The 71,801-nt window shown below is 38.5% G+C and overlaps 3 protein-coding genes, 1 long non-coding RNA gene, 1 other non-coding gene and 1 pseudogene across 9 annotated transcripts; 4 read left to right on the forward strand and 2 right to left on the reverse strand.

Annotated features, from left to right (window-relative positions):
- The first annotated feature begins 8,381 nt into the window (after positions 1-8,381).
- Positions 8,382-19,697, forward strand: LOC110800255 (uncharacterized; annotated as a pseudogene).
- A 1,358-nt stretch (positions 19,698-21,055) lies between these two features.
- On the forward strand, positions 21,056-33,516 carry LOC110800756 (DEAD-box ATP-dependent RNA helicase 58, chloroplastic). Of its 4 annotated transcripts, none has more exons than XM_022006081.2 (10): positions 21,056-21,455; positions 22,978-23,071; positions 27,196-27,309; positions 27,451-27,573; positions 27,947-28,051; positions 29,468-29,626; positions 29,729-29,797; positions 31,448-31,537; positions 32,298-32,438; positions 32,947-33,516. In XM_022006081.2, exons 1-10 carry the CDS (start codon positions 21,178-21,180, stop codon positions 33,208-33,210), a joined length of 1,437 nt encoding a protein of 478 aa, XP_021861773.1. In that variant the 5' UTR covers positions 21,056-21,177; the 3' UTR covers positions 33,211-33,516. The 4 variants fall into 4 exon arrangements, with proteins under 4 accessions (XP_021861773.1, XP_056695966.1, XP_021861778.1 ...); XM_056839988.1 differs by having other exon boundaries at positions 21,411-21,455; positions 27,200-27,309; XM_022006086.2 differs by lacking the exon at positions 21,056-21,455 and adding an exon at positions 21,483-21,735.
- Positions 33,517-33,603: 87 nt separating this feature from the next.
- Positions 33,604-38,415, reverse strand: LOC110800746 (glucose-1-phosphate adenylyltransferase large subunit 3, chloroplastic/amyloplastic). The gene is made up of 16 exons (XM_022006070.2): positions 38,270-38,415; positions 37,951-38,170; positions 37,415-37,528; positions 37,176-37,349; positions 36,809-36,901; positions 36,646-36,729; positions 36,451-36,506; positions 36,210-36,303; positions 36,013-36,125; positions 35,841-35,913; positions 35,554-35,634; positions 35,379-35,465; positions 35,160-35,264; positions 34,617-34,723; positions 34,454-34,514; positions 33,604-33,903 (listed from the first exon to the last, which is right to left on the reverse strand). Exons 2-16 carry the CDS (start codon positions 38,167-38,169, stop codon positions 33,802-33,804), a joined length of 1,563 nt encoding a protein of 520 aa, XP_021861762.1. The 5' UTR covers position 38,170; positions 38,270-38,415; the 3' UTR covers positions 33,604-33,801.
- LOC130470260 (uncharacterized) lies at positions 35,406-37,786 on the forward strand. 2 transcript variants are annotated; one of them, XR_008930244.1, is made up of 3 exons: positions 35,406-35,628; positions 36,790-36,930; positions 37,370-37,786. It is a non-coding gene; the product is annotated as an uncharacterized lncRNA (long non-coding RNA). The 2 variants fall into 2 exon arrangements; XR_008930243.1 differs by lacking the exon at positions 35,406-35,628 and having other exon boundaries at positions 36,107-36,930.
- A 2,145-nt stretch (positions 38,416-40,560) lies between the features above and the next one.
- On the forward strand, positions 40,561-47,245 carry LOC110800777 (clp protease adapter protein ClpF, chloroplastic). Its single transcript, XM_022006102.2, has 9 exons — positions 40,561-40,720; positions 42,298-42,702; positions 43,499-43,558; positions 44,971-45,065; positions 45,134-45,306; positions 45,965-46,077; positions 46,409-46,454; positions 46,635-46,675; positions 46,754-47,245. The coding sequence occupies exons 2-9, from the start codon at positions 42,388-42,390 to the stop codon at positions 46,907-46,909; spliced, it is 999 nt and encodes a 332-aa protein (XP_021861794.1). The 5' UTR covers positions 40,561-40,720; positions 42,298-42,387; the 3' UTR covers positions 46,910-47,245.
- An 8,314-nt stretch (positions 47,246-55,559) lies between these two features.
- Positions 55,560-55,666, reverse strand: LOC130471044 (small nucleolar RNA R71). The gene has a single exon (XR_008931738.1). It is a non-coding gene; the product is annotated as a small nucleolar RNA R71 (small nucleolar RNA).
- Between the last annotated feature and the right edge of the window lie 16,135 nt (positions 55,667-71,801).

The following is a 71,801-nucleotide window of genomic DNA, read 5'->3' on the forward strand; positions in this document are numbered from 1 at the left end:
CACGGGTGGGACCTATAGGTCTCAACTTTCCTTGATTGGTTAGTCTTTCAAAGGCTTGTACCAAAGTTGACCCGAGTGGGGCAAACTTTCGGTCTCGGACCCATCTTACAGGGTTTCGTCGGGCGGGAGCCTCTTCTACAGCATGGACTTCTTGGGCTTGGGATGTGTTACCCCGATTATAGGTGTTGGTCTTATATGTGGGTTTGCTCTGTATGGTTTTGGCGAGGTCGTCCTCGATCTTTATTCCCACATCATAAACTCTTTTGAAAGTGTCGAGTCCCAGGTACCTAAGGTGTTGTCTGTAAGCCGGGTCCAGGTTGTCAATGAATTTTTGGACCAATTCTGTTTCGGGAGGCCTATTGATTAGCTAGGCCGCCTGGTCCCTCCATCTAGCAAAGTAGGTTGTGAAACCCTCATTTTTCTTTTGGAAGAGAACTTCCAGCTCGCGCATGGTGACCTGGAAATCCATGTTCGACGAGTATTTCTTGATGAAGACATTGACAAAGTCTTCCCAAGTGGGGAAAAGCTTAGGGTCCTGGTGATAGTACCATTTGAGCGGCACAGGTTCCAAGGACAAAGGAAAGGCAGGTAAGTACATGGACTTGTCCACGCCTTTCAAGTTCATGGTATTCACAAAGCTCAGTAGATGATCACGGGGGTTGTCCGTGGCCTTGAACTTTGGTAAGTCAGATGAACTGAACTTTTCTGGTAATTTGCCAGGAAAAGGTTCAGGCTCGAGGGAGAAGTATTTGCTCCCCATGGTTTGCTGTAGGACCATTTTTTCAATCTTTTTCTCGTTTTCGAGGTCATTTTTGGCTTGCGCAGCCGCTAAGGCTTCGTTTTCCATTTTCAGTTGGCCCATAAGTTGGGTCATTTGGACCATCTGGTCTCGCAAATCTTCGATGGACATGTTTGGAGGTGCGAATCGAGGTTGGGGAAGCGGAGATCCTTGAAATAAGGGACGACGGACGGAGCTTGGAGTTACTAAACCTGGTGTTGGTGATGTATCTTCGAGACGCACTAACCGTTGATTCCCTGATCGGCACCAAGTGGCAGGACCAGTCCTAGGCATAAGATAAGCTAAAGTTTAGGTTCCCAAAGTTTCAAGCATTACTTAGTCTAGACTTCGACTCTCTAAATTGGTTTTTCACTTTTTCTTTTGTCGGTACACTTTTTGGTTTTTTTGATTTTGGTCATTCTTTGGGTTTTCGAAACACTTGCCCGTGCGACATTCATAGTTGTTAGCATGTTTGGTTTTGGTGCCGAGCATTGCCGTCGTAGGAGGCCCAAGAACGACACAAAGAGTTATTAATTTTTCACGAGTCGCTTTTTGAAATCGAGTGCTTTTCTTACGCCCTCGTAGCAATTCTTTTGATGAACATTTTTTGTGCTACGTATTTTCCTTTCGCTCGGGCACCGAGGCTGCTGCGCCTGACCAGAAGGCCAAGCAGCAACTTCAGCGCCCAGCTAGGGGCGTGAGAAGTTCTGGCGCCCAGCCATTGGCGTTGAAAATGCGTCCCTGACTGGTTCTCGTTTTTCTGTCTTTTGTTTATGCGACTTCGACTTGCGTGCTTGCCTAATAACGTCCTTTACGCGTAGCAGCGTTTGTGGGATTCGTTACAGGCCACCCCGAGCGTCGCTTATTTTGTGGCGATCATTCGGGTTTGCGGAACACGTGTTTCGGTATAACTCTTTGGCAAATTAGTCTATGAATGTTAGGGCAGTTTTTAAGGTCGTTGGTTTTCTAGGATAGTTTTTCACACACAATCACACATTTTGCTACACATAACTACATTACAAACATGGATTTGAAAATCAAATATGTCACGTAGTTTATGATAGGCTTCTATGGGTAGTTTATCTGCGCCTGGCTTGGTACCGCTTCTATCGTAGATCCAACACATGCCCCGGTCGAGGTAGTGTCTTCAACAGACGAATTTCGCTCAAGAGGCCAACCCGCAAGTGCAAGCCAAGGGGGCATGCAGGCGAGAGGGACCTAATGGGCGAGCGATTGGGTTCGGGATAGGTGAACTACCTGCACAAGTACCGAGTGGGAAACATGCGCGGCGTATGCACCCCCCTATTGGCTAAAAAAGGTATCCTTAGTCTCAACTCCCGAGGGAGCCGAGATTCGTTATGATGTTCTGCCCGTTCACATTAATATGCTGATTTTCAGGTCGTCCCAACTTGATGGGGAAATAAACGCGGGGTAGGATCGTTTCACCCTTCGGCTATTTTGATTACCTACAAGCACGAGTATTTCCTTCACTATCCCCAGTGGAGTCGCCACTGTGAGGGGGTCGAAAAAGCGCGAGGCTAATGCGTGACCTCGTCCCTCGTGGGTGTGACGATTCTTTTTATTCAATCAAGTGTAATTGGATTTCCTGTGAGTATACACCCAATTGACTAGTAATATAGGAGTCGCCATTCAGTTTTTAACGACAATGAGAAAAACTGACAAAACCCGGTTATCGTGACATAAAGGGAGTGCAATTATGTTTGACCACGATGGCCGTAGGTTCCCTTGTGATCCCTGTGGGGATCTCTCAATAAACACCCGCAAGGTAGAGATTGAGGGTTCGGGGGACTGTAACTACCGAGAGGAGTAATTCGCTCGTCGATAACTCCAGAGGCAGGATATCCTTACTAGCCCAGCATAAATAATTGAAGGGACATGCGTTAACTATTAAACTAATCTGAGTTGATTTTAGCAATATGCAACATATAATACTAATTTGATCGTGATTATCTGATTTAAATAGCATTAAGGGACCTAGCATGATAATCTGATTTCCCAAAAATATTATATTTGTTAGGCGTGATAGAACAATCAGATTAGGTTAGTTTAACAGTTCATAAAAAGGGCGAGGAAAGCAGTTAAATCATCGAAAAGGGACACATTACGATGCACCCTTGAGAGGTGCGTCACGGTTCTCAGAAAACTAACCACTTTGACTTTGCTATTTCTCCTTTTTATTTAACGAATCTCAATTATTGGGACAGGATACGTTCTGTTCGATTTATGGATCGATTGCGACAGAACGCGTGAACAGTTTCGCAGCGAGAGGCTTAGGCTAAGGATTGGAGTCAATACTCAGAATATAATTATGTGTTGTTGTGTGTTGTTTCACGTCGAAACTAGGGGCCTATTTATAGGGAAGAGTTCGTGGAAAGATAGAATTGCAGAGTTCTAATCCACAAAGAATTAGGAAAAGAAACGTACCTAGGTATTTTCAGCGCCCAGGCCTGGGCGCCGAAGATTTCGGCGCCCAGAGCCAGGCGTTGAAAATAGGGTCTTGGCAGTTTTGTTTAGTCAGATTCGGATTCCTAAAATCCGTAGAGTTTGAGATTAATTCGAGTCTTTTAGCGCGTATCAATTTTATGACGGAATGCGTCTGGGCCCATTACGAACTCTAGGCTCGTTAGGATTTTAATTAATACGTAACTCTTATTTCCGAATCCTATTAGGAATAGGATTCTCGCGGTTTTCTATCTCATTTAGGATTTATGTTGGAATGCAACACCTAATTCTGACAGGTTTCTATCCTTTATGATTTGCCACTTTTAGAAGCTACCTTTTACGGCAATTACTATTTTTAGCAGGTTTCCATAAATAGCAGGTTTCGGGTGAAACGAAATGGGGAATCGAGATTCGTTTATTTTATAGGAGATGCGTTGTCAAGTGGAGTTTTTATGCTTTCATCATCGAACCTTTCCCTTGCGGGAACGGGGACAAAAGTAGGTGTCTACACCATGCAGGTCTCGCGCCTGGCGCAAGCACCCGTTGTCCTTAGTTGCAATTCTTCTATAAATACTCCCATCTTTTTACACAAAGAGGGAGGGGAGAAATCAAAAAATACAAGCAACGAAGTTCTACCTAATTTCTCTCTCAAAAATACAAATTTTCTAAATAGTCTCTCGACACTATTCCCATGATAACTTCTCCCGCAAGTTATCTCTACCAACCTGCTTATTGAAAACGACTCCCCAACAATGCAAGTGCAATGATAGATCATCATAGGATCATTAAGGCAAAGACTATGACCTGAAGACATGAAGCACGAAGTCAGCAAAAGCCAAGTACGACCAAGCTACAATGAAATCCTAGTCTAACATGCTTCACTCAACAATAATGATGATCCACATGCAAAAAGCCATTCAAGTAAACAATTAATCATGAAGACATACTCGAGACTTGACACGACTCTTAACTCATAGATTAATAAGAATTAGCTTCGAACCGGTAAAATGTAATAACAAAGACCCCTGAGGGAAACTGAGGGTGTTGGGAGCCCACCAAGCACCAAATAATTAAGGTTAGGCTTTCTACCGACAGTCGGACCATACCGACGGAATTCCTGCGCATTTTATAAGCGATTAACCAAAAGAATGAAACAACATCTTGTATCATTCAAGGAGTACGAGTTTCTCCGATGCAACTCCCCCCATTGTTCATACTCAAGGTATATACGTTCCAAGAGTTTTGAAACTCATTCGGGTTACACTTTACGTTAATTAGTATGTTATGTTCAAGACTCAACCCAATGACATAACATGCAAGAAATTCAACAATTAAGCAATTAAACAATGACACTTCATTTTAATCCTTTAGGACTTGTGATCAAACATAGGACTCAAGTCAAATTACTCCCATTGTTCCTTCTCAAAAACACTGTTTGAGATAACCCGACATTGCCTATTAACAAGCGGGGTGTTCTGTAATACCTCGTATTTTTATAATATTTATAAATATATTTTATATTATATTTTTAAAGCATTTTACGATTTTTAGAATTTATTTCTCATTTGAATATTATTTAAATGTATTTTAATTAATTAGAATATTTATTATTTTAATTAATTACAAAACGAATTTAATTTTTGGGTCGGGAAATTTAATGGGTCGCAAGTAATTTTAAAAGGTTTGGGTTTTAAATGAAAAGTCCAACTCGTTTTATTAATCAAGCCCAATCAAAAGAATTTAATTCGAAACTTAAGGCTAGCCCAATCATTTAAATGCTAAGCCCAATGTCAAATTGCCAAGCCTATCCCACTAGTGATATGAGAGCCTATAAATAGGACTCTCCTCATTAAATGATCCCCCTTATTTTTCATAAACCCCCTCTTTCTTTTCTTGCCCCACACACCTCCTCTCCTCTCCCTCTTGTCCGGCTCGCAGCCCCGCACAGCACGAGCACTGCCCTCGTGCCTTGTGCCTCGTGCTCTCTCGTCCCTCTCGCCCTCGCAGCCCGCCCAGCCAGCGCCTGCTGCTGCGTGCTACTCCTATTGCTGCTGCTACGTGCCTCGTGCTAGTGCCCAGCACTCGCCCTCTCACCCTCGCTCTCTTGCGCGCCCTCGCCCCAGCCCTCGTCGCCCAGCCTCGCGCCAGCGCGCGCTGTGCCCTGCTGCCTTTGTTCCTTCGCCCGCGCACGCGCACACACGATTGTGTGTGTGTGTGTGTGTGTGTTTCGTTGTTCGTTCGTTCAATTCTTTCGGCCAATCACATTAATTCGTGGTTTTTCCGTGCTATAGGCCGGATTGGTATAATTCTCTTCTTCCTTACCTATTCTATTTCAATTTCGTATTTTAAATTATATTATTATTATTGTTTTGAATAATTAAAATGCTGGGAATCGGTTATGAACACCGTACTTTGAGGATTTATATGTTTTGATTCTTGAGGCGTATTTTAATTATTAAAGCATGAATTTTCAGATTCGTTTATTTAATAAAGAATTGATTTTTATGATGTTAAATTGGTTTTATTGGGAATTTCAAGTTAGGGTTTTAACCTAGACCTAATGGGTCAATTGATTAGCATAATTAGGTGATTAATTTAATTATGATAATCAATTATATTTTCAGATTTATAAAAAGGTCTAAAGTGTTGATTTTTTATTGATTTTAAGGGTGGAAAAGGTATGTTTTCATACTAGGGATTTGTTTTGCAAATTGAGACGATTATTTTATTAAAGAACGATTGAATTCTAAAGTTTTAACAAGGTTTTATATTTTATAAAGTTGCTGGAAATTCAATGAACATGGAAATAATTAAAGTTTCATTATTTTGATGATAGGAGGTGATTTCTAAGTGAGTGCTCGTTTTTGCAAAGTGGCCCCTACGCTTAGGTATTCAAGGTACGTACAAGTCTAGTGCGACCACACTATTTGTCAAGGATATTACATGATTGTTGTTGATGTGAATTATATTATGCGGATTCATATTTGTTTGGTGAACGATCATGTGGATTATTATATTGGAATTGTTGAATTATTGGTTGAACAAGCATGTTGGGATTATTATGAGTATGGATTTCATTGTCAATCATGTTGTTCAATATTTATGCATGTATGGTTTGGTTTCACATGCAAGGGATGAATTATTTATTGTTATGCTATTGTACGGGATGCCTAGCATACTTTTGAGCCAATTATTCGTACCATGTTTTACTTTTTATTTTACCACATGTGAAGGGTTAGCTCACGTAACCCACCGCACATGTAGGGTTCGGTTGGGAATGTCTGTATGGAATGAATTAGGATTTGTCGTGCAAGGGCACAACCCTCATGTTAATGGTCATGATGTGGAATCTCACCTTTTGTGAGAAGGAACCTGGTAGTAATTTCACTGCGTCTTGCTTTATTGATCACAAATCTTAAAAGATTAAAATGAGATTGTTTTGGTTGTCATTTATTATTGTATGTATGTATGTATGTTTGTTTGAGTCTCGAGTTCGTCTTAATAAAATACTAATAAACGTAAAGTGCAACTAGAACAAGCTTCAAAACTCTTGGAACGTATATACCTTGAGTATGAACAATGGGGGGAGACTTGCCGGAAAGCTTAATCTCCTACTAATGATACAAGACGTTGTTTCATTCATATTTTGCGCTGGAATTCCGTCTGTATGGCCCGACACTCGGTATGGTCCGTTATTTATTATTTATTATGGTGTTTGGTGGGCTCCCAACACCCTTCCTTTATGGAATATTCTTTTGGCCCGTTCGAAGCTTATTCTAATTAAATTTTGAGTCAAGAGTCGAGTCAAGAGTCGAGTCTTGTATTCATGATTTACTTGTTATTATTGAATGACTTTTGCATGTTGATTAGTACTTTAGCTAGTGATGCATGTTTATAGTTTTATTTCATTCTAGCCTTGTAAGTACTCAGGTTTTGCTGACTACGTGCTTTGTGTCTTTTGGTCATGGCCTTTGCCTTGATGACCCTATGATGATCCATCATTTGCACTTGCATTTTTGGGGAGTAGAATAATACAGCAGGTTGGTAGATCGAAGTACGATCGAAATCATGTGGCTTGGGATGATTGAGAGAGTTACATGTTTTCGTACTTTAAAACTATTTTTATCTATACTTTAATTATGTTTTGAAATTGTTGAACTTTTAATGCTTTGGTTTTTGGGCCATTATGGTTCCAATTTGTAGGAGGCCTCGATAATTTAATTATTTATGTTTTGAAAATTTAGTTGACATTAAATTCCCCTGCGTAATTCTGGTAATAGCCTTAACCGTTATCACGGTGGCGGTAATACTTTAGTAATTCCTTTATTTTAAGTTGGAAAATGGTTTTATAAAAGCAAGGAATTATTAAGGTGTTACAAAGTGGTATACTAGAGCTTAGTTTCATTCCTTCTTTGTAGTAAGCAATACTACAAAGTGGTAATCGGAGACTAATGCGAAACTTTAGGATTTTTAAAATATTATTTTCTAAAGTCAAAACGTATTATTTTGAGTACTCAATATTTTAAAGGTCAAATATCAATTATTTTGGGTCATTTGAAACAAGTTGAAAAGTAGGATTTTTATTTTATTTAATCAAAAAATTTCGAAATCTTTAATTATTTGAAATTTTCGAAATAAATTCGAATTAATATTTTTTTTATTTTTCGGATTTTCTTTAAATCTCCGAATTTATTTATGTATTTATTTATTTATTTTCGAACTTAAAAAAAAATTCGGATTTTCTTTTATTTAATAATTATCCAAAATTAATTTATTTAAATTAATAATTCTTATTAATTTTCTATTTTAATTTTAATAATTTAACCTAAGTTAGGAGTTATTTCTTAATTAATTTCGAAAATTAATATTACTTCCAAGTGAGGAATGGGTAGATTAAGAAGGGCATATTAGTTTAAGTATGCATTTTATGTGATTATGTGAGCTAATAATTGCCATGTATGTGTTTTAACCATGTTTTATCTTGCCTTGTATGATTATTTGCATCATAATTCATGTTGAGCATATACTTGTGCATTGAAATTGTATGGCTCCACGAACTATTTATTGTATCCTTTTGGGTTGGAATTTCTATGGGAACGCGTTAGTAAGACTTTCTAGTTGTGAATTTTCAGGAATTAAGATGCTACCTTCTAAGTTCTCAAGTCTAGGATACCTAGAGAAGCTGGATAACGAGACTGCTCATATGTATGTCCAGAAGATCGTGTTTGCTTGCAACTATTTTGCTTCAACCAAGGATATGCCCCATCTTAGGCATAAGGATATGATGGCTAGTATGGTTATTCATTGTTTGCCCCATAAGAACCCTTACATAGACCTTAAGAACAAGTTTAGTGATATGCACTATAATGATGGTACCCCTAATTGGTACAAATATGGGACTGGAGATGGTAGGTGGAAGTATGATACTGAGGACTATCTTAGAGGTTGCGGAGAATAGCTATGAGGATGGGAAGTACTCTGCGGGTCTAGGTATGGGCTATGGAGGAGTAGAAAGTGATGGTGAAGATGGCATGATCCATGATGAGCAACCTAATGATGTTGAGGAGGATGATGATGATGATGTAGTGGAGATTGAAAATCCTAATCCTGTAGTTCCTGGAACAACAATTGAGATATCTAGTGGATCTGAGGATGAGCTTGAAGAGAACAATGTGGTTGATAGTGAGCCACAACAGGATGATGAAGCTTTGGACGAAGACTTTGATCCGGAAGAAGACTTGGATGATCCTAATGATCAAGACTTTACTCCAGAGCAATACAAAGAAAGAAATGATCGTCGTGATGACATTAGTCTTTAGAGAAATGTAATCCTTAGTTATTTATTTCGTTGAATAATAAAGTGGCAAAGCTACTACTTATGGTTATTAGTTCTATTATAGTTTGGAGAAATAAAAGTTATATCATTGATGGATGTAAGACTTTGTCATTGAAGCATTAATAAAAGCATAGAATTTCCTTTTCGTTATCTCTTAAGTTCAATTTTTCAATTCTAAGTTTCGTGGGTATCGCAAAGGGATTAATTGTTATTTCTTCAATGAAATTTTATGTGCAAGGTGGTCAAATTAGCAACCATCTAAAATTACATGCATCAAATAGGTGGGAGAGAAGGCCCAAAGTTGGCGTCAACTCCCCTAGGGCACGTGTTGTTTGTGTTCTTGTTGTGAGTGGGTTCGTTGTCGAACTAGTGCCTTAGTAATGTCGTGTCCAACCAATATTAAAGTTAGTCTTTTATTCTATTCAGGAGAAGGGATATGGCTAACCAAGAGATTTCTGAAGTGGTTAGACAACTAGCTGAGGTAGTTCGAGACCTAGCTCAAACTAGAGCCAACCCAGTGCATGATCCGGTTGGGGAAATGTTTAAGAAAATAGCTCAAAGCAAGCCTCCACTGTATAGCGGAGAGATTGAACCAAGTGTGCTTGAAAACTGGTTGAGAGAATTTAATAAGCTTATCGTAGCTGTGAATTGCCCCGAAAACCTTAGGGTAAACAGTGTTGTGTACTACCTTAGAGGTGAAGCTGATTTATGGTGGCAACGATGTGAGAATACCCTTAGAGCCACACCTAACTTTGGGTGGGAAGCGTTCAAAACCGCATTGAGGAACAAGTTTTACCCACCTTACCTGAAAAAGCAAAAGGCGCAGGATTTCATCGAAATCAAAATGGAGGGTCTGACTGTAACAGAATACTATTCTAAGTTTATAGAGTTGTCTAGGTTTTCACCTGAAGTGGTGGCACGGAAGAGCTCAGGGCTCAAAGGTTTGAGAATGGGTTGACCATGGACTTACAATTGATGTTGTCTGGAGAGACCTTTACCTCATTAGACACCCTGTACGGGAAAGTTGCTCACCTGTATGGGTTACAACAAAGGAAGGATGGAAGTACTGAGAAAAGAAAGGATGTTGGGAACTCGAATCAAGGGAGTAACCAACAGAATTAAGGGAATTTTAAGAAGCACAAAGGGAATGGGAATTTCCAGTTTAGAGCTAACAATGGTGGAAATCAGTCTGGAAGGAATGGAGTAAGGACCTACCACTGTAGGCGTTGTAACATGAATCACCCTGGAAAGGATTATGACGAAAACTTAGCGACCTGTAGATTCTGTCAGAAGTTAGGCCATATGGAGTATGAATGCTATTCTAAGAATGGAAAGCCTAACCAACCTACCACCAGAACAATAATCGGAATAATCAGAACCGAAATGGAGGAAATGGAGGTGGAAACCAAAGGAATTACCAAGGTGGTAACAATAGTAATAGCAATGGCAATCACCAGAACCATGGAAAGCCTGGAGGAAACCAACAGCAGAATGGGAACCGAAATAGCAATGGAAACACCAATGGAGGTGGCTATAACAAAGGAGTTGCCCAAGGGAAATTGAATTTGATATCTAGGCAAGAAGCGAAGACTTCCTTTGACGTCATAGCGGGTACTTTCTCTATTAACTCCGTTTTAGTTAAATTACTATTTGATTCGGGTGCAACATATTCTTTTATCTCGGTAGACGCTTTGGGGAAATTAGGTTTGAAAGAGCCTGAAACAATTGAAGTACCTATAGTCATACCTACTGGTAGCATAGTGAAGTGTACCAAAATCCATAGAGATGTGCCTTTGACCATAGCCAAGACCGTATTCTTATCTAACCTAATCGATTTTGAGTTAGGAGATCTAGATGTAATTATAGGAATGGACTGGTTGACCAAGTTCAAAGCCAAAATAGATTGTGAGAAGCAGAAGGTTCACTTGAGGTCTAGCTTAGGCAAAGTAGTGTCGTATCGTCGTTTCGGTAAACCTAAGAACATAGGGATTATCACGGCAATGGAACTCGTGAAGCTAGTTGGTAAAGGGAACCCAGTCTTCTTATGCAATGTGAGAAACCTAGAGCATGTAATCAAAGATCAAACTGAGGAAATTGCGGTAGTGAATGAATTCTTCGATGTGTTTCCGGAAGAGATCCCGGGGATGCCTCCCAATCGACCTATTGACTTTACCATAGACTTAGTGCCTGGAACCGCGCCTATCTCGAAAGCACCATATCGAATGGCTCCAGAAGAAATGAATGAGTTGAAAGGCCAGTTGGAGGATCTATTGAAGAAATATTACATTAGGCCAAGTGCATCGCCTTGGGGAGCACCAGTCTTGTTAGTGAAGAAAAAGGATGGAAGTATGAGGCTCTATATAGACTACATGGAGCTCAATAAGGTCATGATCAAGAATAAGTATCCTTTACCTAGGATAGAGGACCTGTTTGACCAATTGAAAGGAGCAGGAATCTTTTCAAAGATCGATTTGCGCTCGGGTTATCATCAATTGAGAATCGCTGAACACGATATACCAAAGACCGCATTCAGGACTAGATACGGACATTATGAGTTCACCGTTATGCCTTTTGGGTTAACCAATGCACCTGCAATATTTATGGACTTAATGAACCGTGTGTTCCATGCCTATTTGGACAAGTTTGTAGTTGTTTTCATAGATGAAATCCTAGTGTATTCGAAGAGTGAAGAGGATCACGCTGAACACTTGAGATCTGTGTTGAGTACCTTGAGAGATAACCAGTTGTATGCCAAGTTCTCAAAGTGTGAGTTTTGGTTGGAAAGGGTTGAATTTTTGGGACATTTTGTGTCTAAAGAAGGAGTGGCAGTAGACCCTGCTAAGATCAAAGTTGTTAGTGAATGGCCTACACCCAAGAGTATGACTAACATTCGAAGTTTTCTGGGATTAGCTGGCTACTATAAACGCTTTGTGCAAGACTTCTCTAGGATAGCCAAGCCAATGAAAACCTTGATGAAGAAGGAAGCAAAGTTTGAATGGAATGACCAGTGTGAGGAGGCGTTCCAAGCCTTGAAGACGTGATTGACAACCGCGCCGGTGTTAACCTTTCCAGATGAGAGTGGTACCTATGATGTATATAGTGATGCCTCTAAAAATGGTTTAGGGTGTGTATTGATGCAGAATGGAAAGGTTATTGCGTATGCGTCGATGCAGTTGAAGTCATATGAATCCAATTACCCTACCCATGATTTAGAGCTAGCCTCCATAGTGTTTGCATTGAAGATATGGAGACACTATCTGTATGGTGTGAAGTGTAGAATATTCACGGATAATGAGAGTTTAAAGTACATTTTCACAAAGAAGGATCTGAATATGCGCCAACGAAGGTGGTTGGAGTTAATCAAGGACTATGATTTGGATATTCAGTACCATGAAGGAAAAGCCAATGTAGTTGCGGATGCCTTGAGCAGGAAATCAAGTCATGGTGTTAATGTTTAGTAGTTGCTAACGAGCTGTGTAAGGACATGCAGCGTTTGAACCTTGAAATAGTGAATGGTGAAAGTCTTGAGGGAATGATGAATGCCTTAACCATCCAGCCGTCAATATTTGATGAGATTAGGGAGAATCAGGCTGGTGATGTGAAGTTGGAGTGAATCAAGGAAAAGATTTCGCAAGGTAAGGAATTAGATTTCAGAATCCATGATGATGGAAGTTTGAGGTACAAAGGCAGTTGGTGTGTGCCTCAAAAGTGTAGTGAATTGAAGGAGAAATTGATGAGAGAAGGGCACAACACTCCATATTATGTGCACCTAGGTAGTGACAAGTTGTATAAGGATTTGAAAAAGATCTATTGGTGGCCAAGAATGAAGAATGAAGTGGCTGAATTTGTGGCTAGATGCCTGACTTGTCAGAAGGTCAAGATAGAGCATAGGAGTCTTCAAGGAAAGGTCCAATTTGGGTTGTCACTTGTTTGCCTAAGTCGAAAACCGGGACTGTATTTCTATGGACTTTGTCACTTGTTTGCCTAAGTCGAAAACCGGAAATGATACAATTTGGGTTGTGGTAGATAGGTTGACCAAGTCAGCAGTGTTTATATCAATGAAGGAAACCTATAAAATGGAACAACTTGCTAAAGCTTACATTAAGAATGTTGTGAGGTTACATGGAGTTCCTAAGGATATCGTATCAGATAGGGATTCAAGTTTTCTTTCGAATTTCTGGAAAAGTGTGCAGAAGAGCTTTGGTACGACATTGAAAATGAGTACAGCCTTCCACCCAGCCATAGATGGACAAACCGAGAGAACCATTCAAACCCTTGAGGAAATGCTGCGAGCATGCGTCATCGATTTCCAAGGAAGTTGGGAAGATAGCCTGGATTTGATTGAGTTTTCATATAAAATTAGCTATCATGCTAGTATAGGGATGGCACCATTTGAGGCCCTGTATGGACGAAAGTGTAGAAGTCCCCTTTGTTGGAATGACATTAGTGAAACCGTAGTTTTGGGACCTCAAATGATAGAGGACACCATGAACCAAATCCGAACCATCCAATCGAAAATTCAAGCGGCGCAGGATCGCCAAAAGAGTTATGCGGACTTGAAACGTAGGGATGAAGAGTTCAACATAGGTGATAAGGTGTTTCTCAAAGTGTCACCAACGAAAGGTGTCATGAGATTTGGAAAGAAAGGGAAGTTAAGCCCTAAGTACATAGGCCCATATGAAATCTTAGAACGAATTGGAAAGGTAGCCTATAGACTAGCCTTGCCTATGGACTTGCATAGAGTGCATAATATGTTCCACATATCTTACTTAAGGAAATATGTTCCGGATAAGTCGCATGTGTTGCAACCTGAAACCATAGAATTAGACCAAAGTTTAATTTTCGAGGAAAGACCTGTCAAAATCCGGGATAGTAAAGTGCGTAGTACACGTATACTAAGGATGTGAAAATTGTCAAAGTGTTGTGGTCTAATCAAGAATCTGAGGAAGCAACTTGGGAAGCGGAGGACGAAATGAGAAAGAAATATCCAGAGCTTTTTCCCGAGGTTAGTTGAGTTACGGGGCCGTAACTCGTGTCTTTTAAGGAGGGTAGAGGGCGGTAGAATTTCGCGCGTTTTACCTTGTTTTCCCCTATTTTATGCTCAATTTAGTGCTTTCTATTGAATTTGCACTTATTATTGTCCTGTTTAATCATGTAAAGAGTACAACAACTTAAAATTTTTGGCAACTGAACGCATTAAAGTCTCATAAAGTCTCAAGTTTTGAGTTTGAATTTTGATTTCTGAAACCCAGTTTCGGGACGAAACTTCTTTTAAGGAGGGTAGACTGTAATACCTCGTATTTTTATAATATTTATACATATATTTTATTATATTTATAAAGCATTTTACGATTTTTAGAATTTATTTCGCATTAAATATTATTTAAATGTATTTTAATTAATTAGAATATTTATTATTTTAATTAATTACGAAACGAATTTAATTTTCGAGTCAGGAAATTTAATGGGTCGCAAGTAATTTAAAAAGGTTTGGGTTTTAAATGAAAAGTCCAACCCGTTTTATTAATCAAGCCCAATCAAAAGAATTTAATTCGAAACTTAAGGCTAGCCCAATCATTTAAATGCTAAGCCCAATGTCAAATTGCCAAGCCTAGCCCACTAGCGATATGAGAGCCTATAAATAGGACTCTCCTCATTAAATAATCCCCCTTATTTTTCATAAACCCCCTCTTGCTTTTCTTGCCCCACACTCCTCCTCTCCTCTCCCTCTTGTCCGACTCGCAGCCCCGCACAGCACGAGTAGTGCCCTCGTGCCTTGTGCCTCGTGCTCTCCCGTCCCTCTCGCCCTCGCAGCCCGCCCAGCCAGTGCCTGCTGCTGCTGCGTGCTACTACTATTGCTGCTGCTGCGTGCCTTATGCTCGCGCCCAGCACTCGCCCTCTCACCCTCGCTCTCTTGCGCGCCCTCGCGCCAGCCCTCGTCGCCCAGCCTCGTGCCAGCGCGCGCTGTGCCCTGTTGCCTTTGTTCCTTCACCCACGCACGCGCACACACGATTGTGTGTGTGTGTGTGTGTTTCGTTGTTCGTTCGTTCAATTCTTTCGCCCAATCACATTAATTCGTGGTTGTTCCGTGCTATAGGCCGGATTGGTATAATTCTCTTTTTCCTTACCTATTCTATTTCAATTCCGTATTTTAAATTATATTATTATGATTGTTTTGAATAATTAAAATGCTGGGAATCGGTTATGAACACCGTACTTTGAGGATTTATATGTTTTAATTCTTGAGGCGTATTTTAATTATTAAAGCATGAATTTTCAGATTCGTTTATTTAACAAAGAATTGATTTTTATGATGTTAAATTGGTTTTATTGGGAATTTCAAGTTAGGGTTTTAACCTAGACCTAATGGGTCAATTGATTAGCATAATTAGGTGATTAATTTAATTATGATAATCAATTATATTTTCAGATTTATAAAAAGGTCTAAAGTGTTGATTTTTATTGATTTTAAGGGTGGAAAAGGTATGTTTTCATACTAGGGATTTGTTTTGCAAATTGAGACGATTATTTTATTAAAGAACGATTGCATTCTAAAGTTTTAACAAGGTTTTATATTTTATAAAGTTGCTGGAAATTTAATGAACATGGAAATAATTGAAGTTTCATTATTTTGATGATAGGAGGTGATTTCTATGTGAGTGCTCGTTTTTGCAAAGTGGCCCCTACGCTTAGGTATTCAAGGTACGTACAAGTCTAGTGCACCACACTATTTGTCAAGGATATTACATGATTGTTGTTGATGTGAATTATATTATGCGGATTCATATTTGTTTGGTGAACGATCATGTGGATTATTATATTGGAATTGTTGAATTATTGGTTGAACAAGCATGTTGGGATTATTATGAGTATGGATTTCATTGTCAATCATGTTGTTCAATATTTACGCATGTATGGTTTGGTTTCACATGCAAGGGATGAATTATTTATTGTTATGCTATTGTACGGGATGTCTAGCATACTTTTGAGCCAATTATTCGTACCACGTTGTACTATTTATTTTACCACATGTGAGGGGTTAGCTCACGTAAGCCACCGCACATGTAGGGTTCGGTTGGGAATGTTTGTATGAAATGAATTAGGATTTGTCGTGCAAGGGAACAACCCTCATGTTAATAGGCATGATCTGGAATCTCACCTTTTGTGAGAAGGAACCTGGTAGTAATTTCACTGCGTCTTGCTTTATTGATCACAAATCCTAAAAGATTAAAATGAGATTGTTTTGGTTGTCATTTATTATTGTATGTATGTATGTATGTTTTTTTGAGTCTCGAGTTCGTCTTAATAAAATATTAATAAACGTAAAGTGCAACTAGAACAAGCTTCAAAACTCTTGGAACGTATATACCTTGAGTATGAACAATGGGGGGAGACTTGCCGGAAATCTTGATCTACTACTAATGATACAAGACGTTGTTTCATTCATATTATGCGCTGGAATTCCGTCGTTATGGCCCAACACTCGGTATGGTCCGTTATTTATTATTTATTATGGTGTTTGGTGGGCTCCCAACACCCTTCCTTTATGGAACATTCTTTTGGCCCTATCGAAGCTTATTCTAATTAAATGGTGAGTCAAGAGTCGAGTCAAGAGTCGAGTCTTGTATTCATGATTTACTTGTATTATTGAATGGCTTTTGCATGTTGATTAGTACTTTAGCGAGTGATGCATGTTTATAGTTTTATTTCACTCTAGCCTTGTAAGTACTCAGCTTTTGCTGACTACGTGCTTTGTGTCTTTTGGTCATGGCCTTTGCCTTAATGACCCTATAATGATCCATCATTTGCACTTGCATTGTTGGGGAGTAGAATAATATAGCAGGTTGGTAGATCGAAGTACGATCGAAATCATGTGGCTTGGGATGATTGAGAGAGTTGCATGCTTTCGTACTTTAAAACTATTTTTATCTATACTTTAATTATGTTTTGAAATTGTTGAACTTTTAATGCTTTGGTTTTTGGGCCATTATGGTTCCAATTTGTAGGAGGCCTCGATAATTTAATTATTTATGTTTTGAAAAGTTAGTTGATATTAAATTCCGCTGCGTAATTCTGGTAATAGCCTTAACCGTTATCACGGTGGCGGTAATACTTTAGTAATTCCTTTATTTTAAGTTGGAAAATGGTTTTATAAAAGCAAGGAATTATTAGGGTGTTACATGTTCCCTTAGCACGAATAGTCCTTAGTTCAATTCACATAAATTCCTTAAATGTATTCTACACGGCGGTAGAATAAACGATGCACTGAGGCAATATTCAATAGGCTCAATGTATGCTTGACATTACGTACAATAGCATAATCATAATAACTTGCATGCAAAATACTCATACATGCATATCAATTTGAACAACATGCATGACATAATTCAACGATTATAAAAGTCCATAACATGATAGTTCAATAGAATCTATAAAGCATTAACAATTCATAACATGCTCGTTCACGTAGAACACATAGATTCAATAGTAATTCCCAACATGCTTGTTCACACATCAAACATGAATTCTCAACAATTTTAAGTTCACATGATTCACAATCAATATACTTCATAAAGTCCTTATGGGATAGGTGGTCACCTAGTCATGTAAGTACATGGAATACCTAAGTACGGGGGCCACTGTGAGAATCACGACTCAAGCTAGAAATCAACTCCTATAAACACAGAGGAGAAACTTAATTATTATCCATGTTTACTAAATTTCCAGCAGCTATTTAAGATTCTAAAACCTTTGGTTTATTAGAAGTTAATCGTTATTTGTTAAATTAATAATCTCAAATAGTCAACTCAGGTCCTAGTATAAAAACATTGACTTTTTGACCTTAAAATCATTAAAAATCAACACTTTAAAGCTTTATAATAAATCTAAAAATTTAAGTTGATTCCCATAATTTAATCGTCATTAAATTATGTGAATCAATTGCTTGAACAATTGGAATTAAAATCCTATCAATAGGTCATTAATAAAACCATGTTTTGACCTTAAAAATTGACATTTTATTTAATCATTAAATCTGAAAATAATAGTTCTTATGATTAAAAGTCAATCTCATCAATATACATTAAATACGACAATATTAAAACACGGTGTTCATAACCGTTCCCAACAATTTAAATAATCCAAAACGATAATCATAATTAAATAATTTAAAAACGGAATTTGGAAAAGTTAAAAGTGTACGGAATACAGAAATTGATCAACAACAACACACACACACACACAACACGATTGTGTTGCGTGTGGGGGCAGCGGCACAAAGCAACAGTAGCAGCACGAGCACTTCGTGCGCAAGGCACGCGAGTGCACTACGAGAAGGGGCGAGCAACGGGCGAGTGAGGCGCGGCTGTTGGGCACGGCATAGCAACAACGCACAGCAGTGTGCGTTGCTAGGCAACGAGGGGATGCGAGAGAGATGCGAGGGAGTGTGAGGGTGTGCGTGAGGCATGGGGCAAGGCAGGCAACATCACGGCACAGGTGTGCGCTGGGCGCTGCGCGGCACTGCACGAGGTTGGGGCGCGGGATGCGCAGGCTGGGCAGCGAGCCAAGCTCGTGGCTTGCTTACGGCCGAAGGCAAGGGCACGAGAGGAGAGAGAAACAACCGAAAGAGAGAGGAGAAAGAGGGAGAGAAATTCTGAAATTAATGTGGGGATTTAATGAGGGGAAGGGTTGTATTTATAGCTTTTCCTTCCCTCATGGGCTAGGTTTTCGAATTTGAGTTGGGCTTGCTTACGGGCTTAATTGAAATTAGTTTCTTGCAAGCCTTGTTGAGTTTGTCAAAGAAATTGGATCGGGCTTAGATTAGAATTAAATTCGTTTTCAAAATACGATCCAACAATTCCCGAATAAATAAATTCGTTTAATTTATTTAATAAAAATTCGGTTTTCGTAAATAATTAATAATTATTTAAAAATAAAACACATTTAATTCTCATTAAATGCAATTAAATTCAAAAAAATCTTTATAAATACAATAAAATATATTTATAAATTACGAAAAATACGAGGTATTACATTGCTGAGTATGCACTAAGCCCAACGAAAATTAGAGGGCAAGGTTATGATGGGGCTAGCAATATGAAGGGAGACTCTAATGGTCTCAAAACTTTGATTATGAATGAAACAAAATCTGCATATTACATTCATTGTTTTGCACATCAACTCCAGCTAACACTTGTTGCTGTTTCAAAAAAGAATGTTGATTGTGGTTGGTTATTTGAACTTCTCTCTGCTATGTTGAATGTTGTTGGAGGATCTTGTAAGCGTCAAGAAATGCTTAATGAATCTCAAACTCAATTAGTTGCAAAAGAATTTGAAGATGGTGAAATTGAAAGTGGAAAAGGTTTGAATCAACAACTTGGATTGGGAAGACCGAGTGATACTCGTTGGGGATCTCATTATAAGTTATTGTTAAATGTAATTGTCTTGCATCCGGCGATATGTGAGGTAATAGACATGATTTTTGAAAATCCCCCTAATTCAGATGATCGTGCAAAAGCTGATCGTGTTGGTGCTGCACTTGTGTCATTCGACTTTATTTTCATGGTACATTTGATGAAGAAGATATCTGGGGTGGCAAATCAATTGAATATTGCACTGTAAAAAAAGATCAAGACATTGTTAATGCAGTATCACTTGTGAAATTGACTAAAGAACGATAGCAACGAATGAGAGAAGATGGATGAGAATCTCTTTTGACTTCAGTGGTCTCCTTTTGTGATAAAAGAGGCATCAGTGTTCCTAATATGGATGAAGAATATGCTCATTTGGGAAGAAAAAAACGTGGTAATCAATAACATGATACCAATCTTTATCATTTTCGAGTCAAGTATTTTTGGCAATTATTAATCTACAACTTCAAGAACTTAATCATCGGTTTGACGAAGTAAGTATGGAGCTTCTTCTTTGTATTACATGTCTAAATCCTGTCAATTCCTTCTCTTCTTTTCACAAGTCAAAGTTACTTAAACTTGCTGAATTTTATCCTAATGAGTTTTCAAGTTTTGATTTGCTTTGTCTTGTGGAAGAACTTGATAATTTTATTCATGATATGCAAAGAGATGAGAGATTTGAGGGTTTGAAAGATATTGGAGAACTGTCCAAGAAACTTGTTGAGACAACGAAGCATGAGACATATCGTCTTATCTACTTGCTTATAAAGATGGTGTTCCTGTGGCAACTGCAACTGTAGAAAGGGTATTCTCCGCAATGACTATTGTGAAGAGTAAGTTGAGGAATAGTATGGGAGATCAATTGCTAAATGAATTGTCTAGTTACTTATATAGAGAAAGATGTCTTTCTACAAATAAGTGACGATGATATATTGAACCGCTTCCAGAATATGAGGACTCGGCGAGGACAACTGTAATTTTAATAAGAACAAGAACTTTTTTATGCATCTATTATAATTTATTTTATATGGGTTGAACTGTGAATTTGTCATTTTCGTTGTAAGTTTTTTTAATAAATTTTATAGTTTTTATTTTTTTAAAAATGTGTACCATATTTCAAAATCCTGAATACGTCACTGAAGAGAGTAGATTAATTTAGGAGAATCACATAACTTTTTATGTTTTCAATGCATAAAATATTACTCCCTCCGTCCCTGAATACTCACACCGGTTTGACCGGTGCGGAGTTTAAGATACTTGAATTGACTTATTAATTTAATAGTGTTAGTTGATAGTGGAGTATTTTTTAATATAGTTAGTGGGAAATGTGTAAGGGATGGGGAGTGGTGAGTGGGGTATGTGAATTTTTAAATGATTTTTTGTAGAGAGTAGTGGTGTAGGTGGATTAGTAAGTAAGTGTGAGAAATAATATAATATTGGTAAGAATTTCCATTTATAGAAACGGTGCAAGTGTTAAGGGACGACCAGAAAAGCGGTGCGAGTATTAAGGCACAGAGGTAGTATCGTATAACCCGGATAACGACCAAGATTCACAACCGTAAATGTTTTTTCCCCGCTTAGGACATTTGTATCTGCTTTAGAACTCTGTTACGAGCCTTCTTGGTTCTTACCCGTTACCCTCCTCAATTTCATTTTCCTACTATTCAATTCCACTTGCAAAGGCTCTGTTAATGGCTGCCGCTCTCTGTGCTTCGCATCATCTTCTATCTATTCCCTGCTCCCCAACTGTCAACCGTAATTTCTACTTTCAAAACCCTAGCCGTAAACATAATTTCAATAAATTCATTCTAATACACAATTATGCCATCTCTTTCTCCAAATTATGCACAACAAATCCCGTTTCTCTTAACAATGCGTGTGCAATTAGAGCTTCTGCTGCTCAATGTCGGGTTTCTGCAACTCTTCGTGAACTGTGTCAAGGTCAAGTGCCTGAGCCCGTGCTCCGCAGGTTGTTATTTTCATCCCTTCTCTTATTAACAGTTTTATGCTTTTCGAATTAGAAATTAATGTAATCCTTTGTAATTTTGGCATGTATTTCGTTTATTAATAATGCTGATGAATCTGATTTATGGTAAATAAGTATGAAATACTGGAGTTTGGCTTGAATTTAATCTTTTTTTTTTTTTTGGAGGGGGGTCATGGATAGCAACTTTGGCTGATCATATGATGTTTGAGAATTGTTTAATGCCACGGCAATTGCCTCTTGGAAACGGCCATGAGTGAGATGGGTAAAGTACTCTCTCCGTCTCACTTCAATATGCCACATTTGTTAGAGGTCATTTTGCAAGGAATTGGTTTGGAATATGACCCTTGATAATTTAAATATAACAAGGATTTTGTTACGGACTTACGGTAATATGCTTCAACTAAAACTAATATGGGAAATTTTATAATATAACCTAGAAATGAGGAGTTGGTTATTATTTTGAGACGTACAAAATAGAAATGTTGTCTACTGAAGAGGGTTGGGACTGACAATAATATGTAGTATTGAAAAAAAAACCTTGGAGGAAATGTTAAAAATCTAGAACATAAGGAATAACAACACTAACCCATCGACTCAAAAGGAGCGCCTTGGGAAGGATGAGACGTGGAAGTCAGAGTGCACATAGGTGGTTTTTTTGACACTGCTTTGCATCTTTGTAATAAGATGTGAGGACAGTTTAATGGGTTGTTACATTTTAACTGAGCTACTAACTGCCTCCCCTGGGATTTAACCCATTTTAACCTAAAAGTCAAAGAATACTTCTAGTAATCAGCATCCTTGAAGAAGAAAAACATGGATTGCATTACTTTTGGACATATTTTTGGTATATAATTTATATGTTTCATGTCAGATATTCCTTTCCTTTGTCTTTATTATAGTAAGCCAAATAACGTGTTAGGACTTCTTTGCTTATTCACGCACTTCGAATTTTCTTGAATTACACATAAAATCTTTTCAATGGAAAATGTCTTAGTTTCCCTGTTGAATGTTTGTCATAGTGTGGTTGGATGAAGATAAGGGTATGTTGTTTTTGGAATTAGAAGTGCAGTCCGTGTAGTTTATTTTTAGAGTGACTATGCGTAACTCATGTTGCCCAAATTACCAAATGGATATGGATTGGAGTAATGAGCTTTGCTTGGTAGTTATTGAAGCTGGAATTGTTATCTGGTTGTGTAGTATATGTTGATTAAGTTCTTAATAATTGGAAACCCTCCACATGAAAAAATAAAACTTGACCTTGAGGGTACACCAAGATAGTATACTTCGGATTTGCAATTGTAACCTTTGTGATTTACTAAAATCTGTCAAAATTTAGAAAGGGTTTACAAGAAGTATTTTTTGTGAAAAGTACTTTGCTGGAGTTCAATGTTCATTAACCATTAACTTCTCATGATTGAAATGGAGCCTTAAGTGGCAAGGTAGGTGATGGATAAAAGTTCCTAATTTGTTAATTGGCTTGGAAACATCTTTCTGGATGCCACAGGATGGAAGAAAATGGATTTATTACACCAACAGATGTGCAGCAACAAGGCCTTCCAGTACTTTTCACGGGCTGTGATTGTGTCTTGCATGCTCAGGTCACTTTTCTGCCTCCATCTAGATAAAATCTACAGTGTTCACATTATTGTTGCTGTGAAATTTGTTGCTTGGTGAAATTCTAATTGACTGTATTTCCACATGCTAATATCAGTATATCATGTACTAAAGGGATTTTTTATGATAATTGATAAGTGCAATGTTTCATTTCTTTGGGAGATGGACTTGATGACTGATGATAGGCTTGAGAAAGTATAAGATAAACTCTTTCTTTGACCACAAAGGACAAATATTTCTAATATCCCAACGTAATTGTTTTATTGTAGAACGGAGACGAAGGAGAACAATAAGGTAAAACTCGGAAGTAATTTTTTTTTCACTAAAGCTGATTCCTATAAAGGAAATAATTCTAATGCAAATAGCCCATGTTAGGCATGCTCAAGATTCCTCAATTAAACATTATTTTTCATAGCCACCAAAACAGTAAGACACCTATTTGACATTTTTACTGTTCTGATCGTTCTTGCTTTATAGGGCGCTATAACATAAATAGAAGCTTGTACTTTAGAAGATCGATTTCAAGTGTCACGACTCACGAGTCTATTACACGAGCCTATACAGTCCAAAACCCATAAAATTTCTCATAAATGCTAAGTAAAAGGTTGACACCTTAAAACATCCTAAACTAGTCTAAGCTAGACATTTAGTCAAATTCGAGGTAAAGATATGAAAGCCAACCTTAGAAACCAAAGTCAAGGTTAAACTGAAATGGTTTTAAGGTGCTTGAACGCCAAAAGTTGAGTCCTAAACCACTCAAAAGCATGAGTAGAGTTTACAACCAACTTGAGTAGCATTAAGCACTCACAATTATGGGGCGTCGGGCTCATAGCAAGAAAACCCTTGTTAAGGCATAGAGATTTCGTTAACATTCCCATGATTTGATAAGCTGGTTCATTTCGTTTAGGTGGCATCAACTAGAGATTTCGTTAACGCTGACCCATGATATGATAAGATGATGTTTCTTGTGTCTTACACTTGAACCATAATCTGAAAATATATGACAAAGATAATGACTTTGTGACAACCATAAGAAGGGTAAAACTATGATCGATCACTCATCAAAGAGAATCCAAACTTGAAGTGTAACCTCAACTTTAAAGAGATTAAGTACTCCTTATTAAAAGTAGAATAAAGATGGTAGAGTTACAAGGCATTAAGGGTGGATTTAATAGATATGATAAATCATATCAATTAAAGGCTTTTAAAGCCATTATTCCAACAATCCCCCACAAATGGCTTTGAAAGAAAAGAATTGAAACTTGAGCGAAAGAAGAGACTAAACACTTAACGCTTGATATAATTGAATCAATCATTTAGTGGAGTGAGGCAATAACTTACAGCTCATAGGAGTGAACGAGTCTTGAACTCCTTAAACTCTTGATCTCAAGAGCTCTAAGATTAAGTTTAGACCCCCACAACACATGTTATAACTTTATATAACTTTAAGTATGTATGAACTCTGCGGCATATTAGCGTTTTTAAAATGGCCATGTGCCCAACCTTGGGTCTCATGAGGGATCTCGGGAAACAACCCATGTTTCTCATAGAAGGCGGCCAAACCTTCATGCTCACTTAGGTGAATCCAATTATAGTTTTATCAATAAATCAGGGGACTAAGAAAGCATTCACTTTAGTGAACTTATCAAGTACTATTTATTAGCACCCCCGTAATTGTCGTGGATTCATTAAGGGGGCGTTTGGTTGTGGGTATTTATCATAGGGTCAGACAATCAACTAGCTTAGTTCCCTTTGATGTTTGTTAGGCCAAATCAGTCAATCCCTTTACCCCAATGATTCCCCAACTTTCCTCTACTTTACCCCCCCACCACAGGAATCATTCTTACCCCTAAAGTCCTTTTCACCCAACTAGTAGAAGACCTCCACTCTGACCACCTTGACTATTCATTGCACCACACCCGGCCAACCACCTAGCACCACTTAGACCACTGTCTATCCACTTCAAACCATACAATCCCCACCTAGCCACCACCGACCACTGGCTATGCCCTTCAAACCATCCAACCACCACAAGGGTCCACACCCACCAACGTTCTCACAACACTGACGTACCATAACTTTCCGACCACATTGCCACCCTCTTGGAACCGCACCACCACCTTCGTTTCCCTACCATAACCCATAAAAACAAACCACCGTACCCAAAAATCACCTCTACCCGCAATATCCGACCTCATCAACCTGAAAACCACCTCCACCGGACCACCCTTACTCATCGCAAAATCAACTCCACCATGAAAAAACACATGCCCACCCGAAACCCCAGCCCCACCCATCCAAAAACCCACCCCCATTTTCGGAAAACCAAGACCACCCATCTAAAATCCATCCCTACCCAATCAAACTCCACTAACCCCCATCCAAAAACCACAACCCTAAAATTTTTAAAAATGCATTCAAGAGTAAAAATGAAAAATAGCTTTTCTTATCATCAATTACCTTTTTAGATGGTCAAATTCGACCATGAAAAATCGAGATCTGAAGTTATGATGCTCGAACGCAACCTTTAAAACCTCAAATTTAACTCATCCACGGTGGTGGACAAGAAAAGGAAGAAGGAGAGAGAAAGGGGCGGCGCACGGGAATTGGGGACGTGGTGCAGAGGTGTGAACTCCGCGACATATTAGCGCTTTAAAAATTGCCATGCGCTCAACCTTGGGTCTCATGAGTGATCTAGGGAAACAACTTATGTTTCCGATAGAAGGCGGATACACCTTCACGATCACTTAGGTGGGAGGGAGGTGGGAGCAGTGTGGTAATGTAGGGGCGGCGGATGGTGCCGATAACATGGAGGAGGGAGGCGGCGCCGAAAAAGATTGGAGCAATGTTGAGTATGTGGGGAAGCAAGATGAGAGAAGGAAGAGAGTGTTGTAGTGTAAGTGACAAAAAAATGTTCCCCAAACAACACCTTATGTCAAAGGGTTTAGCTTTCCATTCTCTTTCATTCCCTTTCTTAAACACTTTCCCTTTCCCTTTGTGAACCATGTGCCCCCTAAGAGTTATAATAACTTATAATTCAACCTTCACATTCACAAGCGCTGAATCCCTCAAGTGCGTCTCGTTTAGCACTTACCGCATGGTTTTAGTACCATTAAGAGTTTAAAAAAACTCAACCTATTACGGTATGTCATAGGAATCGGTAAGTTATCTTATTACCTTAACAGATGGGCTTAAGCCTATTGACATCTCACGAGTTTGCACATCTCAAGAACTACATCATATGCCTTTAAGTTTTTACCATATTTGCACGACGTCATTTACTTTTACAATTTTTGTTAGAAAAATTATAACCACAAGCAAAGTCTTTAAAACGACAAAGTGTGCTCCTACAATGGCACACATGGATAAGAAATGTTTAGCCACTTAATATTTTCTCAATTTAGCCACTTTAAGAACAATAAAAATAAAATGATGGGACGTTTCATGCAATACATTTTTGAAACTTCATAAAACATGATCCTCAAAACAACATAGATGCTTTAGTTAACTAACTTCATCATTATCAAACTTAAGAGTTTATATTACTTTCAAAAGCAATGAAAACAAAAGGTTTCGTACCATATATATGATACTATGAGAATATGAAGTAATTAAACACATTTGGTCACAATAAAATTTGTGGGAAATAATGTGTCTCTATATACTCGCAAATAAAAGCTATGTCAAACCCAATGCAATTTGTAACATTTATCACATTAAATTACTTTTAGGTCCGTTAAAAGTTTATGCTAGAAAATTAAATTCCACTTCAATGATTAGAAAATTTCACAAATCTTCTCAAAACATAATAATGATGGCTTTCGATCTATGAAAATTGTCAATCAACAGTTTAGCAAATTGTTGACAAAGCCTAAAAGTACTTTCTTGCAGTGTTAAGTAATTCTTTAGGTGTAACCTTAATCTCTATTAACAGATAGCCCGTATTGGGGAAATCCTGTAGCTATATTTGTTGTTGTAACCGTTGTTTTATTCTTTTGATTAGTAAGAAGTTAACGCCATTCTGGTATTATCGCAGTTACAGAAAACTTATATTTTGATTTTAATATTTAGGTCAATCAACTTCATATCTATCTCTATTTGTCTCTAGACAGGTTCTGGGAAGACTTTGACGTACCTTCTTTTAGTATATTCAATAATCAATACTCAGAGACATGCTGTTCAAGCATTGATTGTGGTGCCAACAAGGGAGCTTGGTATGCAAGTAAGGAATTTTAATGCCTGTTATCTTGCTGTACAATGTGATTGTTTGACCAAGAAGAGAGCAAATCAACTTTTGTACGCCATCCTGTTTTGGGGTGGAAATTACTTTATGCTGATGTGTTGTTTTGTCTTGATAATTAAGGTCACAAAAGTTGCACGAATGTTGGCTGCAAAGCCGATAGATACTGGAGACCAGCAAAAATCATGCACAGTCATGGCCCTTCTAGATGGAGGACTTTTGAAAAGGCATAAAACATGGCTAAAGGTGCCTATCCACTTGTTCAAACCTAACTGTATTACATTTCAGTATACTATAACAGTAAAAGGTTTCATATTCGCTTGTTTCTCTTAAGCATTGAAGAATGCTTGTCAAAATTGTAATGGTGTTTTGAAGTTGATATTACTTTTCAACCATTATGATTACCCCATTGCCTCAAAGAGGCTCCCGCAAGAAGCGGGGTAAGGTGGGGTCGGGTGTACGCAACCTTACCCCTACAATTGCAGAGAGGTTGTTTCCAATTGACCCAAAAGCGATAACATTACTTTTCAACCAGAAGGTTAAATTTTGTTATACACCCTTCACATTGCTGTTTCAGTCTTTCAGAAGAGAAACCTCATTTATCCTTCTATATTTTCAGGCAGATCCCCCAACTATAGTGGTTGCTACTGTAGCAAGTTTGTGTCAGATGCTCGAGAAGCATGTGTTAGATCTTGGAGCAATGAGAGTGCTGGTAATTGATGAGGTAATTGGAATTTTTTTTGCATGCCTTGAACTCAATAGATCCTGTCTTCATTACCAGGATTGTGAGAAATGTTTACTGCTAATGACCATAATCATGTGAACTTACTGTTTCCTGAGACATCCGTGAGTCACATCTCCATCTCGTCTGAGTAGTTACAAAAATCATGAAGGTGAGTCTTGTTGATTGGTCATTGATTTATTGTCCTTTGAATCAGCAGGCTGTATGAAGTTGGAATGATATTATTGATGCCACTAATTGTCTAAAGAGTTAAGAGTCATTTAGGGGAATTTTCTAGAACTTATTCAACGCAAATTCTTTTATTAGTACTGGTTTTTATGCATGCGATGCGTGCGTGACTTTTTATATGAATATTGTAAGTTCATGAAACACATGTCATTCGGAGTAATAGTTTCTTAGATAAATGGAAGAGTCTACTTCCTCCGTTATCTTTTAGTTGTAACGTTTCTATTTTGGGACGTTTCTTTTTAGTTGGGACCTTTCTATTTTTAGCAACTTTAGACTTTACCAAATTACCCTCATCCATATTCAATTACCCACAATTTCCCTTAATTATATCTGAAAATGGTGGCATGGATGTAATTTGCTACCTATTAACTTGCATTACAAAATTGGGTTGAGCAGTAAAGGTTGCAATTAAACCGAACATAGGAAGTATAATTTTTGTTTGAAAAGATAGTTGTCTATAATAGATTTTATTTTTATTTAAACGTATTTAGCATGTAGGAAAGGATACGATAGGTATTTCACAGGGTGAAATTGGGAATACCAAAAAGTCAAAGACCTCAGATGTTCCCTTACTGAATAGAGATGAAAGTGCTTGCACTTCCAAAAATAGATGCATTTGATGGAGCAGCCTGTTGTCCTGCACATCTGCTATGTTTTAACATAGATAACAGACCAAAACAGTAAGATTAATGGCAGAAAAAGAGATTAAGGGAGACAGAAAAAAGATTAAGAAGAACAAGTAGCGATATGATTGTATTGATAATTGTCTTGGTGGAAATGACTGATTACAACTTAGCCAATCTTTTGAGAGGAGTGGCGCCCTCCCAACTAAACTAACTGACTACTTTTCCACATTCTCAACATAACTTTCCCTCTTTCTAATCTGCTGTACATATAGCAATTCTTGATCTTCCCTAAATAGCTCCTTTACTTATTACCCAAGCTACGCATGACTAGCTTATAAGGATACTACCTAAAGTGCCCCTCTCCATAATATTGATTCATAGCAGCATCCTAGTTCTATGTCTCATCCAGAATGTTGCTAAGCATTGCCTGACAGTATTTACTTAAAAGCTACAAACATTTATGAGGCTGAAATTTGTTTCTTTTTTCAACCACCAATAATGCAATTTATATTTTGATCAGCTCTTATGTTTATTTTTGTCTCAGGTTGATTTCATGTTTAACTCCTCCAAACAAGTTAGTTCCCTGCGGAAGTTACTGACATCATATTCATCAATCCATTCTCGTCAAACTGTATTTGCCAGTGCATCTATTCCTCAACACAGACACTTTCTACATGATTGTGTGCAACAGAAGTGGACCAAGGTCGGTGAATTTAGTTTCTTTGACTGATTTGAATGTGCTTTGCTTTTTCAGTGATATACTGATATGTTAGCCAGTTATGGAATCTTTTTTTTTTTTTGGCAGAGCAATGTGGTCCATGTCCATGTAAATCCAGTTGAGCCAATGCCTTCACGCTTGCATCATAGATATATGGTAATGATGAACTTTATTTTGTGTGTTCTCTGTTGGAAAGTTTTTACGAACACGAATGTATTAGAAATTAATATAATAATGTGGGTGATTGTTGATTTCTGTTTTATGTGGTGGCTATATTGAGATGATTAAGGCCATCATGTGCCGATAGAAAGACTGATATTTATTAGGGACATGCCAATCTTGATCATTTATATTCTGTGTTACTCCCTCTCCCTCCACCCCCATTAAACTTCCCGTTTCTGCTGGGCACATGTTTTTAGAAGAAAAGTTGTAGTGGTATTTTGTTTAATAAACTTGAATGAAAAATAAGGCAGGGGTATACTTTAATCATTTTAATGTTTTTTAGGAGAGGGGAGAAAGTGGGGACCCAAAGTGGAGAGGTAAGAGGACTGAAAACAATATTTTATTTTGTGAACCCATCCAAAATGGAAAACGGAAATTTCCATGGTGGACAGAGGGAGTAATATCTTAACACCACTTGCGCATTATAGATGGTGAAAATTCTCCCTGAAGCAAAAGTAGACCATAATTTCTCTCGCTTCTGCATAGTTTGAGAGGTTAGTTGACCTAACATAACATAAAAAAAATTCTCTCGCTTCTGCATATGTAACCATAGAAAATTTTGACGCTTAGTTGACCTAACATAAAAATGGCACCACCATGCCAGCTTGAGGCACGACACGGCCCCAACACGGAGAAAGCATGGCCTGTCACGAGCACGGAAATAGCACGGCACGGCCAGACACGAGCACGAAGTCGTCTGTCTTTGCATTTTTTGGGAAAGCACAATAAGGCATAACACAAACCGACAAAGCACGTTGAATTGAGTGAAATTAGGCTTAGGCACGAAGGCCCAGGCTGACATGAAGCCACGTGAGCTTAGGCCGTGCATGGGCCGCCTTTTTATTTTTTCGGCTTTGGCCCGACACGAAACAAGTGGACTTGGCGTGGGTCGGGCCATTCAGGCCCAAGGCACGTGGGCTCGGCATGAAGCACTGCTCGGCGCACAACCATCTTTAGCCTAACATAAACAACAACAAAGCCTTAGTCACAAAATGATTTGGGGTCGGCTAACATGAATCGACATAGGAGATCGTCAATGTGACCAATCGAACAAGACAGCAATGAGAAGTTAAAAGAATAAACAAGGAAGAGGGGGAAAGTGCAAGTAAAGTGCTATTTGGGACTAGGACACTAGGTGTAATTGTATCCCAGGCTAAGTCTCTAAAATCCCATTGTGAAGTCATTAGGTGAATAGCTTTGAGAAAAATAGTTTTGTATAAGCCTTGAAGTCATATTATACTTATATTGCAATATTTTCTGCACATCAGTTCTGTGATTCTGTCAAAAGGACCAAAGTAGGAATTCTAGCAGATCCAAGGCTAATTCTCTAAAAACCTCATTGTAGAGTCATTAAACGAAGTAAGTCTAAGGTTGTTTTACAGAAATCCAGGACTCTCAGAACTCAGAAGTTGATTAAACTTTGACAAATAATATTCATGTTAGGTTGTTTTTTTGTTTGTTAAGCACAATAAGGAATACTAATTACCTCTGTTTCTGTCGCTGTGTGTACGTTAAGTTTTTTCTTTACTGTACTATACGTTGTTCTGTCTTTTCTGAATTTGGGAAGACTTTGTTTTTTAATAGATTTGTCCGAGGAACCAGAGATTTCAAGCTATTTTATCGTTGCTGCAATTGGATTTACCCGACTCTGCCATACTTTTCGTCAATGAACAGGTTGGCAATTTTCACATTGTTTTGTATGTTAAATTTTGTGAAATTGTGAAAATGAGCAGCACTTAATGATCTTCAGTTATGGGGTTTGTCAATTATGTTGCATGCTATGTGTTTAGGACCGGTTAAACTATATTCTGTATGTAATTTAACCCTTGCTTATGAAATATCAGGGAAGCTGTTAGTCTGTTACTGATTCAGACCGATTCTTTTTTTGTAATTCTGCGTCATATGTAACCATAGAAAATTTTGAAGATCATCTTATAACCGCGATCTCTTTAAGAGAAGTTCTTCCTTTAAATTTTCATATATCATTGATTCGCTGCTGAACTGAGAGGAAACATAAGTCTTCCTTTGGTGAGGTTTTATTGGTTTGTAGAGGCTGACTTTGCTGGAATCTGAGTGGCAGCTAAGTGCCAAAAAAAAGCTAAATTTTTACAACACACTGAAGATTCTAGATTTTTTTGAAGATCTATCTATCACATAAAGCTTCGATTCTGTTATGCTAAAATCCTTTTACGTAACTGTTCTATTCAGGAACCTTCTGGAAACTTTTCCCTTTGTTTTCTTGATTGCCATGTTTATGTAGTGAAATATGCTGCTACAAAATTTGTAAATATTAACTTGGAATGTTAGCAATCTTAACTGAGAGATTGCTGTCGAGTAGTTGCTGTAGAAGTTTCATCTGATTTTTTTATTTTTTATTTTTTTATTTTTAACCGGGTGTAAGACGGTTGCTAAAGCGCTGTTTTATTGTTTGAAGTCTGAGAAGTCCAAAAAAGTGGGTGATATGCCAACAACTACACTGCTGATTGATTTTTTGAAAAGCTCGCATGAAGAATTTTCCAATATTTCACTTCTCGAGGAAGACCAGAATTTCAATTCCCGAGCGGCTTCTCTCTTGGTATGCCCCTTTAAATTCTGGTTGATTAGTAATGGTATATAGTCTCTGATCTCTCTTCTCTAATGTGTTTACATTGCAAAATTGGAGTCGCTGTGAACTTGTAATTTATATGTTTATCTAATGCTTTTGTATTATTATCTGGGTTGGCAAGTTGGCGTTTTGAAATATCAATGGACCATGCTGATTTTATGTTATAAAAGAAGGTTATCCTCTTGTCCAATTTCAAAGCAGATACACGATAGTCTGATACAGTAGTACTGTATGACATGGTAATCAAAGAAGCCATACTTTTATCATTCCTTTAATGTAATTACAGTAGGCTAATTAAGGAAATTATTCACCAAAGTAAACATATCGGGGGCATAGTGTTATTGTGTCTAAGCATGTATGCTCATGCACGCAGCTTCTTGCTTGTTTTTTCCAAACACTTGATCTAACATTATTGCTTAGCTTAAGGACCTTGCTCTGTATTGAACTGACAAAATTATTACTAATCCATGTATTGTAGGAGGTTAGAAAGAATGGTTGCTATCTTATTGTGGCTACGGATCTAGCAGCAAGGGGAGTTGACCTGCCAGAGACAACACATATATACAATTTTGATTTGCCCAAAAGTGCAGTGCACTATCTACATAGAGCTGGGAGGACAGGTAGGAAACCATTCTCAGAAGACAAATGCATTGTCACCAGTATAATAGCTCCAGAGGAACATTTTGTCTTAGAACGTTTTAAACATGAATTGAAGTTTCATTGTGAAGAGCTCTTCCTCTGACTTTAGCTCAATGTATTATGTATTTTCGTATCTTGCATTTCCCCCTTTTCCTTGCTTCTAGTATCTTATTGACGGTGGTCTTTGGGCTTGATAATACTAAATTATTCTTGGATTAATAGGGTCCAAAGAGCTAATACGAAATGCGTTTAAGAACAAGGAAAATTCCAGTGTCTACGGTATTCCCTTGATTGCAACTTATTATTTTACCAATTGAGCATTTGAATGATGGGTCAGTCTAATAGCCAACGTCTGACGCACTTTAAAGTAACTTATGGTAGAAGGTTTGCGGCTGTAGATCTCTGTTTGCTTTTGGTGTAATCTATTAATTGCTTGTTTTTGGAGAGAATTTGTTGAGATCTGTTACAAAATTTGTTATTTGCTAGAGATTAAAAATCTATTAATATTGGCACTTTGGTTTCTCATTGAAAATTTGTCAGTGTCAATTTAGCCTTTTCACTTCTGAATTATCCATGACAATGCTCATTATACACATCAGGTAATATTCCTTCATGTTCCCTGGTCTAACATAATTTCCGGGCCTTCATCTTCATATATCTTCCTTCGAGAAGGGGTTGGTGATAGAATTACATGTTATATCACAACCCCGTCTTTGATGGTTGAGTTTTTAAATATGACGGTGATGCCAGAACGAATATAGAACCCTTCGGATGACCTGTCTGCCTCTTGTACTCCCTGTAAAATAGGAGGAATGTAAATCAGATGTGTGTTGAAATTTTCAGGGGCTAGAATAATATCTTGCTAAAAATGCTGATAAGAATAAATCCTTTTATTTCTCCTAGAGGAATGATAATGAAGCATAACCAGCCATTCCACAAAATGTTCAATTCACTCTCACTCCTCTTGAGATAAAGAGGAAATGTCTTGTGTATCCTATGCTACTCAGACTCGGCTAAAAGTGTCAGAGACTAATACATGTCCAAGTGTCAGAAACAACCATTTCATGAAAGTTTTATATGAATTCAGCCCAAAATGAAGTCTCTAGGTGTTACACTGGTGTCTGAGACAGAGTAACACAGTATGTATCTATTAGGCTGCACATTTACCATTAGGGGATTCGGCATGTAAACAGTGCCATTTTAACTTCATTTATTTTCTTGTCTGTCAGTGTCAAGTAAGTTGGGGCAATGCTCTTCCTACAGTATTTATGTACTGTGTATTTACTGTAGAAGAAAATTAGATTTCCCTGTTGCATCTATGTATTATTGGTGAACACTGTGATTACCTCTGAATTTGAAATAATGACATTTTTCCCTATCCTCGCATTCTTGTCGATAATGCAATCCCTGCAAAATACCGTAGAAGTAGCATGAGAAACCATGATCAAACTTTTCCTTTTTTGATGACAATGATGGGAGGAAACAAAGTTATAAGAAAATATCTTGTACTTGATTTTTGTGTTTTCTCCTATTCCAATTGGAACACCTCCCTCAGCTAACTGTGATGCAATTTCAGCATCTGTTTCATACAGATCGGCACCGAGCATTACTGTATCCTGCATCATTTGGGGTGAAGGGTTAGATTGAATATGTTTTCTTGACCAATGGGGATTTCAGTGTTTTGACAAGCATATAATGCAGTCTCTAAATGGTCCTGTTGCATAGGACTTCTGTTCTAAAAAGTTTGTGTGTCTGGTTTGAAGCACTTATAAGTTAAAACAGCTGTTCATGAAAACTAGCAATAAATAGTATGAATATCCATTCATTGAAATAGTGCACTGAAAATCCTATATCCTGGATAGTGTACTCAATCTATGGAAAGTGAAGCTCAAAATTTTTCATCTGCTGTAAATAAGGATAGTTCTGCAAAGGGTGGTATTGTGTACACCTTTGGGGAAAACATCTAAAATTCAGTAGTGTGGTTAAAATCAGCATTGTGAGTACACAGAGTTACAGATGGAGTGCATGCAGAAGTAGATATTCATTACTGACCTTTAAGTGGACGTTAGAGTTGACGCGAGATCGGATTCCAACCACACTATGCTCTATGAAACAATTGTTCAAGAAGCTCCCATGGGATATGATTGAGTCAACGACCTAGAGAAGCCAAATAAAGGTAAGCTTTTTTCTTTTATAGATTTATCAATTAATTGTGTATTTAGCACCTTGAAAGCGTAGACTGAGTTATATTCTTATAGATATTCAATTAACCTTGCTATTGTCGATTTTGCTAGGAGGCAAATTTCTTCTTGATGTGTACATTGGTTTGTCTGCATCGTAGAAGCTAAATTTCGAAGGCTGAAATGCACAAAGAAGTAAAGAAGAGTTGGCATCATTTTGAAAGCAAGTATAGACATCAAACATCATTGTCAACATGAATTCTTACATGTTCTGTTAGGGCGAGATTTGCCTCAAAGAAGGATCGGATAGTTCCAATGTCTTCCCAATAATCATTGAATAGGTAAGCCTGCATAATTTTTTTTCTATGAACATAAAATTTGAATTGACTTGATTCTGAGAAACTAACATTGAAGCCGAAGCATCACCCAAATATATTAGATTAGCTCTCTCTTAAAATGTAAGATTATTTGTCAATTGCCATGTGGGTGATTCTTTAGGTGAATGATGGAAGTATAGTTCTTTTTGCTTCTTTATTAGATCTTGGTATCATACCTTGGTGTAGTATTCCCGAGCAGATGCTGGGATTATTTCTGATCCAAAGTCATTTGCAGTCGGGAATCGCCATCTGAGTTACCAAAGAAAGCCACACAGTGATCAATCTCACCTCTTTGAAACTTGTTCTTGTCATTAAAACATATAGAAGCTTGTAAGCTATTATTTTTACCTCAACAAGTTAAGTAGTATTTCTTTCTTAAATATATATACACCCATAGATGCAATATAGGGTTTCTCCTGAGCTTCTTCTTTTGACAGTCCTAGAACAGTCGTGTCAACTGCCTGAAGCATATAATATTATTAGTACATATCTGTACATTTCCTTACTTGAGAATCGAATTCTACTGTTTGAGTTACGAGTGCTACCATTGCTTTCAAATCGTCTCCTTTAGGTTTCTCACTAAAGGACAAAACCCTCCCCTTGTCATCAATCTTCATTAAACCAAAATCTGAGGCACGGCTACACAAAAATACAGGATCAACTACATATAATTTGCAATCAACACATTTGGGTTTCTGTTCTGCTTTTGTTTTTAGATTATGCATGTACTAAATGTGGAAATTAGTTAGCTGAACATGACAAGTTCCTGATCACAAACTAAGATACCTGTCGTCCATGGGCAGGCAAGAAATACTGATGTCAGCTCCACTTTGGCGATGGTTCTGGAATCGAATTACACAGAAATCATAGATTGTATTGTAAAGGAGTTTGCAGTTTTTAGCAAGAGGGATTGAAGCAATCTGTATTTGAAAGAAATGAGAGAAATAGGAAGCGGGAGGATAGCAGGACAGAGTTTCTTGCCTGGAGGAAGTCCATGTAATCCATTCTGTACAAGTGGTCTCCGGATAGAATCAGAATATCTTCAATTTCCTTACTTCTTTGATCCTATTTCATGTGTGCAAACTCAAAATGATATCTTCATGCAGAAGTGTGTTTGTTTTGCAGAAAGGAGGTAGAACTATACCTCAAATAGCCAGCCAAACTGCCTTACAGCATCAGCAGTACCCTGGAACCATTTTTTGCCTGCATCGCCTGGAGTTTGTGTGGCAGCAAGAACCTGAACAGAAAAAAATATTAAACTACCATGTAAGTCATGCTTCTCAGTTTTAACCCCCTTTCCATCTCAAGATGAACATGAGAATGGGTTTCGGAGATTAACTTGGAGGTAGGACAGAGAGAGTCAAACTGTAAAGGTAAGGTTGCACCACAATCCTCTACATGAGGAAACTGGAAACACCTCAACGGCTCAACCTATTAGAATTAATGCTTTAACTTATTTCAAAATGAAGATGAAGATTAATTGACGACATAGAGGAGTTTTGGTATAGAACCTCCACATAGCCATCTCCAAAGTTGCCACCACTGCCAAAGTTGTAAGCCCGAGCAAGATGCCTGTTGAGAGAGGCGGAATTGAACTGTGTCAAGATATAGACTTTGTTGATGCCGCTGTTTATGCAGTTACTCATCGGCACATCTATGAGTCGATATGCTCCTCCTAATGGAACCTGTTAATTTGATGTTTCAGCTTTTGTTTAAGTGAAGGGAACTAAGAGAGGGGAGGTTTACTCACAGCTGGTTTTGCACGACGCTTTGTCAATGGAAAAAGACGAGTTCCTGCACCTCCTCCCAGTATTATTGCTGCTACTGTTCGTGAGTTTGTTTTCTCTTGTCCAATTTCCCTAACCTGTATTTCAACTTGTTAGGGTAAACCTGTTGTCAACTATAGTGGTTTTATACTCCCTTTTGTAGTTTTAGGGGAGTGCATATTACTCCAACATTGAATGTATTTTGTGTTGTTATTCATGCATCAGCTAAACTATACTTGACTTCTAAAAATAATAGTGGATGTCATTCTGAGTTCAATATGTTTAGATTTTATTTTTTTCATATTTCCCTTATCATAAGTTTGGTAGGCGGTAATCCACTTTTTTCATTTCGCTAACATTTTGTCAAGTAAACAAGTCTGAATTCTCATGTTAAAACAAGTAGATGTAGAATACGAAATTAAAAGAAGCAGTCCATAATTACTAATTACTCGTAATACAAAAATGGTGATAAAGATAATGAAACAGAAAAGTTAGGGAGAGTTAGTGGTTAAAAGGTAACCTTAGTTTCAGAAGCATTATCAGCAGTGACGGACATGCACACACGTCCTCTAACAGTGTTGTTATTAGCATGAAGAGTATGTTTGGATGACAAATTCTTCAACTTGAGCCCCATCAATTCCCCATTGCAAAACTTCACCACACTCCAGTCCCTCTTACTCGACGTCACACTTCCGGCCATCGACAGCGAAACATGTCCATTGGCCGACGACAATGCCATTCTTCTTGCAAAGATATCAAAACTTAGTACAATACTACTAGTATATCTACAACAAACTAAATAAGGAAGATTTGCGTAAATTTTTTAATTTGGTGTTTACATGAACGTTGTTGTTGTTGTTGTTGTTGTTGTTGTTGTTGTTGTTGGGTGTGAGTCCAACTGTTTTTATCTATATTTCACTGCATCCACCAATTTTATTGGCTCTGGAAAATTATGTTTATTGCAAGAAAGGGCCTTCAATTTGTTTGTAATTGTATGTAAATTGGAATATCCAATGGTTTATTTGTCATGGATATTAATATATTATTACTCCACTAGTTTATGTCTTTTTGTGTGACTGTTTATTTAGCAACTGTCTGCACCCAAGTCGGCATTCACAAAATACAATCTAAGCTTCATAGCCAATAAGAATTCTCCATGTCCACAAATGGACCCTATTAGCTAGAAAGATAATTCTACTCTGTTACCAAGTACGGAGTATTATACTTCCTTAATATCATTCAGATTTTTCTTATGAGAAATAGATGCAGAATATTTTACAAATCACATACCCAAACACTGAAACACCCTTATAATACATTATTCAACTTTTCTTTTGTTAATGGAGTTTTGAACATTTTCTTATCTATCTCAATTCCCAGTTTCCCACCCCTAAGAGCAAGATTACCGCTAGTATAAGCTAAGACTTCCATATCATCTTTTTATTAATCAGATTCTTGTCGAGACCCTTTCAGATTTACTTAATTTTCCACTTCACCCCTCGTACTCATTCAAGACTCCTAAAATAAAAATATAAAAAATAAAAATAATAATAATAAGATTCAATTTACAATTTAAACGTCTTAAGTAGAGTCTTGGAATCCCAAGACTCTTGCTCAGACTTTTGTCATACTCTTCCACTTAAATGGGAGATCTTAGGTTAATACTCAATAAGACTATTGCTCAGACTATCGCTCAGACCTGCGCTAATCTTGCTCTAAGCATGACAAGAAACCAAAGTATGTGGGCTTGAATCGTGCTTAGGCCACAATTTCGAAACTTTTGCCAAGTCACAAAACTATTGGGTTTGGCGTGAGCAAGACCTATTCAGGACCAAGTCGCGCGGGCTCGGTACTAGGCATGATCCGACACTGGCCACATCCATCTTTACCCACTTCCTTCCTAGGAATAAAATGATGGGAATTGATGAAGTACGTACCCTGTGCTTTTATTATTTTTATAAATATAAGGATTTTTTCAAAATTACCACCTTATAGTCCACTTTGTAAAACTTACTACCTTATAAAATTTTATTTATAAAATCACAAACCTTCAAAGTTACCACCACTTGACGGAAACCGTTAAGTTTTCCGTTAGTGGGACTCACTTTTTCGTTTTCTTTCGTTTTCCTTCCATTTTTTCCACCATTCTTCCTCCTTTCTTCTTCATTATTCGTTATTCATCCTTCTTCTTCATCCTTCTTCTTCATCTTTCACCCAAAATCAATGCATTACACAACCAAAATTAAATATCCCTTTAATCAATCCTTTACACATGTTCTCCAATTATTATAGAAAAATAACCACCTAAGTTCATTTCTTCACAAGTAACAAACAAACATTTGAACCAACTGAAAAACAAAGGACAACAATTCCCATAGTTCATTGAATTTATTCCAATTAGGCGATGTCTTGAGAAACCCTCGGTTTTAGAACGTAACTCTCTAAAGATTTCATTCCAACTTAATAGAAGAAAAATAGAGAGGATGTTTTTTTTGTCCCCTGTAAGAAAAAAAAAGTAGTATTAACCGAGGTAAAAAAAGAACAGGCAGAATGAGTCCAACAAATCCATAAGTGAGGACATCCGTTGTAAAATAGTTCCATGAGTACGTACCAATTACCAAGCAGTCAAGCACATTAAACCTCATGAATGAGTGAAAAGTGAATGTCGTTGAATTAATATGTTCTAAAGAAATGTTTGATAGTTAAAAAAAATCTGGAAACAAATTTAAGGTCTAAACGAAGAAGGATGAAGAATCGTGAAAAAAATGGAGCGAAAAACAAAAAAAAAAAAAAAAACCGAAAAAGTTTATTTCACTAACGGAAAACTTAACCGTTTCCGTTAAGTGGTGGTAACTTTGAAGGTTTGTGATTTTTTAACATGATAATTTTCAAATAAAATTTTATAAGATGGTAAGTTTTAAAAAGTGGACTTTATAAGGTAGTAATTTTAAAAAAATCATTTACTTTATTCCATTTTTTGCCTATAAAATTTACATTTATATCCTATTTTGCCCACCATGACATAAAATTTGTAATATTTTGTTATGAGAATCTACCATAACTTACTCACTCGTAATACTTTTATGTTGTTGGACAATTTATAACCTATAAAGAGTCTCAAGTCTCAACCCCACAAATTTATGAATTCCATCTCATTTGCCCAAATACGATTCACGTCTGTATTGAACTTCTGTCGTCATCTTCAAGAACTTCCCACCCTTTGCATTCCACATAATTTTTAAACGGATTTCCCAATTCCGGAAAAACCTTTCCAGTAATTCTTTGATCAGGTAATATACTGCCTTTTAAATTTTTCTTTAATTATACGAAGTATATTCTTGCTATTTTTTTGCTAATTTTAATTGCTATTACAGAAATTATGTATTTATAGCTTTTGAAGTTCAGTTAAATGGCTGGGTATAGAGGGGGGAAAGTGGGTTAATGTTTATTATTTGGTCTAAGCAGTGGGTTTGTTTGAATTACTTTATGTAGTATGTACTAACAATTGTTATTGGTCATTTTGTTTCAAATTAATTCTTGGTTTAATTTGAGTTACAAATTCTGTATGTTAACTATACAAATTCTTTGCTAAATTGTATTTTTGTTTGATAATTTCCCAAACTTTAATCCAATGGAAAATTGTTCTATGCTCTAGAATTTAATTTTGAGTATTGATTGATTAAGATGCTGAAATATGGTAGTTATGGGTTCTGAATTCAAAAACTTAGTCGGGTTGAGGTGGAATATATGACCTTAAGTATGATAGAAAGGGTTGGACTTTGTTTAAATCTGACAAGAGAAAGAGAGGGAGAACAAAACATCATTTTGCTGGAATTTGGGAGGGTGGTGAGCAGTGTTAGCTAATCCAATGTGCGCTTAATACTAGTAATTATGTAAAATTAGCACAAAAGTGTTCCGCGTACCATCACTCGCATTCCCAATACGCAATTTGCAGGGGAAGTATTAGATAACACTGGTAATTTTGCATGTTTTGACATGAGTTTATAGGTTATAGCACGTCCAAACATGCATCATTAGTGTGTGGGGGGGGGGGGGGGGGGAGGGGTGGAATTTGGTTGTTTCTTCTTTGAATGACATAGTTGATAAATGGTATCCAATGTTACCCGGCTTGATTTATGCAAGCTATCTCAAATTAAGTGTTTGTTAGCAAATGGGGAGGAAAGGTTCACCGCTTCTCAAAGAGAGTGGTATCAGAAAATAAGTTCACGGTCATGTGACTTATGAATTATTTTTTTAAAGACCGGGCAGGGTTTTTCTTAGACGAAGATGATAGTTCAACTTTTCTTCTGATTTTTTTTTCAAAGACTAAGTACCGTTTTATCAGTTCTTACCAGATATACCGTGCTTATAATTGAAAATGCATACACAATAATACTTAATTAGTTAATTTTATTGATATTTTCCATATTTGTGTATGTAATTTGTTTTTATATTTCTGATTTAAGTGAAAGGTAAAAAGCCAATCACTTTGACGCCATCTCAGGAGTTGACATATATAATAGAGATTTTGATATTGTTGAGACTGGTGATTGGCTCGAAATTGCTATTTGCTAAAGCTGCTATGTCTTCCATAAAGTGGGGTGACTGCTCGTGTATTTCTGTACCAGTAGAACCTAAGTTTTTCATTTATTTCATTGATTATATAATGGCATCGACCTAACAGGTTTTTTTCATGCCACATATTAATAGAAATGAGGTAATCAACTGGAACCTAGGGACATCATTGACTGCGTCAGGTTGACTTTTGAATGAAATAGTTTGTGCAACAGTAGACAAAATATTTACTTTAATAATATGTTTTGTTAGCAATGCACTAATATTGAAGTGGCGTTTATTCTGGCTGCAGAAGCATATTTGTGATTTCAGAAAAAAGAAGTACAGGTTAGGTTGTCCGAGGGTGAAGAAGGACTTTTCATTTGTTTGAATTGTGCAAGGAATGTCAACGAGCACATTGACAAATCCTGGTAGCACTGGACTATTTGGATCAAATCTTTTCTTGAGGACAGTTAGAAGTTTTCAGTTACTTAATGGAACTGAAAGACATTGCCTCTGGAATTATGGTGTACAGAATGTATTTCTCAAAGGACAACCCTATATAACAAGACAAAGAAGCAAGAGGGTTGAAGCAGGATGGCTTTTCAAAGGGGGTGGAGGTGATAAACAGTTGGATGCAAGCACCGAACATAGTGAGAAAGCAAATGAGGATATACTGATTTTCTTTTTTCAGTTGGACTTGGCAACTCGGGTCCAGGTTTGTCATTATTGCTTGCGGTTATTTCTGTGCCAAAAATGTTTTGGTCTCTTTGGCTACGTCAACTTTAGTGGTAGATTGTGCTCATAATATTATGTTCTGCTCATTTGTTTTATTTTCATTTTGTATATCATTTGTCGTGCAAATAAATGATCCTCGTATGATAGTGTGATGCTGAATTGAAATTTATCTCTGTGATGGATATTTCCTTGAATCATTTGCATCTTTAGCTTTCTGCATATGTTTTTGTAGTTCTTTATGGAAACGATTCATTTTGATGCCTATATTGATAAGAAGTTGGACTTGATGTACAAAAAGAAATGGGATTAAGGTTTGAAGTTGACTGCAACTGACTGCGAAGCTGTATTATATCGCCCAGAAGAACAGAAAAACAAAATGAAGGACTATGAACTACGTAGTAGTAGGAGAAACGTTTTCTAGTTCCTAGCGTTATCTATGCTTTTTCTTTCTGAGAATGCTTGTTACATTGTCATCCACCGTTAAACTTGATTTTCTGTGGTCTACTTTGTTTAAAATTGGAAACTGGGAATGATCTACATTCTGCATCACGGGCAATCGCATAAATCATAATATTCTAAGAGATGCACTGTGTTCAATCTAATCTCCATTTAATAGATCAGATATGCTCCTTTGTTGCCACTTGCATATTTATTCTAGTTCTCTTTGTAAGGTGGTTCCTATTGTCTCGTGAAATCTAAAGTAATTTGACATTGTGTGTTCTGTTAAGAAGCACACTCCTTTCTGTAACTTTATGTTGTTGGACTTTTTCTTTCAGTATGCTCTGAACTTGGATCAGTACGATATTGCTCAACAGTTGAGAAGCAGGTTAACCGAGGTATGAGTGTTCCATATTCTGTTGTATATTAATATATGGCTCTTTTGGGGTTTCTCCACATTACAAGCTGCTCTTCTGATCTTTGTTTGAGTAAATTTCATATTAGATTATTGATGCATTTGTCTTTAAAAAAAACTTGGGGACACTCACATTGGTGGCCCAATGTTTTTGCTCTTTACATTTGGCAGCCAAAGTTTTTTGGATATCCAATGAATAACCTTGTATTCCTGAATTTCGTACAAAGTGACATTACTGATGGGAATTTTTTGGTAATTAGGTTAAGCAGTTAACATTTTATTAACCATGGACCATGGTTTCCTTGTAAATTTTTTTGGAACACCATGACCACCATTGACCAACAACACATCACCAACTCCATCTCCTCCATTATTCCTCTGCAAAATTAGTATACTCTCGAGGTCAATTTCTTGCTCCTCCCTTTATCTTGCTTCAAAATAATCTGTCCATCTACTTTATCTTGCTTCAAAATAATCTGTCCATCTACTTTAAAAGTGACGAATTTAACACACTCTACCTTAGAGTTATTAACTAGGGTTCTTCCGTAAATTCGCTCTATCTCCCATTTACTGTCCAAAAATACATTTTTTGGAGTTTCAGCTGCAGTTTTATTGAATTATTCCCCCCTGCAAGTGCTTCACATTTTGAATTATGGCTCATCTGAAGAAATCGAAGAAGGATTTGAAGAAACTATAGAAGAAAATCAAGTGAACGTAGTTTCAATCGAACCCAGAGCTTCCGAATCTGATTGGTTGGATAGTTTCCGCCACAAAGCATCCTTTCCTTTGTAAGCGGTTATGGCAGCGAGAGATTTTTATAGAGAGAAAAATGATGAATTGAAGAGAGATAAAGCTTTGACAGAGTGTCAGTGTGTGACTTTGACGATGCTGGAGATGGTGACCGAGATGGTGACCATTTCCGTTGACGGTGGAGATGGGTGTGAGATTTGTTGAGGGTCAATGGTGGACAATATTATAAAAGGAACCATGGAGAACCAAATTAAAGGTTAATATTTAACATATGTATCAACAAAATATTATCATTATGCTACTTTGTATTAACAAAAACACAGGAGCAAAGGGTTGTTTATCAGATTTCTATAATTTTTTGGCTACCAATTGTAAGTTGCAAAAACATAAGGCTACCATTGAGAATTCCCTAAAATTAAAATGCTTGTTTTTAATGGATGCAAGTCTCAAAACATATAAACTAATGTATATGTTCGGTGTTTTAAGTAGCCAACATGCTGCATGGCAGCCTTAAAAAGGACGGCTCTTAGAAATTTGTATCTTTGCAAACATCAGTTCCTGAGCCTAGAGCTTGGGTTTCTCTTTTTGAAACCTTTCGACAGCAATGAATTGTCATACGTAGTACCTCATTTCTCATACTTATAGGTTGAAGAAGAAGTCATCAGGCAGAAGAATTCAAAGAAAGGTTCAACCTCAAAAGTTGACGCTCAAGATCAAGGCATTCGTCTGCTGAGATTGCGGTTAGTCCTTTACTGGTTGGTTAAACACCTATGCTTTCTATTTCTCAACACTTCTTTTCCCCCCGCAGTGCTGAACTACAGAATGCAATTGGCACTGAGAATTATGCCGCAGCTGCTGAGTTACGTGATAAAATTTCCAAATTAGAGGCAGAGTCTCTAGCTGAATCAGCAAAAGCTTTGGCATATGATAAAATTCGATATGCATTCCGTTTGGGTCAGAAAGTGAGACATAAGATTTTTGGTATGTTAACGAACTTAATTCAGAGCTTTGGCTTTGTTTCATCTTTTCAGATGGTGTGAATTGCTCCCTAATGCCCTAGGTCTTATACTATCTGGATCCAAGATATTATCAGCTTCGTTTTTGTACAGTAGCTTCAGTATTCATTCTTGTCTCTAAGTTCTCTTATTCCAGGTTATAACATGCTTTATTGCCCAATCCTTCATCACACGAGGTTTGTATAATATTTAGAAATGTGAATTATGTGGACATACTGGGAACCTCAAGGACCAATTTTTTTGGGAGTTGAGATCCCAGGAGCTTGACCTATGGGGTTTGGCAGTAGGGATCCTTTTGCAATTCCTTAGCCAATAAGGCTCTTGAGGTAGTCTGCAGTGTAGACATGTAACATGCTAGTTGTATAATTCTGATGCTTCTGGTTTCAATGTAATTTGTCTGTTACTCTGTTAGCCTGCTTTTCCCTCTGGACTTGTATAATAGATAGTGAAATTCCTTGTGAAATACCCCTCAATTATGGGCAGCATGCCTTCTATTTTGCCCATGTATGCAGTATCTTTCAGCCATTAATCTAAAATGCTTTGCTAGCAGCAAGTAACACATCTGTTTGCTTACTTCTAAGTTCTAACCATCCCAGTTACTGAATAATTTAGGTATAATGCAGGGTACTGGGGTGTAATTTGCGGCATGGATCCAGTGTGCTGCGAATCAAGTGCATGGATGGAAACTGCGAATGTTGCAAATTTGTCTAATGGTTCTAATCAGCCTTTCTATCAGGTTCATATCCTTGATTTTTTTTTTTTCCAGCCTTCTTATCTAGTGCCTCTTTTTTGCCCCTGTTTTGACCTTTGCATTTAGGAAGTCGTATTGTTGATGTTATTCTGGAAATTTTCCGTACTATACAAGGCATCCATGCTGTAGTTGTGGACTTTTTAATCATTTACTTTCTCGCGAGTCGCGATCTCAGGATTCTTAGCTACTAATAGTTTCTCCTCGTAATTTGCTCCATGTGGAAGGACTATTTTTTGTTTTTTTTTGGAATAGGGTAGTTTTTGGCGTTGGATTCGCACGTCTTATGTATCTCAACGTTCACTTTATTGCATTTCAGGTCTTGGTAGATGTTCATGAAGATCCCGACCTTCTCGTGGCATACGGTAAAGTAACTTAGTTTGCTGGACTCTCTTTTTCTTCTCTTTTCCAATTCTTCTTGGAAACCTTTGTTGGGCTAGCATTCCAGAGGACCATCTCTTATACTTCGTATGACATAAAAGCATAACAAGTTGTTTTTATTAACTGACTGCTTCAATGTGATGCATGTGAATTACTGGTCTCAGTTCCAGAGGAGAATTTGCTAGTACCAGAAAAGCCGAACTTGGTAAGTAATCATTTAGCCTGGTAATGGAAAATACACTAAGAAAGGTATAATATAATTGAACTTCCATTGTTTGTGCAGGGAAAGTTTGATCACCCTTATGTTTCATTTCTATTTTATGGAGGTGACACGGCTGGGAATTTCATCCCGGTCAAGCAGCTTCGTGAGAAGTACAATCAGCCGAGGTTTGAAGCGCCTTCTGATCCTGAAGATGAAGAGGACCGAGAAGGTGCTTGATTCTAATTAGATCAGAATCTGATATTTCTTTTACTGGGAAATTGTTGTTGTTCACTGGGAAGCCTGTTCTTGAAAGTCCTTACTACAGCTCTGTCCTAAATCAGAGTACATGATTTGCTGAATGCTGATGCATGTTTAGTATCTGGCTTCTATATCTTAGATGTTGTATCTTCTGTATATAGTGTCGGTTGTTGTACTTCTTCAATTTCATAATACATACAACATTTGACTTTCTTGAACTAATTGTTGATTTAACTTTGACCCTGTATAACTATATGGTGTGAAGTTGAAAGCTTCTTGCTGCTCATCAAATTTGACGTTTTTGGTTTCCTGCTACATTTTTGAAACTGGGAATAAACTCGTAAACACATCTGCAACCACGCCACTAGTTTCATCGTTCTTCCCTTCTCTCTATCCTCTCTCTTGACACCGGCGTCCCCTTCGCGCTCTCTCTTAACATCTGGATCTGTCAACGAAAATTAAGAAATGATGAATTTTTTTTTATGAATATCGGACCTTGAAATTCAAAATTTGTAGGTCACCATCCAATACATCTTGAAATTCAAATTTTGTAGGGTACTGTCCAATATATTTCGAAAAGAAATACTCCGTACTAGTAGAGATGGCCAACGAATCCGGTTTGGTGGGTCGTGGGTCGTGGATAGTTGACACACGACCCGCCTTAATGAAAGTCGTGGTGGGTCGGGCTATGGGTTATGTCAGAATAATGGACACAACACGTGATGGGTAGTGGGTTACATGGGTCGTGCATCATGGTGAGTTATGTGGTCGAGTGGGTCCGATAGGTTTGGTGGGTTACCACAGTTTTGGAAGCTGATGTAACTTCGATGGGTCAGGTGGATTTGGATGAGTTTTAGCAGCCGATGTGGGTCAGGTGGGTTTGGTGAGTTTAGATGAGTTTTAGCAGCCGATGTTGGTCAGGTGGGTTTGGATGATTACTTAATTGTTAAAAATTACAAATTTATATGAGCTTAAATTAATTAATTTTTATGTTATTGACTTACATAAATGTAGTTAATGTATATAAACAATAAAATTAAAATTTATTAGCTTTTTAAACATACAAAATAGTTTAAATTAGGATGGCGGGTTAGTGGGTCACATAGTTAGGTGGGTTGTGTCTGGTGGGTCGGGTGTGCCATGGTGGGTGATGTCAGGTCCAATGGGGTGGGTCAAAATGGGATGTGTTGGAAAAACTCAAGCCATATGTGCCACATCAAAAAAAGTGTTTGACGATTGTGTCATGGGTTATAAGTGGGTTTGATGACCCACTACGGGTTGTGTTAGAGTAGGTTGGGTCAGACCCGACCCACTGGTCATCTCTACATACTAGTAATACTTTGAAAGGTCAGCTTCGGCTCCTTAATTTTGATTAGTATCAAAATAGGATTAAAATGCGTGGATCTGGTCCACACTAATATTATTGTGGATCTAAAGCCAACAATTTACTCTACCACCTCTTTTACCTTTATTGTTCACATAGTGACTATAATAAATTAAACACCAATTTTCTTAGATATAACCTACGTTTTTAAAGAGAATCGTACTAACGACGCCAATTTGATATTTTTTTCATAATAATTCTAAAAATACTGTCAAAATAAATTAGAATCAAGTTGTTGACTTTTTAGGCATGGTCCACGATAAATTTAGTGTGGACCAGGTCCATCTATGAATCGGTGATGAAATTGAACCATCACGAACTTAATCAGGAGCTTAAAATGCATAGTTTGTACCATGGTACAAGCTTAATATGCAAAAGTATAGGTTATATAGGGATTTGATTTGTTATTGAATTTGAATTAATTAATTAGGGAAAAAATTTAGAGACTTATGGATTTAAAGCTTCGACCATGGTTTACACTTATGCATTTTAAACTCATACCATGGAGCTTAAAATGCATAAGTCTATACCATGGTGTGAGCTTAATATGCATAAGTCTATATTATTTTAGGGGTTTGATTTGTTGTTTAATTACCCCGGGAACAAAACTTAGAGACTTATGAAGTTAGAACTTTTACCATGGTATAGACTTATGCAGTTTAGGCTCATACCATGGCAAGAGCTTAAAATGCACAAGTCTAGGACATAGTGTGAGCTTAATATGCATAAGTCTATCTTATTTAGAGGTTTTGATTTGTTGTTGAATTTGAATTAATTAACCCGGGAAAAAAAATCAGAGACATATCACGCTCTACGGGATTAGGATTCTCAATTTCGACTACATCATCATCACTATCCTCCTTCACATCCTCGGTCCTCATTCATTGCATTATCAATATCATCATCTCCTTCTATATGATCTAGGTCTAAGATTTCTAGCAGTCTACCATCCTCATAACTCTTTTCAACAAGCTTTAGGATAGTGGTCATGACCTCAGTGTCATACCTCCATCTACCATCTCCAGTACCATACTTATAAAAGTTAGGAGTACCATCCTCAATGCATGTCATGAAATTTATTCTTAAGTGCAATGTATGCTGTCCTATGAGGCAAGCAATAAATGACCATTTCGGACATAACATCCCTATTCCTTAGATGTGGCATATCTTCGATTGTAGCGAAATAGTTGCATGCAAATTCAATTTTCTTTACATACAAATACGGAGGTTCACAATACAGCTTTTATAGTTGTCCTAGGTTGGAAAACTTTGAGGGAAATATTTTAAATCCTGAAAATACACAACTTGAAAGTCTTACTAACGCGTCCCCAACAAAAGAAATCAGTCCCCCAAAAGAACATGAATTAAGCTTGAAGCTTGAACAAATTGGATACACAAATACATGCTTAATCATGAATTATGATGCAATTAATCACATAAAGCAAAACAAAACATGATCAAAGCTTTAGATACATTCCAATTAAGTAAACATTTAGCACATAAAATACACTTAAATGCATATTTAGTCTAAGTATGCCCTTCTTAATCTACCCTTTCCTCACTTAGAATAATAATAATTTTCGAAAATAATTAAGAAATAACTTCTAATTTAGTTGAAATTATTCGAATCAAATCGAAAATTATTAATAAGTAATCGAATAATTAATTTTAATTAAATTCAAGTAAATAATTAATTTTCTGGAAAGAATTAGATGAATAAAAAAAAATTAATTAAATTCGGATAAATAATTAAATAAAAAAATAATTTCGGAAATTCGAAAAAAAAGATTTCGAATAAATGGACCTAAGTCTGAAATAGTTATTAAAACCGAATAATTGGTATTTGATTTTTCAAAATATTAAGTACTCAAAAATAAAATTTTAACTTTAGGAAAATAAAATTTCAAAACATTCTAAAGTTCCGCAAAACCACTCAAATAGTATGAATCACCATTAAGTAGCTTTGAAAATCGTAGTTTAAGGAATTACCACCTTGCATTATTATTTAATGCAAAGCAGCTCTTAACTAGAGCTCTGCAAATACCACTTTGTAGTATTCATTACGAGAAAGTAGCCTTAAGCTCTTGAATACCACTTTGTAACACCCTAATAATTCATTGCCTTTATAAAACCATTTTCCAACTTAAAATAAAGGAATTACTAAATTATTACCGCCATTCTGATAACGGTTAAGGCTAGTACCAGAATTACGCAGCGGAAATATAACTAACATTCAAAATATTTAATAATAGTTAATGGCCTCCGTACAAAATGGAACCATAACGGCAAAAACCAAATCCATTAAAAATCCATTATAATCAGTTTTAATAGTCCAGACTAACAGAAAATAATAAAGTTTACAATGCAGGAGAAACATCACTCAAACACTTCTCCATGCTAGATAACTTCTCCCGCAAGTTATCTCTACAAACCTGTTTATTAATAATCTACTCTCCAACAATGCAAATGCAATGGTAGATCATCATAGGGTCGTTAAGGCGAAGGCCATGACCAAAAGACATGAAGCACAAAGTCAGCGAAAGCTGAGTACGAACAAGCTAGAATGAAATACTAGTACTAACATGCTTCACTCACAATAAAATAATCCACATGAAAAAGCCATTTAATAAACAATTAATCATGAAGGCAAGACTCGACTCTTAACACGAATCTTGACTCATAGATTTATTAAGAATAATTTTCGAACGGGCCTAAAAAGAAAATATCCATTAAAGGAAGAGTGCTGGGAGCCCACCAAACATCAAAATAAATAATAATAAAAATAACCCAATTGTCGGACCATGCCGACAGAATTCCAGCGCATAAAAAGAAGAAATGAAACAACGTCTTGTATCATTAGTAGGAGTACAAGTTTCAGGCAAGACTCCCCTCATTGTTCATACTCAAGGTATCTACGTTCCAAGAGTTTTGAAACTTGTTCTGGTTGCACTTTACGATTAATATTTTATTCACAAGGTGAACTGAAGACACAACAACAAGACATTTAATAAACAGACAACCAAAAAATACTCCTTTTTAATCCATTAGGACTTGTGATCAAACATTCAAGACTCAAGTGATATTACTCCCATTGTTCCTTCTCAATATACTATTGAGATTCCACGACATGCCTGTTAACATGCGGCAGGGGCGGATCCAGGAATTATATATGGGGGTCCAAAAAAATATGATTTTCTTTCCTTTAAGTGGCTTAAAGTTGAAAGGTAAATAGTAGAAATATTATAAACGCCTTAATAAAATATGTGGAGAATTTAAGAACTTTAATTATAAGTTTTCATAACAATAAAACTCAATACCTAGTCCAAATTACAAAAAAAAAAAACTTGGCTCGATTTCAATTTAAAATGAAAACGAGTTTTTCATACTTTGGAGATTACTTCATTACAATAATTGTCACTGAACAAATTGCACATAAAGACACTTATGGGCATTATAAATCTATATACGAAGTAATTAATTAGACCTCTAAAAAGTTCAAAGTAACATGCAACTATAAGTCTGTAAAAGTGAAGTATTAGAAGTATTATTAGAAATATATCTTATGGAAATTCCGAAAACTTTTTGAAGAAAAAATAACACTACGTACTATTTAATTTTTGTGTTTTTATAAAGCAAAATCATGAATCAATATAGAAACAAAAACCATAAAAGTGATGAAGAAAAAACGACTTACAAAGGAAAAAACAAAAATATTGAAGAATTTAGAGGATTAACGAATGACAAATAAAAAATAATTTTTTTTAAAAAAAAATGTCCTTTTATTAGGCTTCGAACCTAGGTTGCTTGGGTAAAATATAAATCAAGCAACCATTAAGACAAAGATATTTGATTATCATTATTATAGGTTAACTACCCATATTTTAAGTGCAATTAATTACCTCAATATCAATTTAACAAATTTTTCTGGAAAATAATGGGGGCTCCTTTGGACCCCTCCGGGGTCAAGTAGGTCCGCCCCTGACATGCGGATTGTGCACTAGGTACAAAAAATCCTTAATTCAATTCACATAGACTCCCCAAACATACCCTACATACGGGGTAGAATAAAAAGTGCAACGAGGCACGAATACTTGGCTCAAAATATGCTAGACATTACGTACGATAGCATTAAAATAATCCCTTGCATGTGAAACGACCCATACATGCATATATACTTGAACAACATGGCTTGATATTGAATTCAACGATCATAGATAATCACAACATGGTTGTTAAATAAAACCATAACTCCACAATAATCCAAACATGTTCGTTCACACATCAAACATGAATCCATAATAATACAACATGTTCGTTCACAACATCAAACATGAATCCATAACAATTCAATTCGCATGAATCACAATAATAACATATCACATGAATCCTCATGAAAATGGTAGTCACCCTAGACATGTACGTACCTTGAATACCTAAGTACGGGGGCCACTTTGTGATTCAAGTCTCTAGATTAGAAATCTCCTCCTATCATTAAAATAAGAAATTCAATTATTATTCATGTTTATTAAATTTTCAGCAACTTTATTAACTTTTAGAACACTTGAATTAATTAGAAATTAGTCGTTTATTAATAAAATAATATTCTCAATTGTAAAACTAAAACCCTAGCATGAAATTCATTTATTTTCATACTAAAACTCATTAAAAATTGACACTTTAGGTCTTTAAAATATTCTGAAAAATATAATTGATTATCATAATTAAAATTATCATCTAATTATGCTACTCACTTAGTCATTAGGTTAATATTAAAACCCTAACCCTAAGTCATCATTAAAACCAATTTAAACCTTTAAGAATCAACACTTTATTCAATAATCCAAATATGAAAATTAAAATACTTCAAATCAAAGTATCCTTCAATAATCTAAACACATAAATCCTCAAATTTGGTGTTCATAACCACCCCAGCAATATAATCAATCATAATTAATATTAATAGTAAAAATCCATAATTTAAAAACATAATTTGGAATAGAATAGGTTAGGAAGAAGAGAATTATACCAAACCGACCTATAGCACTGTACGATCACGAATTGAATTAATGTGACCGGGCACAAAAGGGAACAAAATATACGGAGTATGGTGCGCGGCAATGATATGTGTGTTTTATGTAGAGTTTTTACCCCCGTCCCTTAGTACTTTTTGATCTCAAATGAGCTCTCCGGAGCGATTTTTAGTACTAATGTGCTCCTTGTAGTGTGTTTGTAGTTTCAGGTTCATCATTGTAGGAATTAGCATATTTTTGTGCATTTCCTACTCATTTGAATCAATACAAGAGATTATGTACTTTCGAGAGCACAAACATTAAGTTTGAAGAGTTTTGAAGCAAAGCGAATAACGAAGGAAGTACAAAAAATGACTATAGTCCACTATTTTAAGCATAACTCAAGTTCTACAACTCCAAATGATGTAATTCTAATTGTGTTGGATTCTAGACTTCAATAGCTTTCCAACAAGTGGTCACTCGCCTAATTCCGACGAATAACGAAGGAGATATGACGTTTTGAAGATATAGGATCGTGCAGTTTCAACACGCGCCCGATCGGGCGGGCTTCGCCCGATACGGGTCGGGCGGTCATTCTGGGCGCTGTTCTGGGCACTTTGCAACCGCCCGAATTTCGCCCGATCGGGCGACGCCAACCTCCAGCGTATTTCGCGAGATTTTATTTCCGATTTTGGGCTCTATTTTGGGCAAACTATAAATACTAGCCCCTTATATTTTTAGTGACATCTATTATTCTAGTTTTCAATACTTAGTTTATTTCTAGTTTTCTCTCCAATTATTCAAATACTTAGTTTTTAATTTCAAGTAAAGATCCAAGCTTTATTATTTTATTTGTGCTTCAATTCGGTATTATTTCCTATCTTAATTTATTTTGTTGCTTTAATCATGTTTTCCATTATGCTAATTGCTTTGTTATTTATTATCATGAGTAAGTAGTTTAATTTCTAGGGTTTAGGGGATCCATGAATGCATGATTGGGATTATATGTGGACTTGATTATTGATTGATTGATTATAATTTCTATAGCTTATTATTATTGCTCGTCAATTCTGTTCGGCCGGACTATTTTGATTTGAGTTTGATTAACCTTGGATTATGCGCCGAGAGGTATAAATCTGATGTTTTTGTTCTGTGGCTATTAGATAGGAATTATTTCTAGTACGTAGCGAGAGCCCGCTAGTTGTTCTATCCTAAGGAATTCATAAGATTCGAGAGATGCATGTTTTCCTAGTTATGATTGTTAATTGATTGTCATTGTTCGTTGTCCAATCCCGGTCTGCATTTATGGTGAACCGCTGCCCTAGATTCCTTTAATATTGTTATTTTCCGATTTGATTATTTTCTTTAGTTTAATACACAACCCAATCTAAACTCTTGTTACCTGTAGTCTAGATTAGTAATTTAATAGTAGAAAGAACGCATGTTTCCCTGTGGATACGATCCCTGCTTCCCTTGCTATATTTTTAGTTGGTGAACGTTAGGTTTATATTTGATAGGAGTACGATTTAGCCTGTCAAATTTTGGCGCCGTTGCCGGGGAAACGGTTTTATTTTCTGTTATTAATTGTTTTTCTAGATTATTGTTTGTTACTTCCCAAGGGACTCCCGTTCCTTGAGACCGGATCTCACGACTGTTTTCTAGTTTTTGCTTGTTTATGCCCAGGACTGTCCATACCAGCGATCTGACTTCGTTCGATCCTGAACCTGAACGGACCTTTCGTAGACGGCGTAGATTCGTTAAACAGTTGAGAGACTATTCTGACTCTGAATCCGACTATCTGATTAGCAATCTATTCCATACAGATTCAGAGATGGGTGACCAAGCACCACCACCGCTACCCCCACTTGTGCCAAGGCTTACAGACTACTCCAAACCAAGTCTGTCTATGCTCCCCAAGGCAATCATGCCTTCCATTGCGGTCGAGAATTTCAAGATCGAACCCCAGCTGATAAACATGATCGAGAGACACCAATTCGGTGGGGAAAAGGGTGAAGATCCTAATCTCCATATTCAGTCTTTCATTCAGTATTGTGCCACCATTAAGCAGAAGAATTTAACACCGGAGCAGACTATGGAGATACTCTTTCCATTTTCAATGAGTGGGAAGGCAAAGCTATGGATTAATAGTCTCAACCGCGCAACTATGAAAATCACCGATTGGAATTCTTTGGCCCTTGCATTCTATGTTAAATATTTCCCACCTGAGAAGACAGCTCGTCTAAGGGGACATATATTAGGTATCTCTCAACAAGCAGATGAGAGTTTGTTCGAGGTTTGGGAAAGATTCAAGGACTTGCAAAGAGAGTGCCCACACCATGGTTTGGAGGACTGGTTCCTGGTTCAGCAGTTCTATAATGGTCTGGGTAATGAGTCTAGGTGTCTTTTGGATTCAGCTGCCAGTGGGAGATTTATGCAACTGGAGGTGCCTAGAGCTTTAGAGGTGATTGAGGAAATAGCGATCCATAGTGCCCAATATGGGAATCCTAGAGGTTTTGCCGTTCGTGGTGTTAAGCATGAGATGAACTCTATTGAACAGCTTACTGCTCAGCTAACTGCCCTACATCACAAGCTGGATAATATGCAAAACGCATCTTCCCAAGCCACCCAACAAGCTAGTGTCACCGCAATGAGTGCTCAGTTGGCAAATGTCTGTAATAGTTCTGGGATGCAAGGTCATTATGCACCGGAATGTAGGAGCTCTATTGAACAATGCAATGCATTCCAGGCCTACAAGCAGAACAATCCGTACTCCAACTCATACAATGAAGGGTATAAAAACAACCCCCTATTATCATATAGGAGTACTAATGTTCAGAACCCCCACCAGATTCAACACCCTCCACCACCACAACAACCTTACCAACCACCACCACAGCAGCCCTACCAACCGCGAAGTAACTACAACCCGCAGCCTAGTGGACCACCTGGCTTTCCTCCACAGCCTCAACCCACACAGCCTGATCCCATGCTTGTTGAGATGCGGAATATGATGTTAGAATTGCAGAAGTCTCTGAGCGAAAAGGATGCCAAAATCGATGCCCTCACTGCTCATAACAAGATCATGGATAAACAGTTGGCACAAATGGCTACTACTCTCGCAGAGAGACCCAAGAGTCAACTCCCTTCACAGCCTGTGACCAGAGAGTCTGTAAATGCTGTCACTTTCCGGAGTGGATATGAGTATGATGGGCCACCTATGACTATAGAGGAAGGGGTTGAAGTATCTGTAAGTGGTGCTGTGCCAAGAGAAAGTGAGAAGGTGGTCAAAGAGAAGGAAGCTGACACAAGGGTTGAGAAGAAAGTTGAGATACAAGTTCCACCTATCAAACTTTCCTTCCCTCATCGTTAGCTAAAGAACAAGCTAGACAAGCAGTTTGGTAAGTTCTTAGAAGTGGTAAAGAATCTGCAGGTAACGGTCTCTTTCACTGAATTAATTACTCAAGTACCTGCATATGCTAAATACATGAAAGACATCTTGACTAGGAAGAGAGCATTTAGTGAGGTGGAGACTGTTGCATTTACTGAAGAGTGTAGTGCCTTACTACAAAATAAGTCTCCACCCAAGTTGAAGGACCCCGGGAGTTTCTCTATCCCGTGTAATATTGGCAACCTTTTTATTGACAAAGCCTTATGTGATTTAGGTGCCAGTGTTAGTGTCATGCCCTTGGCTGTCTGTACTAAATTGAACATGGGTGATTTAAAAGTTACCAACATAACTCTGCAAATGGCCGATTGATATGTAAAATACCCCCTAGGTGTTCTAGAAGATGTGCCTGTTAGAGTAGGTAAATTTTTTATCCCTGTTGATTTTATTGTGTTGGACATGGAAGAGGACAGGCAGATCCCTATTATTTTAGGTCGACCTTTCCTACACACTGCGGGGGCAATCATAGATGTCAAGAATGGCAAGCTGACCTTAAATGTGGGGGATGACAAGGTTACTTTCAATTTAACCCATGTTGCTAAGAGCCCTATGGTAGAGGAGTCATGTTTTGGAGTCAATGTTTCTAATGATTATTTTAATACTAAATTGACTCATACTAACTCCAACAATCCTTCGGAAAAAGAGCATGTTTCAAATTGTTTTGCAGGTGGAGGTAATCGGAGTATGAACTCTTCGGCATGGGTTCGAAGGGAAGCACGATTTGATGATGCTGAGACCCGAAAGGCCGAAAGTTCGGTGAACGGTGGGCATCGCATTCATGATCGGGGTCGTGGTCTGTCACCCCCCGCGCCACATAGCTCATCCAAGGCAATTGATTTGATACCAGATGGCACCATCTTTGGTGCCCCCATTCGATGAGTTGTCGTGGCTCTCATCCCCTTCCTTTCGTTGTCTGTGCATAAACTGAGATTGTGTAATGGGGACATTACACCAATCTAATAGGGGATGAGTACTTAACTATCCATTTATTGCTTTCCGTAGTGTACTTTATGCTTTCGTTTTGTGTGTTTTAGTATAATTTTTGATCAAGTGTGTGATTCAGTGTAGTCCTTGGTATTGGAGAGTCGAGATGAGTGTATTTTACGGCTTTGGTGTTTAATGTTATGCAGGTCTAAGGCCCCAAGCTCGAAAAAGTTGAATCAAAGCCAAACGGAGCAGCTTGCATTTCGCCCGACCCGGATCGGGCGAAGAGCGCCCGATCGGGCGCGTGTCGATACAAAGAAAAATTTGGGAAATCGCCCGACCGGGCGAAAGTGGCCCGATCGACACAAAAGGCGAGTGAAATACCCGATCGGGCGAAATTCCGCCCGATCGGGCGGTTGATGATGACGTCGTAGAAAGGTCAAGGAAGGATTCTGGGCTAAGAAAAGTCAATAAAACAAGGCATTGCATTTCGCCCGATCGGGCGCGCACAGATTCAACGAAAAGGTTCGAAATTTGCCCGATCGGGCGATCTGCTGCCCGATCGGGCATCTGCTGCTCGATCGGGCGATTTGCGAATCAGCGACAAATAAGCCACGGGTTTCTCACTTTCCTCATGATACCCCTTGAGCCAATGAGGACATTGTCTGATTTAGCTTGGGGGGTGTTTCACTCACTTGTACATATTAGGTATGTTTTTCCTGTTATTTTTGCATTTACTTATTTTTGTGTGTTTATTTTGGTGTGTTTAATGTTTTCTAGAGTAGTTTATTGCTTTGAAAAAAAAAATACAAAAATACGTTCCGATGAATACAATATCATGCTTCCCTGTGCCCCTTGAACGAAAATTGTTTTGATTCTTGGTATTTGATGATGGGAAATGTAGATGTGTTAGCCATGATTTGATATTCGATTGCTTTGATGCCTTAACATGAGTCAACTCCGACTAACTATTTGTGGACTTGGTGCTTGACTAGTTGATTTGGTTAGGATGTGTGATAGCTTCCTGGTGTGTCATTGATTTTGAGTATTGATTTGCAACTATTAGTAGTGTTTTATGACTCATATACATGCACATTGTGGAGGACGAAGGCATTTTTCTATTTAGGTAGCCTTCAGATGAAATTAGATACATTTGTCCCCTCCTTTTCTACCCATGTTGTTGCTTGTGCCCTTTTATTCGGTGACTAGCCATATTACAAGCCCATGAAAAACACCATTGGTTACTAGTCCCAAGCCTAGCTTGGGGGAGCTAATAGTAGTGAGGTGAGGGAGTTGTAGTGTGCTACATTTTGAGCACAAAGTGGGTATTGAAAATGGAGTTCGTCTTATCATGTTTGTTGTTGAAAATGAGTTGAAAATGAAAAGAGATGAAAGAACAAAACAAATGTGAAGGTTGCTAAAAAAGAAAGAAAAAAAAAAGAGATTGAAAAAGAAAAGAAAGAGAAAAATCTATTACTCTCATAAAAAGTTCAAAGTGTTGTTTCAATCAAGTTCTGCAAATTCATATCCTTATGAGTGATTGGTTGCAATTGTGAAAAAAGGCAAGAAAGTATGGTGTTGGCTATTTGTTGTTTTGTCATGTGTTGAGTGGGAGATTATGGTCATTATGTTGATTGATCACGGTTGTTTTTAGGATTTATGCTCCCCAAAGCCAAGGCTTTAAAGCTCACATTATACCCAAATTTACCGCACCCTTACCTAAGCCTAACATTACAAGCTTTGAAGACCTTCCGACCTTTGTGCATAGAGTCGTACTTATGTGAAAATAGTTGTTTATCAATGCAAGTTATGACATGACATATTTCAAGCCGACTACTAGGTTGAGTGTATGTTTTTGTAGACACACGAGTGTTGTGAGTTTGGGAGGGCATTGTTCACTTATATGTTGGGAGGAGAGCGAACGGGTACATCTTTTACCCGCCACATAAATGAGCGATGAGTGTGTGAGCACTAGTCTTGAATTCCATTGTGCACTTGTGGTTCGCTTTGCGTGACGATTGTTAGGGAGGATTTGTGGTTGGGTGGATTTGATTGGTTGACATTGATGCATGCTCGTTAGATTTTGCCTTGAATTATGTTTTTCATTTTGAAATATGGTGGGGGTGAAGTTGATCTTGTATTCATCGATGATTTTCTTGCTTAGGGACAAGCAAGGATCTAGCTTGGGCGAGTTTTATATGTGTAGACACCTACTTTTGTCCCCATTCCCGCAAGGGAAAGGTTCGATGATGAAAGCGTAAAAACTCCACTTGACAACGCGTCTCCTATAAAATAAACGAATCTCGATTCCCCATTTCATTTCACCCGTAACCTGCTATTTATGGAAACCTGCTAAAAATAGTAACTGCCGTAAAAGGTAGTTTCTAAAAGTGGCAAATCATAAAAGATAGAAACCTGCCAGAATTAGGTGTTGCATTCCAACATAAATCCTAAATGAGATAGAAAACTGCGAGAATCCTATTCCTAATATGATTCAGAAATAAGAGTTACGTATTAATTAAAATCCTAACGAACCTAGAGTTCGTAACGGGCCCAGACGCATTCCGTCATAAAATTGATACGCGCTAAAAGACTCGAATTAATCTCAAACTCTACGGATTTTAGGAATCCGAATCTGACTAAACAAAACTGCCCAGACCCTATTTTCAACGCCTGGCTCTGGGCGCCGAAATCTTCGGCGCCCAGGCCTGGGCGCTGAAAATACCTGGGTACGTCTCTTTTCCTAATTCTTTGTGGATTAGAACTCTGCAATTCTATCTTTCCACGAACTCTTCCCTATAAATAGGCCCCTAGTTTCGACGTGAAAGAACACACAACAATACATAATGATATTCTGAGTATTGACTCCAACCCTTAGCCTAAGCCTCTCGCTGCGAAACTGTTCACGCGTTCTGTCGCAATCGATCCATAAATTGAACAGAACGTATCCTGTCCCATAATTGAGATTCGTTAAATAAAAAGGAGAAATAGCAAAGTCAAAGTGGTTAGTTTTCTGAGAACCGTGACGCACCTCTCAAGGGTGCGTCGTAATGTGTCCCTTTTCGATTATTTAACTGCTTTCCTCGCCCTTTTTATGAACTGTTAAACTAACCTAATCTGATTGTTCTATCACGCCTAACAAATATAATATTTTTGGGAAATCGGATTATCATGCTAGGTCCCTTAATGCTATTTAAATCAGATAATCACGGTCGAATTAGTATTGTATGTTGCATATTGCTAAAATCAACTCAGATTAGTTTAATAGTTAACGCATGTCCCTTCAATTATTTATGCTGAGCTAGTAAGGATATCCTGCCTCTGGAGTAATCGACGAGCGAAGTACTCCTCTCGGTAGTTACAGTCCCCCGAACCCTCAATCTCTACCTTGCGGGTGTATATTGAGAGATTCCCACACCAGGGATCACAAGGGAACCTACGGCCGTCGTGGTCAAACATAATTGCACTCCCTTTATGTCACGATAACCGGGTTTTGTCAGTTTTTCTCATTGTCGTTAAAAAATGAATGGCGACTCCTATATTACTAGTCAATTGGGTGTATACTCACAGGAAATCCAATTACACTTGATTGAATAAAAAGAATCGTCACACCCACGAGGGACAAGGTCACGCATTAGCGCTCGCGCTTTTTCGACCCCCTCACAGTGGCAACTCCGCTGGGGACAGTGAAGGAAATACTCGTGCTTGTAGGTAATCAAAATAGCCGAAGGGTGAAACGATCCTACCCCGCGTTTATTTCCCCATCAAGTTGGGACGACCTGAAAATCAGCATATTAATGTGAACGGGCAGAACCGCATAACGAATCTCGGCTCCCTCGGGAGTTGGGACTAAGGATACCTTTTTTCGCCAATAGGGGGGTGCATACGCCGCGCATGTTGCCCACTCGATACTTGTGCAGGTAGTACACCTATCCCGAACCCAATCGCTCGCTCATTAGGTCCCTCTCGCCTGCATGCCCCCTTGGCTTGCACTTGCGGGTTGGCCTCTTGGGCGAAATTCGTCTGTTGAAGACACTACCTCGACCGGGGCATGTGTTGGATCTACGATAGAAGCGGTACCAAGCCAGGCACAAATAAACTACCCATAGAAGCCTATCATAAACTACATGGCATATTTAATTTTCAAATCCATGTTTGTAATGTAGTTATGTGTAGCGAAATATGTGATTGTGTGTGATAAACTATCCTAGAAAACCCACGACCTTAAAAACTGCCCAAACATTCATAGACTAATTTACCAAAGAGTTATATCGAAACATGTGTTCCGCAAACCCGAATGATCGCCACAAAATAAGCGACGCTCGGGGTGGCCTGTAACGAATCCCACAAACGCTGTTACGCGTAAAGGACGTTATTAGGCAAGCACGCAAGTCGAAGTCGCATAAACAGAAGACAGAAAACGAGAACCATCCAGGGACGCATTTTCAACGCCCCTGGCTGGGCGCCAGCATTTCTCACGCCCCTAGCTGGGCGCTGATGTTGCTGCTTGGCCTTCTGGTCAGGCGCAGCAGCCTCGGTGCCCGAGCGAAAGGAAAATACGTAGCGCAAAAAAAAAATGTTCATCAAAAGAATTGCTACGAGGGCGTAAGAAAAGCACTCGATTTCAAAAAGCGACTCGTGAAAAATTAGTAACTCTTTGTGTCGTTGTTGGGCCTCCTACGACGGCAATGCTCGGCATCGAAACCGAACATGCTAACAACTATGAATGTCACACGGGCAAGTGTTTCGAAAATCCAAAGAATGACCAAAATAAAAAAAAACAACCAAAAAGTGTACCGACAGAAGAAAGAGCGAAAAAAAGAAACCAATTTAGAGAGTCGAAGTCTAGACTAAGTAATGCTTGAAACTTTGGGAACCTAAACTTTAGCTTATCTTATGCCTAGGACTGGTCCTGCCACTTGGTGCCGATCAGGGAATCAACGGCTAGTGCGTCTCGAAGATACATCACCAACACCAGGTTTAGTAACTCCAAGCTCCGTCCGTCGTCCCTCATTTCAAGGATCTCTGCTTCCCCAACCTCGATTCGCACCTCCAAACATGTCCATCGAAGATTTGCGAGACTAGATGGTCCAAATGACCCAACTTATGGGCCAACTGAAAATGGAAAACGAAGCCTTAGCGGCTGCGCAAGCCAAAAATGACCTCGAAAACGAGAAGAGGATTGAAAAAATGGTCCTACAGCAAACCATGGGGAGCAAATACTTCTCCCTCGAGCCTGAACCTTATCCTGGCAAATTACTAGAAAAGTTCAGTTCATCTGACTTACCAAAGTTCAAGGCCACGTACAACCCCCGTGATCATCTACTGAGCTTTGTGAATACCATGAACTTGAAAGACGTGGACAAGTCCATGTACTTACCTGCCTTTCCTTTGTCCTTGGAACCTGTGCCGCTCAAATGGTACTATCACCAGGACCCTAAGCTCTTCCCCACTTGGGAAGACTTTGTCAATGTCTTCATCAAGCAATACTCGTCGAACATGGATTTCCAAGTCACCATGCGCGAGCTGGAAGTTCTCTTCCAAAAGAAAAATGAGGGTTTCACAAACTACTTTTCTAGATGGAGGGGCCAGGCGGCCCAGCTAATCAATAGGCCTCCCGAAACAGAATTGGTCCAAAAATTCATTGACAACCTGGACCCGGCTTACAGACAACACCTTAGGTACCTGGGACTCGACACTTTCAAAAGAGTTTATGATGTGGGAATAAAGATCGAGGACGACCTCGCCAAAACCATACAGAGCAAACCCACATAAAAGACCAACACCTATAATCGGGGTAACACATCCCAAGCCCAAGAAGTCCATGCTGTAAAAGAGGCTCCCGCCCGAAGAAACCCTGTAAGATGGGTCCGAGACCGAAAGTTTGCCCCACTCGGGTCAACTTTGGTACAAGCCTTTGAAAGACTAACCAATCAAGGAAAGTTGAGACCTATAGGCCCCACCCGTGACCCTCCTGTCAAAAACAAATATTGGGTCGAAGGTACTTACTGCAAATTCCATCAAGGAAATGGGCATGACACTGAAAACTGCTGGACTCTAAAACATACGATCCAGGACATGATAGAGGATGAAGTAATACCTCTCCCTAACGTTGGCAAACCCAACAACAACAAGAGCCCACTCGGCTCTTGTCACATCTCCCTCGACCAACCAGAGAATTTCGACCCCACGGTGTATATTACACCTCAAGGTGCACCACTCGCTGTGGTCCTTATGGATCGAATCGAGAGGGAAGTGTGCGGTGTGTGGAACGATGATGCTGAAGATATTTACCTATCTCAAGTCTCGGGCCAGGACTTCTTCACTGAAACTTGGCCCGGGTATGCTCTCATTGACACCACCCCTCAGGAGCCCGAGGTCGACAACCTCACCCGATCCGGAAGGATATACCAACCGGATATTCACCCGCCTCCTATGGACGGCGTCCCGGTTAGGCAAACTCCTGATAATGGACGGCACGCCACCGTCGCGGAAGTCATTGAAAATCCTCTCCTGAAACAACTAAAAAGAACCAAGGCTGAGATTACCATCTGGGATCTTATGTGTACTTCAAAGGAACATCGCGAAAAGCTTATTCGCTCACTTGACCTCATCTCAGTACCTACAGATATCACACCTGACTCATTGGTTAGCCATGTCACGAGAGATGCCGGAGAAAAGGCCATAGTTTTCACTGATAAAGACTTACCCAAAGAGGGGGGTGCTCACAATAAGGCCCTTTACCTAGTGGTTGGATGCAAAGGACAAAACATCCCCCTAGCGCTCGTAGATAATGGTTCGGCGGTTAATGTCTGCCCATTGCGAACCGCCCATTGCTTGGGGCTAGGAAGCGATGACTTCCAAACCTCCACGCAAGGGGTACGAGCTTATGATAACTCACGAAGGCCTGTATTGGGAAAAATCAACCTTACCATACAAACCGGGCTTGTGGCACGCACCACGGAGTTTCAAATTATCGACATCAAGCCCACTTTCAACCTCCTCTTGGGGCGACCTTGGCTCCATGACTTAGGAGGTGTGGCTTCTACCTTGCACCAAATGGTTAAACTTAACCATAACGGGGTAATACTAGAAATCCGCGCCCCTCCTCTCGACGTCAGTTGTACTATGGTTGGAACGGCCGAAACTGCAGACGACCTTTATGGGTTTCAAATGGAAGAAACAATCCAGTTCATCGAAGATTATGATCCAGCATTCCTAGACCCGCATGCATCCCGAGTCATCCCTAGAATGCTGCTAGCTCAAGGCTATTTTCCAGGAACCCCATCGGGCATAAGGAAGAAGGAATGCACATTTCATCCTTTTCCCGACAAATCTACTCCCTTTGGCTTAGGTTATGAACCAACGGAGGAAGATAATGCTGACCGCCTATCTAGGCTACGCCTTAACAAAACCAAATAAACCACCCTCCTTCCCCCATATCAAAGGACCCTTGACGGGATGTTCATTCGGGAAGGAAAGAACACCCATGCTGTGATTTCCCTGAACCCTTCGTTCAGGATGGCTTGCTAAAACCCGGATTTGAAATTTTCCATGACTGCCACACCTTGGATGAGGCACCCCACCTCACCAAGACTAAAACAGCTGAAATATTGGACAACCAGGCTCTGTGGACATTGTTTAACGAATCGAGCCCTATGGAGGACGAGACTGTGATGACTACCCTAGCTTTACAAGATGAAGGTTTCGATCCAGCCCGGTTAATCTCTACTGCATCAACACTAGAAGAGGTCGAGAACGGATGGGTGAAGACATATCAGTGGGTCAACGCAAAAGGAATGGAATTCAAGATGAGTACCGGTGAAGGACTGAAGTTTTATGAGACTAAACCCCAGGCTTGAGCCACATAGAGCACCATTAGTAAAAAACGCCTAGTAGTTCTTTAGATTGATAAAAAAATAATAGAGACTTTAGATGGTCCTAAGGCCCTTTAGAATATGGGTCAGTTTTATTTCAGTGTGTTTTCCTTACTTTCCAAATCAATAAAGGCGTAATATTTCTCCTGAAAATTTTATTCTAACACTAAATAAACACCAAATGTACTTGCAAAATAAAAAAAATAAAGAAGCGGCCCACTATAGGCCCAACAAACAAAGCCCACTCGGTTTTGAAATAGTGCCATGAGAATCAATTCCCGAAACCCACAAAATAAACCACACTATCCCATTCATATCCCCAAAACCTAAAAAGCCAACCAGTCTCAGAACCAATCCATGCAACCTAAAATCAAAGGAAATCAAAAATTTAAAACAATGCAAATGTTACCAAAAAAATAGATTCATAAAACATAGATTCCATCATACCCTTCACTACCAACCTACCTCCAAAGCCTACACAAAGATCTTCATAAATTCCGCACCCTAACTCCATTTTCAAAACTGTTTTGAGTCACCAATAGAAAAAATTAATCTGGACAAAAATGCGTTTCACGCTAACAGTCAAAAAAGCCTCCAAAATAGCCTCAAAATTAACTTTAACTACAAAGCAAAATATCAAGGCACAAAAAAACGAAATAGAAATAAACGCAAGAACATGTGAAGCAAAGCGTCAAAATTGACCGCCCAAGTCATTTTCAGCGCCCAGGGCTGGGCGCCGAAATTTCTGACGCCCCAGCCTGGGCGTTGAAACTCTCTGCCTGCCAAAAGTTTTCTTCTTCGAAAGTGCTCGTCATTTTATCCGCACACAACGGAAAAATAACGAACACTTGGGGGGTACAATACGTATCCAAATAGGTTTACCAAGAATACAGCTATACAAATTGGTCGAATTTTACGCAACCTATGGCAAAAAAAACGGCAGATGAAAATAATGGCAAATACTTCACTCATTTGACCAATTAAGTAATATGTTTCCACTTCAGGACATATCTACCGAAATCCGGCATACTAGAACTTATTCTAAAGCTAGAACTACGCGCGACCTGATTCTGACAAGATACGTAGGCAATCCTTACCAAGGATTCGGTCCAAATAAAAAAAAAATTCTTTGCAATAAGTGTTAGACATATAAAATACATAAAAAAGAGGAGAAACAAAAATAAATAAAAACTAAAAATACGCCTTTATTAAAATATAATAAGAAGGAAAACAAAGTGCAAGGAATAAAAAACAAACACAACTGAAATAAATAAAGGGCACCTACACCCTAGCAAAGAACTACACTACTCTAGTTCTTCCGGATCATCAAATAAAGTCTTATAGAGAGCAATGTTCGCAGGATCCACCCCCACAGTCTTCTGCGCTGCCCCAATATCAATCTCTATAAGAACCGGCTCCTGGACACTAACTTCCAAAGATGTCAAGGCTTCAGAAACATTCTCAATTATAGCCCACTCAGCCTCGAAGGCACAGGCAATGGTGGGAGAAGGGTTATTATCATCAACTAGACTAGCCACTGTTTCTACAGGCGGCTGAGCCTTTCTAACCCATACATTGTTCCGGCGACGATCTCCGTGAGAGCTTGCATTTTAACAACAGCGGGCCCCTTCATGTTAGGCATCTTTTTGGGCCTGAAACTGGAACGGGGAGGAACTTCCTTTCGCTTTCGATCAGGACGAGCTTTCACAGTCTTAAAACTATAGGTACGAGGTCTGGCAGAATCAGGACCCTTATACTTAACACGAATACGAGGTATCAAAAGCTCAGCCGGCTCCCCATTTCGAGCCTCGGTCCTCACATCTTTGTCATCGGAGCTCATCCATAACTTGTAGTTTTCAGAAAGACCCACAAAGCCATTTGTAGCTACGGCCCAACGCGGGAGGCCATCATAATACTTGGCCCACGCTAGGACCAGTGTTTGTACAAAGGCCGCTACCTTAGGTGGTACCGTATCAGAAAAGGGGATAGTCTGCCTTAAACCATATTGACGTATGACTCGGTAAGGGAAAATATAAATGGGACGAGATAGCCCCAACAAAGAAACATAAACCGATAGATCAGACCCCCCCTGTCATGGTAGTCAAACCCCACCATGGTACCACCCACTTAATAGAACAAATGCCATAAGTAAAAAAGGAGGTCCATTCGGCCTCGTCCTGGCCTTGGTGCAAGTATTTTCGGTTACCCAAAGCTATAGGGCGATAATGTTTAGGATCGGCAGGAGCTTCCAAAAGTCTAAGCCGTTCCGCAAGCCAAATCTGCAAAAACAGGTACGATCGAATCAAAAGAATGAAAAGAAAGAAAAAAGGGTTCCTGGGGCGCAGTTTCAACGGCCAGGACCACGCGCCGAATATTCCAGCGCCCAGCCCTGGGCGCTGAAACTCAGCCCCAGACAAAAAGAAATATATGCAAAAAAATGCGCAAGGAAAAGATCGATTACCTGCAGCAATAGGGGGCTCCCCTTAAAATATTCAGATTTGGCGCCCTTCTTCAGTTCATCCGCACTCAGCAAAGTCTCAGCAACAACCAACGGCATAATAGAATAGCAACTTTCCATTTGGCTAATCAAGGGGATCAACCTTATGTCACCGAACTCACCATTATTGTTCGACAGCAAATAATGATTCAACAAGCAAAATATAAGGGCTCGAATATTCAATTTCTGTTCGGTCATATTCTTGCTAGGCCTAAAATGATGTTTTATAAGTTTTGCCAAGTTAACCTTATCATCTACAACAATTTCAGCAAACATGTTATCATCTAGCCCTAGGAAAGCCCTTATGGTTGTTTTACCCTCTTCAATAGTGCCAGGGGTAACAGGAGTAGCATTAGTAGGATAACCAAGGATCGCAGCAAATTCATCAGGCAAAGGACATATTTTATTGCCCCGAAAGGAAAAAACATGATGATCGGAGTCCCAAAAGCTTAGGGCAGCATGCAGAAAATTATAATCAATATTAATTTGTTGTAAGCCTAAAAATGCCTCTAAGTGGTATTCTTTTAACAAAGCTTTTTCTGTGGGAGTAAGGGCTCGTAGCCAACGCCTAACAGTCCGTTGGAGTGAGAAAGTAGGGATCGACATGGCAAAAGAAGTAAATAATTAGAGCACAGCAAAAAGAGAGAAAGAATTTGAGAGTGATGGAAAATAAGGACGTATCTAGCCCCTATATATAGCTGAACGCACCCCATGACATCCTGATCCCATTCGGAAACGTGTTAGGAAATCCGAAAGTCAAATATTACCAGGAAAGGAATTTCAGCGCCCATGCCTGGGCGCCGAAATGTTTGACGCCTGAACTTGGGCGCTGAAAATGCAGCCCAAGGCCCAGATTTCACAAAAACACGGAATAGGAAAAGACTTAAGACCGTGTTGCTAAAACACGAGGCCCTATTGCAAGAAGGATCAAGCCCAAAGCACCTTTAGCTCCCAAATAAGCAAAAAAATAATAACATTAAAACTTGGTCGAAACTTAGACTCGTCTCAGAAAGCGCTCATGTACACTTTTCAAAAAAAAAAAAGCAAGTTAAATATCATGGTCATTCTTCGAAACACCAAAAATATGTGTCGTCAAGTCATTGGTTTTCCAAATAGAAAATATCTGTCTGTCAAAGGGATAATCCGGGCCAAGCCAAAACCGGATGTCGCCTAAAAACTAAAGTCGCACTCCACGGCTTCGCTAAAATAGCACACTACTATAGGAGGTCGCTCGCACATACGAGCGTGACCCCAAACATGATTACAAGATACAAAAAACAACCGACGAGCCCCAACGCTTGGGGGCTCGCAAAAAATGGACTCCAACAAGGAGCGCGCAATCAAAATCACATTACCAGACTGCGCCACACACCATATCATGTTTGGATATCTCAAAAAAAAATATTGTTAAACAAAAATATACACAGTGTGGACCCACTTATAGGACACATCTAATCAGGAAATATTACGACCCACCAACAGGTTGTAATCACAAAAGCCCTTCTACATAGGCAAAATAAGAAATTCAAAATGGGCTCGCCCACCCTCAGCGGGCGGGGTCTGCGTCACTAAGCCGCGCAGGTCCTCAGTTTCCGAAAGAAATAAAATCTTCAAATTTAAAATAGGCTCGCCATCTTCAGCCGGCGGGGTCTACGGCGCAAACCACGTAGGTCCTTATTTTCAAAAAAAACAAAATAAATTTCAAAACAGATTCGTCCACTTCTATCGGACGGGGCGTCCACCCTCAGCGGACAGGTTCGCCATCTTCAGCCGGCGGGGTCTACGTCACAAACCACGTAGGTCCTTATTTTCAAAACATCAAAACAGATTCGTCCACTTCTATCGGACGGGGCGTCCACCCTCAGCGGACAGGCTCGCCCACCTTCAGCGGGCGGGGTCTGCGTCACTAACCGCGCAGGTCCTTAGTCGCTGCAGCGATAACTTTTTTCGGTTTTCCCTTTTTCCAAAAATTAAAGGATTGGTTTTCCCTTTTTCCAAAAATTAAAGGATTGGTTTTCCGTTTTTCCAAAAAAGAACGATGTGCTGGATTTTCCTTCGTTTTACGTCCTATAAAAACAAGGGGGTTTTCTCGTTTAGCTAGCCCTGAAAATGAGAATCTTTAAAAACGTTTTACCTCGTGATTGGGCTTGGCCAGGCCCAATTACACTTTACAGCTTTAATTTCGAAAACATCTGTAGCTACTCCCAATGACAAAGTGAGGGAGTTTCTACGCACCTTTAGATCCTTCCAATGACAAAGTGAGGAAGTTTCTATACTATCAGTTGACAAATCCCAATGACACGTGAGGGATATGTCGACACTTCAAGTGATGACCCTTAAGTCAAATGCTATCACTCGGGGGCTCGTGAGACCCTCGCAAAACAGGTCACATACACCATGACTTGTGTGACGCACTCCGTCTAATACTTTGACCATCGTCTTACTCCAAGACTCAGTCAAAGTGGGGGCTAACTGTAGACACCTACTTTTATCCCCATTCCCGCAAGGGAAAGGTTCGATGATAAAAGCGTAAAAACTCCACTTGACAACGCGTCTCCTATAAAATAAACGAATCTCGATTCCCCATTTCATTTCACCCGTAACCTGCTATTTATGGAAACCTGCTAAAAATAGTAACTGCCGTAAAAGGTAGTTTCTAAAAGTGGCAAATCATAAAAGATAGAAACCTGCCAGAATTAGGTGTTGCATTCCAACATAAATCCTAAATGAGATAGAAAACTGCGAGAATCCTATTCCTAATATGATTCAGAAATAAGAGTTACGTATTAATTAAAATCCTAACGAGCCTAGAGTTCGTAACGGGCCCAGACGCATTCCGTCATAAAATTGATACGCGCTAAAAGACTCGAATTAATCTCAAACTCTACGGATTTTAGGAATCCGAATCTGACTAAACAAAACTGCCCAGACCCTATTTTCAACGCCTGGCTCTGGGCGCCGAAATCTTCGGCGCCCAGGCCTGGGCGCTCAAAATACCTGGGTACGTCTCTTTTCCTAATTCTTTGTGGATTAGAACTCTGCAATTCTATCTTTCCACGAACTCTTCCCTATAAATAGGCCCCTAGTTTCGACGTGAAAGAACACACAACAATACATAATGATATTCTGAGTATTGACTCCAACCCTTAGCCTAAGCCTCTCGCTGCGAAACTGTTCACGCATTCTGTCGCAATCGATCCATAAATCGAACAGAACGTATCCTGTCCCATAATTGAGATTCGTTAAATAAAAAGGAGAAATAGCAAAGTCAAAGTGGTTAGTTTTCTGAGAACCGTGACGAACCTCTCAAGGGTGCGTCGTAATGTGTCCCTTTTCGATGATTTAACTGCTTTCCTCGCCCTTTTTATGAACTGTTAAACTAACCTAATCTGATTGTTCTATCACGCCTAACAAATATAATATTTTTGGGAAATCGGATTATCATGCTAGGTCCCTTAATGCTATTAAAATCAGATAATCACGATCGAATTAGTATTGTATGTTGCATATTGCTAAAATCAACTCAGATTAGTTTAATAGTTAACGCATGTCCCTTCAATTATTTATGCTGAGCTAGTAAGGATATCCTGCCTCTAGAGTTATCGACGAGCGAAGTACTCCTCTCGGTAGTTACAGTCCCCCGAACCCTCAATCTCTACCTTGCGGGTGTATATTGAGAGATCCCCACACCAGGGATCACAAGGGAACCTACGGCCGTCGTGGTCAAACATAATT

Source organism: Spinacia oleracea, chromosome 3 (assembly GCF_020520425.1).
Source record: "Spinacia oleracea cultivar Varoflay chromosome 3, BTI_SOV_V1, whole genome shotgun sequence".
Taxonomy (NCBI): Eukaryota; Viridiplantae; Streptophyta; class Magnoliopsida; order Caryophyllales; family Amaranthaceae; genus Spinacia; species Spinacia oleracea.

Bases quoted from the DNA above. Each gene is read 5' to 3' on its own strand.
- LOC110800756 (XM_022006081.2), top strand. From the start codon at position 21,178: ATGGCTGCCGCTCTCTGTGCTTCGCATCATCTTCTATCTATTCCCTGC. The intron at 21,456-22,977 runs GTTGTTATTTTC...TGGATGCCACAG, and splicing joins CCTGAGCCCGTGCTCCGCAG to GATGGAAGAAAATGGATTTA. The intron at 29,798-31,447 runs GTAATGATGAAC...GTTTTTTAATAG, and splicing joins GCTTGCATCATAGATATATG to ATTTGTCCGAGGAACCAGAG.
- LOC110800746 (XM_022006070.2), bottom strand. From the start codon at position 38,169: ATGGCATTGTCGTCGGCCAATGGACATGTTTCGCTGTCGATGGCCGGA. The intron at 36,507-36,645 runs GCAAGAAACTCT...ATTCGATTCCAG, and splicing joins ATTACATGGACTTCCTCCAG to AACCATCGCCAAAGTGGAGC. The intron at 36,126-36,209 runs GTAGCACTCGTA...TATATGCTTCAG, and splicing joins GAGACGATTTGAAAGCAATG to GCAGTTGACACGACTGTTCT.
- LOC110800777 (XM_022006102.2), top strand. From the start codon at position 42,388: ATGTCAACGAGCACATTGACAAATCCTGGTAGCACTGGACTATTTGGA. The intron at 46,455-46,634 runs GTAAAGTAACTT...TACTGGTCTCAG, and splicing joins CGACCTTCTCGTGGCATACG to TTCCAGAGGAGAATTTGCTA. The intron at 46,676-46,753 runs GTAAGTAATCAT...TTGTTTGTGCAG, and splicing joins TACCAGAAAAGCCGAACTTG to GGAAAGTTTGATCACCCTTA.